The sequence below is a fragment of the Cibotium barometz genome, chromosome 1, assembly GCF_041138505.1.
Source record: "Cibotium barometz isolate CiBa-2024 chromosome 1, ASM4113850v1, whole genome shotgun sequence".
Classification (NCBI taxonomy): Eukaryota; Viridiplantae; Streptophyta; class Polypodiopsida; order Cyatheales; family Cibotiaceae; genus Cibotium; species Cibotium barometz.
This window is the reverse complement of record NC_141046.1, coordinates 56,290,607-56,362,695: the sequence shown is the minus strand read 5'-3', so window position 1 is coordinate 56,362,695 and position 72,089 is coordinate 56,290,607. Positions and strand designations below refer to the sequence as shown.

The following is a 72,089-nucleotide window of genomic DNA, read 5'->3' as shown; positions in this document are numbered from 1 at the left end:
ACATTAATTTTTTGGCAACCAATCACACAGTGCCATGTGGTATTCTTCATTAAGAGAGCCGCCCTGTCCGACGGCTGCCTTATAAAATCGATTTTCTTTTCCTTTTTTTGTCATTTCACATCGAGTGCTTGAGTGATCGTCATCTTCGTTCCCTATGCATCATTTGAGCTCACCATCCCCTCTGACGATTTTCGGCTAATCTTTCGAGGTGGGAGCTTGATACTCGTTTTACGTCTTTTCCTTTTTCTTTTTTCTTTGTTTTGGTAGTTATTTTGGTATCCGTTTTGTGTTCGTCTCAACACAGTGAGTGTTGGCATAAATACTCTGGATGTTTCACGTAATTCAATCACAAAATTTATAAAAGATTGGTGTCTCCACATATACCAAATCAAATGATTGAAGATAATGTTACACTCTCATGAAATTTGTTTACACTTTCACACCTGAGCGTTTCACGAAATTTGTTTGCACTTTCACACCTGAGCGTTTCACGAGACTAACACTTTCACGCCGCCACAGTGTTTCACGACCGACTAACACTTTCATGGCAGAGTGTTTAATGCCAGAGCATTTCCCGTCAGAGCGTTTCACGACTAACACTTTCACGCCTGAGCGTTTCACGCATGAGTGTTTTATGGAGGAACAATTGCAGCACCTCACGGCCTCACCTTTCACGGCCTACACATTAACTGACTATTAACCAACCAATGGATTGCTCATACACTAACATTCTCTTCAACTATACTAACTTATTCCCACAGAATTATTTACCCAAAAAAAAAGAAAAAGAAAGAGAGAATAATATCAACCCCACCAGTCATTCTCTTCAACTATACTAACTTATTCGCATTGAATTATTTACCCAAAAAAAAGAAAAAGAAAGAGAGAATAATATCAACCCCACCAGTCATTTGACTGATCTTATATGCCTGATACAGATGTTGGCTTCAGAGTCTGAAGCCCACAAGCACATATCTACCACTCAGACAAGCAGTGCCACGGGATCCCCAGGCAGTCAAAAACAACGGGGGACACAAAAACCAAAGCTGAATTTCTTGGGTCCTTACGCCCAACCACTCCATGGAACCCTCATCCAAACAGAAGCTATTACAGCCTATGGAAAGGTAGCTCTTGAGTACCATAGCCCGGCATGTCTACAGATACTAGAAGATGCTGAAGTGAAGGCCAAATTAGACAAAGTCGATCTAGGAAAAATGGCAGAAATACTCCCCCGGAGTATTGAGACAAAGAACTCTACGCAGAGTACTTGAAGACATATGACAAGCAGACCAAAAGAGGGAAGATCACCAAGGCATATGACACTATTGAAGAGCTCCTCATCACAGAGGACTTTATAAGAGAAGCTCTGTAGCTCCCAGCTACTGCAGTCAGAGCCCACTTACACAACATTAACAAGATGCCCTTGAAGGACATATTGTGAAGAAGAATCCCTATAATTCAAATGGTGCACAATATGAAAATATCCAAGATGAAGCTAGAGAGAAGGCATGTAAGGCAATGTCCTTAATGATGTACATAAAGCCTGTCAATAGATACAATAGAGTGGGTCTCAATAGAATAGCCAAAATACATGAAGAGAAGGAAGAAGATTGGGCATTTTATCTACATAAGGAGATGGAAAACTATTTGAAGGCCCACCAATCTAAGATCTCTAACCCTTACCTTCTCACTTAGGTGCTCAATCATGTTGCCAAAAGACCTCTCAAAGGAGCCTGAACTAGAGGAACACATGCAGCCGGCCCTGCTACTAGAGAATCAGCCCACATTAACAGCCAAAGATGTACAAGAAGGGCATGCCATCTTAATGGAAACCAAGGATGTAATCAACCAGATATAGAAAGATCGAAAGAAGAGAACAGATAGAAGGATGAGGGGAATAATAACCTATGTTACAGTAGAGTCACAGAGACTAGAGGAAGAAGTGGCCCACCGAAATCCAAACTTACCACCTGAAGGAAAATATCCTTAGTCAGGTTACACAAGAACCCCAGCAACAGCACACTCTCCTAGTTAGCCAGCCTTGCTCAACTCATATTTACCGACTTATCTCCTCTCTCAAGGATTCTAGTTTGACAGACACACCCATAGAAACAGCTCCAGAGGAGGCAGCAACACTCATACAAGATGAAGAAACAAGAGAAGAGGAGGTAGCCCCAACCCAAGTACTAGAACTTGAGGTAACCATGGAGGAAAGTAAGCGCCAAAGAACTCCAGAGCCGTCCAATCCGAGCAAGAGGAGGAGATTGGAAGATGAAGAAAGACCACCATAGCTTGCCTCCCTGTGCAAAATATCGATTACCATGCAGGAGACTTTAGAGGGCCTTGACGAGCTGCTCAACCAATCACCAACTGGGCTAGAGATAGAATCAAGGGCTAAAGCAATATGGGAGCAGGAGTAAAAAGTGTGGCGATGCCATCTACTAACAACACATATGCTCCATGACCCCTGCAACAATGCGCTGTGGTAGCAAGTCAAAGATTCATTAGCACAAGTGCAAAAATTACAGGACAACCTGGAAGTAGTAGAGTCAACCCACAAGGAAGTCATTTTGAAGAGTTTGAAGGCTACAGAAGAGCAAGAAAAAAGGTATAACTCGCTGGAGAATAATAACCTTGTGTTGAGCAGACAATAGTAGAGAAGATCGAAGAGAATGTGGAGCTCAACGCCAAGCTGGAACAAGAAAAAGAACAACTCCAGAAAGAAGTAAACTACACAAAAGAAATCATGACACTGCATGTGTAGCAAATACAGGTCTTTCAGGACAATGCGAGGACCGAAGAAGCCGCATTGCAAGATGATATTACACAACTAACAACATTGCTCAAAGCAGAGGAAGAGAAGACACTACGTCTGCAATAGGAAAGAGAATAGACCAACAAGGTACATGCTGAAAAGATCAAAGGTCTCAATGATACAATAGTTGCATGCCAGGCCGCCGAAGCACACAGAGGTGAGTTGGCACACAAGGAAACATTGACATAACTCATGGAACAACTTCAAGGCACCGAGAGGTTAGCAGCACAATGACTACAATAGATCAGCGAGGCTTAGGCAAAGGAAGCAACAGCTAGGCGAGCCCAAGACAAAGCCACCCGAAGATTTGAAGAACTGGATGCTGTGCGGATGGTCAGAGAAACTGCAATATCAAATCTCATGAGCAACACAAAATCCTACATGCAAGCATTGGAACGCTAGCTCGCCATACAAGAAAGAAGTCAGTGGCCAAAACCCAATGAAGACCTTCGTCTACTCCTTGAGCGAGCCTCCGAGTTGGGACAATTGCCAGTAACTCCTCGGGCCCCTCCTCACACTCTCTCTTTATTTTTGTCTACACTAACCCTCTATTTACTTCAATATGACATAAATCTAGCTGATGATATAGGCCTAGGGGAACTGACCCTAATCAAGCAAAATATAGAAAGAGACTCTGATCCCACCATAATCATGGAAATTATGTGGCGGGGTGATTTAGTATTGACTAACCCTCAGGATATCTTTTTCTATCCCCTATATCCTATCATCTTAAACCTTCGTAGTTGGTGTTGCGTGCTCCAAAACTCAAAAATTCTGGACAACAGTGTCAAAAAATTAGACCTGTTTGTCCCGGATGACATTCCAAAGACTCCTGCCAACTACGAAGTCGTAGCACATAGCTACCAGTGGATCATAAGTCACGGCTGGTTAGAGGTCTATAACACTCACCAGCATCTAAACCTCTGTGAGTCCACTCTCTATCACCCTTAGGCATTCTAAAACTCTACAGTAATATTTACAAACATGTAGAAGCCATGCTGACAACTGTACAATATAGTTTTAATGCTACCCATATAGAGTATCCAACTAACTATAAACGAAGAGGAAAATTCAGACTTATGGGAATTTATTAAGTCTCATAAGACTAGTCACCCACCACCTAGCATAGGACGACAGGGTCAAGAAGAAACTTCTTCTTCATTTTCAAAATCCACTTACCCTGTATATGCTAATGTCACTACTAGTAAGCTACTTAACCCATATCCTAGCTTGAAACCTACTAGCATCTCTCAGGCAGAATGCATTTTCTCAGCTTTTTATCCTCCTGGGATAGATTTTCCCACTAACACTCTCGCCCCCGAGGAGGTACTGGCACCTAGCCCATCTCCAACAAGGCACACTCAAGAGGTAAGACAAACTGTACCGCAAGATAATCTTCAACCGTTTACTGATGAAACAGTATTGGATTCTTTGTCAGCTATGTTGCAGAATATGAGGGACTTATAAGAGTAGGCAATCCTCTTTTAAAGCCTAAACTAATGTTCAAGGTACTAATGAAGATTCCTCCCTTTGAGCCCACATGATAGATCATGCCTGAAGCATACTTAGAGGTCACTCCAACAAAGCAATATAATGTACCATACCCTCTCTGTGCCCCACAACCTGATCTCGAAGAACTTCCATTGGCGGGAGAGGGCACCTTATGGGCAAATGTGGCCAAGCACACAAAGCTCACCAACCCACAGTTAGCTGACTTATTGGAGATCAGAATAGTAACATTTATGACCAGCTACTACTGTTTTCACATGTGGCAAAAAGCAAACCCCGTGCACACAAGAGGCGGCTACACCACAATCGTAACTACTGAGGACGAGCACCCCTGCCTGGAGGATTTCGAAATTCAACCCGAATGGAGGAAGGAGTACCTAGTGATTCTAGAATACAGCTAGGTGTACATGATCGCGCCACCCACATTACGGGTCGATCCATTGTCCATGCCAATTACGCCGCTGGAGTCTCACGAAGCCAAAAGACGTGATTCTCATGTGTGCTACAACTTCCCAATCTTTGTATGAGCAACTTTTGGCCACTTACAGGAACAAAGACAGTAAATATTGACATGGATCCGGGCATGGCGCAACATCCCCAATCTCGCCATTGTAGCCAGTGCCAGATTTTTGAAATTAGTGGTCCTCATAGACCAACCAAAGGAACATTATGATGGTCATTAGGCAGAAAACTTGAGGTTCGATATGAACCAAGGCCCATCAGATAGAGGGATCATGGTTTATTATACCACCGTCTTTGTTGTCTTCCAGGATACATGCACATCACTTTTGAAGATATGGTGGATACTAGATTTTGGAGATCCCATTCAGTTTTCAGACATACACTTAAAAAGCTCTAATCCAGAAGAAATTTTTATCGACATGAGTTCTTCTACCCTAGGTAACAAGTTCTGAGGACAGAACCTACATCAGGAAGGGGGGATGTTAATTCCATTTTGGATTAACAAACATGATCCTCACTGTGAGACATTAATAAGTGTCATGAAACGGCACTATAAAAGTTATACATTATGAGATATTGGCCACCCAAGGCCTCGTAAGTGAGTTTTGGGTGCCTAAGTGTGAATAAGGGCCAAATGTATATAAGGCATTTTCTTATAATGAAAAGACACAATCCCCTTTGTGCCATTAAGAGCTCTCCCTTGTGAAGATTGGAGGAGTGAGAACATTCTAGCATTATGCCTCTTTCATGCTTGTGTGTGTGTGTGTGTGTGTGTGTGTGTGTGTGTGTGTGTGTGTGTGTGAGAGAGAGAGAGAGAGAGAGAGAGAGAGAGAGAGAGAGAGAGAGACTCCATGGTGATAGTGTGGAGGTGGAGCTTGGAGTTTGGAGCTTAATGCCAAATTAGAGAATTATTAGACAAGAAACTTATTCGACCTAGTAGTTCTCCTTTTGGTGCACCTGTTCTTCTTGTTGAAAAGAAAAATAAGACTTACCGCATGTGTATTGATTATAGAGATCTCAATATAAGGTCACAGTTAAGAATAGATATCCCATCCCTCGTGTTGATGATTTGCTAGACAAGATTAAAGGTGCATCTATCTTTAGTAAATTTGATTTGAAATCTGGATATTGTCAAGTTCAAATGACTACTTCTGACATTTATAAAACTGCTTTTCGTACTCAAACTGGTCATTATGAATTTTTGGTTATACCTTTTGGTCTAACCAATGCACCTGCTACTTTTGCACGCATGATGAATCGTATATTTCTTGACCATCAAAATTACGTCATTGTTTTCTTTGATGATTCTCTTGTCTTTAGTAAGAATCATGCCGAACATGAAGAGCATCTTGCATTAGTGTTTAATCTTCTTAAATAAAATCAACTTTATTCTAATCCAGATAAACGTCTCTTTTTCTAAGATTAAATTGAGTACTTAGGCTACATTGTTTTAGGTGAAGGTATCAAAGTTGATCCAAAAAGGTCAAAGTCATTAAGACTTGGCCTACTCCAACATGTGTTAAAGAAGTTAGATCTTTTCTTGGTTTGGCTGGTTTTTATAGGAAGTTTGTTTGTAATTTCTCATTGATAGCACTTCCTTTAACAATGTTGCTTAAGAAAGGTCTAGTTTTTCGATGGGGTGAAAGCCAACAAAAATCATTTTATAGACTAAAATATTTGTTGACTCATGCCCCTATCCTCCAACTTCTAGACTTTACTCGACTGTTTTTCCTCGTAGTCACTAATGCAAGTGGCTTAAGAATCGGCACTATCCTCATGCAGGATGGACATCCTATGGCTTATGAGAGTAGAAAATTGACACCTTTTGAACTATCGTATAGTACATATGACAAGGAGTTATTAGCCATTGTCCATGCCTTACGCATGTGGAAACATTACCTCTTATGGGTTGTGAGTTTATGATTAAGATCGATTAACAAAGTATTATATCTTCTTAATCAACCTCTTATCTCAGACCGCCATATTAAATGGGCATCTTTTATTCAGAGCTTTCATCCTCTTATCCAATATCAACCTGGTAAGGAGAATGTAGTGACTCATGCACTTAGTCGATGACCTTATATTTCTAACGTTTTAGTGCTTGACATTCATTCTTTGCATGATATGCGTGACTCATATGTTACAAATCCTGATTTTTCTTATGTTTGGCATAAGTTAGAAACTAATAATTGGTTGCCTCTTCATGATTATGCATATAATGATGGTTTCTTTTTCTTTCAAAAGCGTTTATGCATTACACTTCCTTATAGATCTTTTATTCTTGAAGAGATGCATCGTCTCCCATATGTTGGTCATCGTGGCATTCTCACTACTCTTCGCACCATAAAAGAATATTTTTATCGGCCACAATTAAAACGTGATGTTGCTTCTTTTGTATTGAAATGTGTGACAAGTCAACGAGTTGAAAGACACCAAGGGGATAGTTCAGTAAATTTTACACTTGGTATTGAGATCAGTGTAGTTGTGTGAAGGTCACCGATTTGAGGTATCACACATGGTTATTTTTTCGTGCAAAGATCACCAAATTGAGGTATTGCTGCACGAGGTTTTGATATTGTGGAATTAGATTTTCTGTGATGGATATTTTGCATTTGATATTTTCTTTCATGCAAAGGTCACCGAATTGAGGTATTGCACGTAGTTGTTTAAATATGCAAAGGTATCTACTTTCAGGTATTGCATGTTTAGCAACTAAGGACAATTATTTTTCACCAGGGAGGAATGTTGAAATCATTCGAATTATTTGGCATTTATGGATCTATTTGATGGATATTTTATGTGTGCAAGCGAGACTGATCACCTCTAACTTGTCACATCTTGTGAGCTTATATTGTGAATGTCAGTGCAGATCAGTGGTAGGGTTAGTGTGCGGGATGTGCATGGATCCATTAGGCTTGCTTTGACGGAAATTTATTGGCGCATGATGCGTGGCGATTATTTATTCGGCAATGGCAGTGATATTTTATGTGCACATTAGTGTGCAACATTTCGATATTTATTAGTTCTATTTCATGAATGAACCTTAGAGTGTTCACACTTTTGTATTTAGGCTTATGCAAGCCCAAAGTGGAGATCCATATTTTTGGCTACATGTGTTTTTGGCTCTGGCTTTTTGTACAAGGAAATATATTTAAATACACCATGAAGAGAATGTGAGCCACTCTCATGGTGGGGGAGATTTAACCCATTCTTGTGTTGCATGCATAAGCTTTCTTCTATTTTGAGCTTGAGTATTTCTTTCAAGTTGATTTTTATAGAGGGCCAACCGTGAGCTTCCAATATGTTGGCCGTCTATAAAAATCAAATTGAAACTAATACTCAAGCTCAAAATAGAAGAAAGCTTATGCATGTGACACAAGAATGGGTTAAATCTCCCCCACCATAAGAGTGGTGCACATCCTCTTCATGGTGTATTTAAATATATTTCCTTGTACAAAAACTAAGAGCCTCGCACACTAACCCTGCCCCACTGATGTGCACTGACATTCACAATATAAGCTTAAAATATGTGACAAGTTAGAGGTGATCAGTCTCGCTTGCATATAAAATAAATATCCATTAAATAAATCCATAAATGCCAAATAATTTGAATAATTCCACCATTCCTCCCTAGTGAAAAGCAACTGTCCTCAGTTGCTAAACATGCAATACCTCAAAGTCGATACGTTTGCATATTTAAATAACTACATGCAATACCTCAATTCGGTGACCTTTTCACAAAGAAAATATCAAATGCAAAATATCCATCACAGAAAATCTAATTCCACAATATCAAATCCTCGTGTAATACCTCAATTCGGTGACCTTTGCATGGGAAAATAACCATGTGTGATACCTCAAATCGGTGACCTTCACACATACCAATGCTAAATACCAAAATAAACTGCCAATCATGTGATACCTCAAATCGGTGACCTTCACACACGACTACATCGGTCTCAATACCAAGTGTAAAATTCACTGCAACTGTTTGTGAAAAGAGTTGATCAGGGCAGAGTGTGTAGCAAGGGCATGATCTAGAATCCATTGTCTTGTAGTTTGCTCATGATCAAGAATTGCTTTAGGAACTAAAATTTCGGTATCAGCCTCTAGGAGAGGTGGGTCATCATAAACGGGGTAGAAAATAAGACTTGAGGTAAAAAAGGTGAAGGTATCAAAGTTGATCCAAAAAAGGTAAAAGTCATTGAAACTTGGCCTCATTGATAGCACTTCCTTTGACAATGTTGTTTAAGAAAGGTCTAGTTGGCCTTGGCCTTATTCGTAATTTCTCATTGATAGCACTTCCTTTGACAATGTTGTTTAAGAAAGGTCTAGTTTTTTGATGAGGTGAAAGCCAGCAAAAACTATTTGTTGATAGACTAAAATATTTGTTGACTTATGCCCCTATCCTCCAACTTCCAAACTTTACTCGAGCGTTCTTCCTCGTAGTCGCTGATGCTAATGGCTCAAGAATTGGTGATGTCCTCATGTAGGATGGGCATCCTTTGGCTTATGAGAGTAGAAAATTGACATCTTCTGAACTATCATATAGTACATATGATAAGGAGTTATTAGCCGTTGTCCATGCCTTACGCATGTGGAAACATTATCTTATGGGTTCTGAGTTTATGATTAAGACTGACCAACAAAGTATTAGATATCTTCTTAATCAACCTCTTATCTCAGACCACCATATTAAATGGGCATCTTTTATTCAGAGCTTTCATCCTCTTATCCAATATCAACCTGGTAAGGAGAATGTAGTGGGTGATGCACTTAGTAGACGACCTTCTATTTCTAACATTTCAGTGCTTGACATTCATTCTTTGCATGATATGCGTGACTCATATGTTACAGATCTTGATTTTTTTGATGTTTAGCACAAGTTAGAAACTAATAATTGGTTGCCTCTTCATGACTATGAATATAATGATGGTTTCCTTTTCTTTCAAAAGTTTTTATGCATTACACTTCCTTATAGATCTTTTATTCTTGAAGAGATGCATCGTCTCCCATATGTTGGTCATCATGGCATTCTCACTACTCTTCGCGCCATAGAAGAATATTTTTATGGGCCACAATTAAAACGTGATATTGCCTCTTTTATATCGGAATGTGTAACATGTCAACGAGTTAAAAGATGCCAAGGAAAACAGTATGGGGGCTACTCATGCCTTTATCTATTCCCACCGCGGCACCATGGGAAGAAATTTCTATGGACTTTATAACTAGTTTACCTACCACATCTTCTCGAAATGATATGATATGGATAATTGTAGATAGGTTTAGTAAGCAAGCTTATTTCATTGCATGTCATAAAACATTAAATGCTTCACATGCTGTATAATTGTTTATCAAAACTATCTTCACAAATCATGGATTACCTAAAGTCACTATTTCAAATCGTGATTCTCATTTTTGTAATCATTGTTGGATGGCATTGTTTTCAAACTTAGGCACTAAGATTGATTTTAGTTCTGCATATCATCCAGAAAGTAATGGACAAACTGAGGCCACAAATAACACTATTTTAGATCTTTTAAGGTGTTACAATATCTCATCTCCTGCAAATTGGATCAGTATTTGCATCTTTTGCAATTTGCATATAATAACACACCTCATACAACCACTGGCAAAGCTCCTTTTGAGATTGTCTATGGTAAGAAACTTCCAACTCTATTTTGGCCGAAGCTCATGAGTCTACTCTTAAGGCTCAACAAACTTACACTAGATAGACTAACATGCATAGAAGACCAAAGACTTTTGAAGAAAATGATTTAGTTTGGCTAGATTAAAGTCTGTTCTAGCCATTAAATTATCTCCACGATTTTATGGGCCTTTTAGAATTACTGCTAAGATGAATGATAATGCTTATCATTTGTCCCTTTCTGAACATTGGAATATTTATAATTCCTTTCACATTAGTCTACTTAGACCTTTTAAAGGTACACCGCCTTCTACCCCATTTATGATTACCCACCTCTTCTAGAGGCTGATACAAAAATTTTAGTTCCTGAAGCAATTCTTGATCGTGAGCAAACTACAACTCGCAATTGCAATGCTTACATCATATATTTGGTTAGGTGTCCAAGAATCATCCCCTATAGAAGAGTCTCAATGGATTCTAGACCATATCCTTGCTACACACTCTACCTTAATCGACTCCTTTCACAGACATTTGCAGTGAATTTTACACTTGGTATTGAGACTAGTGTAGTCGTGTGAAGGTCACCGATTTGAGGTATCACACGATTGGTAGTTTATTTTGGTATTTGGAATTGGTATATGTAAAGGTCACCATATTGAGGTATCACACAATGTTATTTTCTGTGCAAAGGTCACTGAATTGAGGTATTGCATGAGGTTTTGATATTTTCTTTCGTGCAAAGGTCACCGAATTAAGGTATTGCATGTAGTTGTTTAAATATACAAAGGTACCGACTTTGAGGTATTGCATGTTTAGCAACTGGAGGATTGCTTTTCACACCAGGGAGGAATGCTGGAATTATTGGAATTATTTGGCATTTATGGATTTATTTGATGGATATTTATTTTATGCCATAAGCAAGACTAATCACCTCTAACTTGTCACATATTTTGAGCTTATATTGTGAATGTTAGTGCAGATCAGTGGTAGGGTTAGTGTGCGGGATATGTATGGATCCATTGGGTTTGCCTTGATAGAAATTTATTGACGCATGGCGTGTGGCAATTCCATGAGTGAACCTTAGAGTGTTGACACTTTTGTATTTAGGCTTATGCAAGCCCAAAGTGGAGATCCATATTTTTGGCTACATGTATTTTTGGTTCTTACTTTTTGTACAAGGAAATATATTTAAATACACCATGAAAAGGATGTGAGCCACTCTTATGATGAGGGAGATTTATCCCATTCTTTTATCGCGTGCATAAGCTTCCATCTATTTTGAGCTTCAGTATTTCCTTCAAGTTGATTTTTATTGAGGGCCAACCGTGAGCTTCCAATACAAGGCCTACAAAGTGGCACACAATGTTACATTCTACTAAGGCCTTGCTTATACTTGCCCACCCCCTCATATAGATAACTAAGAAGATCCATTGTGTAATAAAATGAATATATTCAAATTTGCATCTTTCAAATTTCAAATAAATATATTCAAATCTGTAATCAAATGCGTATATTCAAATGTGCATCTTTCAAATGAACGCATAGAGCATGCCACATATAATGGAGGCATCCTTAACCAATTATGCATAGCAAGACATACATATTGATTAATGTGGGCCTCTTTGCATTCCTATAGTAAGGTAAAAATAAAAGCTTAGGCACTGGGAAAACTATAATACAATAATGTAAGGTCCTAGCTCATTGAGTAGACTTGTTTAGTAGCCTTTGTTCATCATCAAGTTTAGTGCATTCAAGTGCTCTTGTAAGCAAGAAATCCTCCATTTAGAGTCTGTCTAGTTTGCATCAGTTAATCAAGGTTTGCAAGTAATAATATTGTTTGCTCTCCACTTCTTTTTGTAATTCATTGCTTTATATTGTGAAGATTTAGCATCTGCTATTGTTGTTTTCTTTCATTTAGGAGCTAAGCAAATCTTGAGAAAATTCATAATTCAATGGTTGCTTTGTATTGTGAAGATTTGGCTTTCTCTATTTTCTTACATTTTGAAGTAGTATTATTGTTTACTCTCCATGTATTTCTACAATTCAGCAGTGAAAATTCTACATCCTTTATTGTTTTTTCTTACTTTCCCATGTAGTATTGGAAATGAGTCACTCTCAAACTCAATCATTGTTTTTTTTTTTAATCCCAAGAAGAGTCCCTCATAAGATGAATATCTAAAATGCAAGATTTGTGTCTCACATCATAAAAGTAGTGTTTACCAATCTTAAAGTATTAGGGGTACCCTATACATTATGCCAAGTGCATTTGGTAAATAAATTCACACATTTAGCCACTACTAGTTGATTATTGGGGTACCCTATACATTATGCCAAGTGCTAGGGTCTAGTGCATTTGGTAAGTAAAGTCCCACGTCTAGCACTACCACTTCCATTGTGCAAGTGGATAGCCAACATGGTTATATAGTCATCACGGCCACATCTCATATTGTCCCTTCTTTGATGGAGCTTCGACAACTCTTCCTAATACCTCAAATGCAAGGATCCCTTGGATGACAACTTTGATAATAAGGATTGGAGAGCAAGGTGCCCTATAAAATGACGAAAGCCTCCACTAGGACCCTCTTAATTAAGCTAGGGCCCAAGTATGCTTCCAAGGTTGGTGCCGCCAACAACTACCCCCCTAAACATGTTATGTTGGTTAAATAATCTTTTAAAATATCTCCATTATTTACCAATGGAAGAAAATATGAGCGACGAGACTCTTCTAATATGGGTGCCAAGTCCACTTTGTAAGGCACGATGACCTTCCCAAATGATATCATCACGGATAGACCCCCTCACTTTTTTTCCCTATGGTAAAAACTCACTAGTGCTTAACTCCTACTTTTATATGTAGTTGGAACACCCATGGTTTGAGGTTGCCTCAACTCCCTTACGAAAGAGAGTAGAGATTGAGAATGTTCAACATGCATTATTACTACAAAGTCTTTGATGTCTCCTTTTTCTTTATTATAGTTTATGTGGCTCCTATCATAGGAATCCTACTCACTAATCTTGATTTAATCAAGGGCATACTCATTACATAAGATTAATTTCAGCAACAAGGGACACATAATCTACACCACCTAGAGTACACTACCATAGTACAATGCTCTCATGAGATTAATTATGTAGCAACAAGGGACACACAATCTACACCTAGAGTACATTACTCTCATGTGGATATAGAATCCCCCAACATATTGTCAACAACATTCTACAAATTCATGGACAAAAATTCCCATCTTAATGTCCTCTAGTGTAGGTGATAATGAAAACGATATCATCATATGTGTGTGGGTTGCCCGTCATGCGCCTCGTGTGATGAAGAGGCTTGCCTTCTTGGGTGTGATTTCGCACCATTAAGAAGGGTGCCTTGTACTCTTACATGAATTAATCCTATTGTTGGTGGCAGTTGTTTTCCCTCTTACATGATGAAAGAAATTTCATGGCCCTACATTATGATTGGATTGTGATCTTCTTAATAGAATTATAGAAGGCCTTTTTCCAACATGGATGAATGTCTTCCTAATTTGGTTGAAGCTCCAATCAGATTGGGTTTGAAAATGGTTATTTATTTATTTATTACTTTTACATTTCTCTCTTAGGACTGCTTACATGCCATTGCCATTGCCTTATGGGTGTAAAAAGCTTACATGCCATTGCCTTATGGGTGTAAAAAGCTATGCTCTATTATCTTAGATTAGAAAAAGATTGTATCTTTTGTCACGTACTGGTTTGCTTTAGGCCTAATCATAAACACCTTTTATTGAGTATATTGCATGGAAAAAGAACGTGTTTAAAGATTTCTTTACATGTTTTACTTTAATCCTTATGGAAGAGGTGCCCTAGGGACCTTAGTTATCTACTAAAACTCAATTTCATTACTATCGTGTTGTTTGCATTTTGGAAGATCTTTATAGCACTTATGTTTATGCTTTTATGCCATGTTGACCATGAGATGTGTATATAGTCTTGTGTTCTCCCTTTTTTTCATTTAAGTTAGATCGTATTCCAGGTATCTCTACCACTACACTTGCATATTAAGACCCTTACTAGGTCTTGTAGGATCCTTTGTATGATGCCATTACATGCTTGTTAATTTTCATTTTGAAGAGGTTAGAACCCTAAATTTATTTAACTTTTTTGAATCTTCAAAAATCATAGGAATATTTGTATACACATGGAATAGATTCTTCTGTCATTACTTTAGATGATGTGAGAAATTCTACACACATTAATAACGTTGGTATTTTTTAACAGCATTAGTCTTGCTTTATAAACTACCTTGATTTAGTAAAACTTATCATAATATTGTGCTTTGTTGTTAGTTGCTTAAAAGTGTGTAAACTAATGGGAACTATAATTAAAATTGTGACCACAATAACACACAGGCCATGGTGTAGATGCTTGCCCTCCCAATTTTAAGCAAGTGGTACTAACAAAGGTTTGTTTTGGATGGTGGTATGTAACAATTATGCCCCCTTGCATATCGTGTGTTGATTCTATGATAGTAGCTACATTGGTTTACTCATATTAAGCTTGTCTCTTGTACTCTTTTCTATGAAAGTGGCTGCATTGGTTCTATGATTGTGGCTATGCTTATATTAAGCTTCACTTTTGTGCTAGTTTGGCTATATTTTCGTTTAATGCCTAGAATTGGTGGCCTAGATTGCTTACAATGTAGCTTCTATATGTGGTAAAAAAAATTTGCCCACTAACAACTGGTTATAAAAACTAAATCAATTGATGTAATTATTATTTTGAGTAAGAGTAAAATTCCCTTGTGGTATGTACCTAGTCTTTAATCTCACATTATGAGTTGGTAATCTTAAACACACACACACACACACACACACACACATATACATAAAAATTATTTAATATAATTGAGAATCATTAAAACATTATACCATAATTTGTATATAGCTTGTTATAGTTGTAATTATTTTGCAATGTCTTCTTTGATTTCCTCTAGTTTTTCTCTTTGTTTTTGTAGTTCAATATATTCTTGTTGATTCCTTTTCATGATCTCTTTCATATTCTTTGAAACTTCAATGGTTTTGGTGGATAAAATTACTACACCTAAACCATTTTACACATACACACATAAAGAAATGAATACAAAAAATATAATTCAGAATCATTAAAATAGTGTACCATAATTTGATCAACTTGTCATTGTTATTGCAGTTATTATGTCTTCTTTTTTAATTTCGTCTAGTTCATGATCTCTTTCATATTCTTTGAAACTTCAATGGTTTTGGTGGATAAAATTACTACACCTAAACCATTTTACACATACACACACATAAAGAAATGAATACAAAAAATATAATTGAGAATCATTAAAATAGTGTACCATAATTTGTGCAACTTGTCATGGTTATTGTAGTTATTATGTCTTCTTCTTTAATTTCATCTAGGTCATCCCTTTGTTTTTGTATTTCAACATACTCTTGTTCATTCCTCACAATATCTTCTATATTCCTTGGAACTTCAATGTTTTTGGTGGATAAAATTACTACACCTAAACCAGTTTATGGTGTATGACCTTAATTTCATTTGTATGCATGGCATACAATTTGAATAACTTTAAAATGAGTGAAACAAAGATATCTCATTTGAATATTTGAAAACACGATTGGTAAACATACCCTTTGTATTGTTACTTAGCTTATTGCTTGGCATAACTAAATAGTTTTCCCTCTGGAGTAACTTTATAGCCTTTAGATTATATGTGCTTATTTAAAAAACTCCTTTTTCATTGCACTTTAACTAAGTTCAATTAATTTATTTTATGCAGATAAAATATTATTGAGCCAAAATAATAAAAAAAACCCATTAAAGAATTGTAAATTATTAAATGAAGTTTGACAAGGAAAAAGTTAATTGTATTATTAAGCTACTCTTTAGGTACACATAACTAGTATACACCATGAATATTTCATTTTGTGGAAGGGCATGCTTATTTATATTTATATCTTTTAGTTTATGTAAAGAATGATTAAAAGGTTTCAATATCAATGTTCAACTTGTTTCAGCTAATCGGTTCAAGAAACAACTTAACAAACTTTAAGTCATATGTGTAGAGAACCTTCATTCTCTACAAAGGCTTAACTATGTACCTAGTATTTTGCATATTGTTGCGACCTTAACCATTGCTTGTCACAAATCCAATTTGGTTTCTTTGACTCATTCTTCTCCTTAGAGTTTGTAATGTCATCAACAAGGACCTACATATGGAATATATTAAAATACTGATGATTTATCCACATCAATTAGCATAGCCATGAAAGTAACTCACTTTTCTTTTCTTTTTCTTTTTCTTTTTGGCAAATCGCACCCACTAGTAGACTCCATTTCTTTGTGTCCATTAGCACCACCACCCTAAACCCTTTATCTCTCTTAAATTGGATGTCCATTGTGCATCCTTATATGCATTAGAGATTCTAGTTATGAAGTGGACCCTTTGCCTGGGTGGGACCTCTAGAGGCCCATAACCCAAAAGCTTATATGCATAGGTAAGGGCATACATAATTTAGATGTGTACCTTTTCCCATGGATAGCTATTTGTATTACTTTTATGCATAGCTCCTTGGACACATAGCGTAGACATATATTTAATCCATAGCTATTTAGAAATGCAAGATTTTGATTGAGTTTCATACACATACAACCAACTAGCTTTGGTGGCCATGATCTGACTCTGTAGATAATGATTGGGATTGGTAATAGTGTGGGAATTATTGTTCTTTGGAGTAGCTATGAGACCTTGTCATTCGAACAAATGGAAGCCAATATGCCTACAAGATGTGATTTGTTTATAGAAAATGGAGGCTAGAATCAATGTAAAGGTGGGATTTTGATGATTACAATGGTTATCAAAAGGTACCCCAAATATGACCTATTTGACATATATACATGACCACCCCTTTCACACTATCATAATTGTTGTCCATGGGCATGGTCAATTGACCTTGGGCCCATTATTTATATGAGACTATTTCACTTTGTTACAAACAATACCCACCCAAAAGTTTTCGTCCTTGAAATCATTGATATGTACAATCACAATCCACATGGATGGAGTAATACTAATGGACTCATGTCAAAATTAAAGCTTATGCTCACACCATGTATGTGAAGCAAAAATTATATGTATATGGTTGTAAACTACTCAACCCTCAAAACAAGCCATAACAGCTACTCAATGGCATGAAAACCTTGAGTAGTTTCCAAACATTATGCATCCAATTTCCAAGGGTGTAGGGCCATCCATAGTGAATTTACATGAACTTCTAGCAAGTTAATTCATTGTCCACACAGTGAATTTACATGAATTTTCAGCAAGTTAATTCATTATTCTTGACTCTCGTTGGACTTCCAAAATGCATCCAACAACCCTTCAAATCCTTCCAATGTAGAGGCGGGTTGCCAAGAAGTGTCTTTCTTAGGTAGCCCTTCCCATTTGACCAAGTACTCCACTAATGTACGACTGCGAAGAACACTTTCTCTTGTACCCAAAATTGCTTCTGACACATACTCAATCATCTCCTCCTAATTCATCTTGCACAAATACTTCCAGCCCAAAGTAAGCTTTGAGATGTGACACATGGAACACATCATGAATCTTTGAGGTTGATGGAAGTGCCAATTGATATAAGCAACTTCACCAACACACCTCACCACCTTGTATGGTCCATAGTAGCGATGAGCTAACTTGGTATTTGTGCTGCCCCTTGAGAGAACCATATCTTGTCTTGGAAATTTGCAACAAGAATACCCAATGGTGCACCCTCTATGAACTCCAATGGCCTGCGATGAGCATTAGCATAATGTTTCATCCTTTCTTAAGCTTGCTTCATTTTAGCTTTGCATTATTGTAAGAGTGCATCCAACTTTTCTATCTCTTCTTTTGCATTAGGATTCACCTCCTCTTTATTTTGAACCATCATTGGCATATTCACTTTGTACCCATAAAGTACCTCAAAAGGTGGCATGCCAGTGCTCTCATGATATGTACTATTATGAGAAAACTTGGCAAGCGGCAACCGCTCATCCCAAACACCTTGCGTATCATGGAAATAGTGCCTCAAGTAAGTTTTCACCCATTTGTTCACCCTCTCGATTTGTCCATCGGTTTTGGGGTGATAGGCGGTGCTAGGTGTCAAAACAATCCCCATGATCTCAAACAATGTCCTCCAAAATGAACTCATAAACTTCACATCTCGATCACTAACAATTTGTTGTGGCACGAACACATGATCCACAAACTGTTTTGCAACCATAGATGCTGAAAATTTGACCTTGGAAGGAATAAAATATGCCACTTTTGTGAAGTGGTCTACCAGCACATATATACTATCTCATCCCCTCCTTGTGTGAGGAAGCCCCGTGATGAAATCCATAGAGATGTGTGTCCATTTTCCATTGGGAATACGGCAAAGGTTGAAGCAAACCACTGGGTTTATGTGTGGGATCCTTGTTTGTTGACAAGGTAAGTAACTTATCACAAAAGTATATACATCTTTCCACATTCCTTTCTAATAAAAACTCTTCCGCACCTTCTCAAAGGTCTTAAACAGCCCCATGTGCCCCAATAATAGCGAAGAATGCAACCCTCTTCTTGTAGCTTGATGTAGTCACAAGGTATACTTTCCCGTTGTAGCAAATGAGTCCGCTATGAAGTTCAAAATGTAGCAAATCATCATGAGACCCTTGCTGTAATTTTTGCTACAATGGTGCCACTTCCTCATCCAATAGTAGGTACTCCTCTTGGATATCCAAAATCCAATCTTTATGTACCTCTAAAATTTTCATGCATCTACATGCCCATATACGTGACAATGAATCCGCCACACAAAATTATCTTTCCCTTTCATGTAAGAGATATTTTGCAATGTAGCCACCCACCTTCTTTTCTTGGGAGAGATTAGTGTAGGTTGAGACAAGAAGTATTGAAGCACTCTATGATCACTCTTCACAAAGAAATGTCTCTTATACAAGTAATGATGCCACTTCTTTATTGCATGAAGTATTGCCAACGTCTCTTGATCATAGACATGCATAACCATTTCTTTCTCATCAAGCTTTCGGCTCTCAAATGCAGTCACTCCATTTGCTTAGAACAAATAGCCCCAATTTCTCTTCCACATGCATCGGCTCGAACCACAAATGGCTTTGTGAAGTCCGGGCATACAAGTATAGGGGCTGATGTGAGCATTTCCTTGAGCTCTTGGAAGCTCTTATCAGCTATAGCATCCCAAAAGAAAGCTTCTTTCTTAAGCTTGTCTCGATCTTCATTCCATAGGCTCGTATGAAACCATAGCATGATTCATACATGTCATGTGACGTATCATAGCATGGAAATGGCTATGAATGGCATCTAAAACTTTCCAATGACATGTAGCAATGCATGTAAGGATCTCAATGCCATAGATTGAACCACAGAAACCCTCACTTGCAAAGCAATGATGAAAATGGATCCAAATCCCCAAATGCTTTTAAGAAAAATGACAAGAATGCTTAAAGATGCCTCAAATCTTGCAAAAATATAGCTTATAATCACTCACCAATGGTCCATAGGAAGCTTCAATGTTGGCATTTCGTTGATATAGAACCATTGTTTAACCACTTCATTCTTAGCTTCTCCATGAAATCTCATGTTCTTTATCCACGTTTTTTTGAATAAATAGCCAGCATTCTTGCTTGGCCTCAAAAGAGAGCTGAAACGACACATACTTTTGCTTGGTCTCAATTAAGAGAGCACAAGCGCGAAATGCGATTTAGATGATATATTATCAGGCAACAAAATGCAAATCTGCCATGGAGAGAGAACAAAGTGAAATCCACACCATTCGCATTGCCATTCACTCCCCTTTAGGTCCTTCTTACCATGGCATGGTTGCCAATACACTACAAGGCAAGAAAAGGGCTTCAAACCTTAGAAAAACACAGCTGCTGGCCAGAGCCATGTTGTAGATCCTCAACGTTGCAAAAAGAAATTTCCCAAAGAAAATATTTGGTCCACCTCTCCAAAATTTTGATCCATCGTCTCAAATTTGGTCCAATTTGTCAAAAGTAGTGTTCAAATTCTTCCAAAGATCAAGAAAAATGCAAAAAATTGGTATGTAATTTTTTGCAAAGCATTGCCAAAAAAATCAAGAAACCCGAGAGAAATCAAGAATCCCTAAATTTCTTTTGAAATGAAGATGAAGATGGATCAAAACTAAGCTCTGATACCAATGAAAGTAAGTAGCTTCTAGATTAGCCTTAAATTTACCTAATTAGCCTTGGCTTAGTTTAGATTAGGTGGATTAGCCTAGGTTTAGAGAGAAAAGAGAGTAATTGACTTGTATTATGATGGTTATCAAAAGGTACCCCAAATATGGCCTATTTGATATACATACATGACCACCCCTTTCACACTATCATAAGTGTTGTCCATGGACATGGTCCATTGGCCTTGGACCCATTATTCATATGAGGCCATTTCACTTTGTTACAAGTGAGAGACTTGATACTGTTACAGACATATCATCAAAATCTCAATTTGAATTTTGGAGGAAAATTTTTGTCTCCCTTGTCTTATATCAAACCTCGCTTATGTGGGACGGAAAGCTTGAAGAGTATATTATATAGCTACCATCTCCAATAGCTTTGGAGTTACTATGTTAAAGGTACTTGTGGCCGACTATTTCTTCAAGCAAAGATGACATGGCATTCCTTAGAGGGCTCTTTTGAGACCTTCAAAATCCCCTAATAAAAAAGTTAAGTTTTAAACTCATGAATACTTAAAGATTTAGACTTAGATTCAAAAACACCTACCAAACCCAAGAGGAATGAAATCATTGAAAGGGCATATCCATACTAACAAGCATTATATTGGACGCATGAATTTACTTTGATGGAGAGCAAAATTCTTTATAATAATGAGATACAAAAGAAAAACTTAAATAATAACCTCAAGAATAGTGCATCCAAAGAGTATTAAATTGATTATACTTCAAGAAGAGCTAGCAAAAGAGACCGAGTTGAAAGATATAAGAACTATAAGAGAACCCACTTGAATTTGTGTAGAAATCATTATCATGGTTGAGAGGGGATCCAAAGGGTTGTTGACACAACCACAAGATGGTGAACCATAAAGAGGAGAGTACAAGCCTTGAGCACAGAGGATGAGAAGGAGATTTAGAAAGAGGGGCCCAAAATTTCACTATATTTGGTGGCTCAAGGAACTTTAATACAAAAATTGAGAAAGAGATTTAGAAAGACAAGCCCAAATTTTCAATGTATTTGGGGGCTCAAGAAACTTTGGTAAGCATATTTAAAAAGGTTATTTGAACGGGTCATTGATAATACTACTTATATGTAGCCAAAGATTACAAGGATAATAATAATCAAGTAAGGAGTTTATTCAAAGTAGAGATGCTACCTAATTTCAATGTAAAATTAGCATTGCATCTACAATGGTTGTAAAGACCTATTCAAATGCCCAACCCCAAAGATTGACAATTAATCAAGTAAGAAGTTGATTTAAAGTAGTAAAAATGCCTAATTTTGATGTAAAATCAACATTGCAACAAATAGCTAGCCCTAAAGTGCAATGATTAGTAGGTCAATTAGTAGTTCTAATCATGAAACAAAGGTGAAAACTCAAGTAATGTTAGGAATTTCCAATGGACATTTGAAAAAATTTGCTTAAACACTTGAATGGTTGGATGGAAGAGTCAAATCTTTGGGAGTGTTGGGAGTGTTGGAGGCCATTTGATTAAATTGAACACACAAAGAACAAGTAGTAGAACAAGCCAACACACAAGAAATTGATAAACTAAATATGGAAAGAGAAAAAATGTTATGTTAAACTTTGAGGATCTATAAGCAATGTATGCAAGGATTGCAACCAATGGTTTAGTCACATTGAGCACTATCTAAAACAATAATAGTAATCCCTTGCTTAATATGATAGATTTCATGTCATAAAAACTCTCTAACACCTCATCATATTTGCTGCCTTGCAATGCTCATCGCCGATAACACTCTCTCTCTCTCTCTCTCTCACACACACACACACACATATGTATGTATTGATACACACGCATGTATATGTATGTGTAGATATAAATACATACATACATCCACATGTCTGCATGTCTATATGTATACATACACATATATATGTATAAACCCACACATATATAAGTATATATATACATATATTTGTATATTATATGTATACACACGCACACATATATAAGTATATATGTGTACATGTGTGTATTTATGGATATACGCACACACGTACGTACATACACACACACACACACACACACACATCCAGGGAAGATTGCCAACAAAGAGGGGACAAATGTGGAAAGGGTGGGTGAGCTGCACACTTGGTTTCCTGGTGCAACAGACTTGAAGGGCTTTTTGCAGCTACACACAGTAGCTACTCTCCTAACCAAGTCCTTACGAACCTATCTCTGACAAGTAGATGAAGGGCCAGGCAGACAGTGGATGGGTAAGAACTTTGAGGGCAATAAGATTTTGCTTCTCCCTCCCTCCATCTCCCCTCTTTTCCCTTTTAATCTTGCCCTCTCCTCTGACTTCTAAGCTTAGCGTTTCAGCTTTCCACACAATTCCTCTTCGTTAGGCCTGCGCATTTACGGAAGCAATTTGCATTTAGTAGGCCTCTGCAGCAATGGTGAAAATCAATGCCAGAGCATAGATTGAGAGAGAGAGATAGGGGTTTACCAATGTCTTCTCAGCAAAACAGCAACGATACCAATGATCATACAATATGTGTGAGTACTGTAGTAGGAGATGCATAGGGCATGTAACCTAAACAAAGTATACTGTAAATTAAAAATAGGTTAAAACTGTCGAAGAGAAGATAGTGATGGGCACTGGAGGCATGCTATGTCGAAGTCTGACAAGGCTACAGAACCAGATTGGGACATCACCTGATGGTGAACATGAAGGGATTGATATTATAGGTAGAACGTATTTAAAAAAATAACTTAAGAGCAGTCTTTCAAGTGGTTGATCACCCCATTGCAAACATGTAAGCACAAAAGCAAGAAGAGTAAACATAATCAATGCCTGTGGCATGTGTACATGCACTTTTTGGTCAAATCTTTTGTATTGCCTTCTGGTCCAAAGAGGATTGCAGCACTCTGAATAGACAGCTTAGAAACTTGCCTTGTCTCACTTTATTGAACCAGAATGATTACACATCAGTTCAGTGTAAAACAACCGAGTTGTCCATTGAACCCTCACAACCAAGCAGAGGAACTACATAGAGAGGTACTAGCACAAATATAAATACTGTTGTACATACCAAGGCCAACGGACAAAAGTCTATACTTGAGTGCACTATCTGCGGCCAGCAACTTGGTGGACAATCTTGCCAACAAAGAAGCTGAGCTTGCTTTTAATCCAAATATCAAGCTTTCCCATAGGCCAAAAGTATCCCAATGTAAAATAGGCAGGTGAAACAGCACTATCAAATCCTGTGCAACTCTCACTAATGGCCGGCAGTTCTGGCTTGGAAATCATTGAAGGCTTTTGTATGCCCGGTGTCCCCTAGGAGCACAACACATCCAGCATCTAGTTAAGTGTTGGATTCCTAACAGAATGTACATAAATGATCAATTACACATGTTGCGTGCTGTTTGAGCCCCACAAGCATCGTCTTAGGGACATGGAGATTTCTGCCACTTCATGCGGGTGCTGTAGCATAAAGCACATCCCCACACATACTGTCACAACACTTACTGCAGTGACAACTATTCGACACATTCTTCTGTTACTGCTACACAAAGTTGAACTTGCTAGATTCCCTGTTGGCTTTCTTGACCAGCCCAAAGGCTGAGCCCAACAACCCTTCTTCTGCCTCGTTCCATCCTCAAAAAAGGGAATCCTTTCCTCTAGCAACGGCACCTCCATGACAGTACAATCCTTGGCTGTTGCAGAGACCACATTTTCAGACTCTTCGGATTGTGAGCTTGTCAGCGCTAAGCACAACTGCTTCAGTTTTGTTGCTGCACTTTTAGGTACTTGTAACCCCTTCAAAGAAGAAAATGAAGCAAAGGTAAGATCATGTAAAGTATCAAGAACTGAGCCCATAACTTGCCAAAACTCACAAATGAAGTGAAGTCTATGAAGATGCATGTAACCCAACTAACAGATTTAAGAGCATTCATGTAAGTGCACATGCCTTTGTCTCTCCAGGCTCCATGCAAATCTATGTATGTGCAGATGTGCTCCCTTGCAACTGCATGCGTGCACTTTAGGGTGCCTGCACATGCATATGTAACTTTTTGAATTGTGCCAGCAGGTGCGTTGGATGTGTGCGCACATGCCTAAGCATGTGCCAGCGTCTGAGGAAGCCTGCATGCACGCATGCTTGTCCCTGTGTATTGCCTCTATGTATAGCACACATGTTGGAGGAACATGTGCATATGTAGAGAAAAGTAAGACTGATCAGGTACCCTGAGCCAACTCAGTGAGTCAATTGTGCATAGAGAAAAGTAAGACTGATCAGGTACCTTGAGCCAACTTAGTGAGTCAATTGTGCATATGTGATCACTTGCAATTGCATGCGTGCACTTTAGGGTGCCTGCACATGCATATTACCTTTTTGAATTGTGCCAGCGGGTGTGTTGGGTGTGTGCGCACATGCCCCTGTGCCTAGGCATGTGCCTGTGTCTGAGGAAGCCTGCATGCACGCATGCTTGTGCTTGTGTCTATGTATAGCACACATGTTGGAAGAACATGTGCATAAAGACTGATCAGTAGGTACCTTGAGTCGACTTAGTGAGTCAATTGCATAGCTGCTGTCAGCTTCCCATATTGTTGCAACCTTTGGAGATACTGAGTAACATTGTTCAGCCTTTGGGTTGACGGAAGGAAAACCTTTAGGGATAAGGATGTCCCTTACATCACTTAAGGTCTCCATCATGTTCCAAACATGTTGACCCTCAGAACCAGCAGAAAGAAAACCCATGTTTTGAATCGTACCAGTGCTTAAAGCTGTCTGAACAAGCCGCTTGGCAACTACATGCCAATGATGTTCTAGACAGAAGATCAACAACCTCTGAAGCCGGTTCAATAAGGCCTCCCTGACTTCTGCATTGTCAAAAAAACGGTGTTCATACATGTATCTCAAGGTCCATCCCAGGTCAGTAAGGATATCCACAACACACTGGTCTCTTAAAATTTCAGCTTTGCCATGTCTTGTATTAGCGTCGTACTTGACTGCTGCTGCCGATGAAACTGAGCTGAATCCAATGGCATTGATCTCTGCACAAACGTCTTTATCTGCAACTAACACAGGCATGAAATTACTGATGCCATGATCACTGTCCACCTGTAGAAATCATAGAACAAACCCTCAAAAAAAATGAAGCCTTGGTAGGTGCCCAAATGTGCTGTTTGCAAGGGAAAAAAACTAGGACTAACCTCCACATAAGCTGGCCCAAACTTTTGAGAATCTGGCAAAAACACAGTAACCTTCTGAATTTCAAGGTTCTCTATACTCTTCCAAACTGTTCGATGAGTAAAATGGTGACAGTCAACTGGCTCACAATCACTGCACTCTAGGTAATGTTCTCCAAAAGATACAAGAAACCTTGCTCCAGAGAAGTTGAAGCCAGACACGTATATATGTGTGTGACAGCCAGCCTCCAAACTGAGAGGGTATAGGTCCACCAAAAACGGGGCCAGCAGTTCTTTATGATCGGCACTCATAACCTTACCTAAGACAAAACAAAGACTACTTAGAACAAGGCAAAATCAGACCAATCAACACATCACAAGAACTGGAAGCTGCTAGCACCTATGGCTTCACATAGCTGGATTAGCAGTAGAAGTGCTCACGACCCTACCATTTCTTACATATACACTCTTCTCATTCATCCGTGCTATTATTTGGCCTGTACCCCAAAGGTCATTCCCTGGCCAGAGGACTAATTTCTGCACTTGCCCAATCCACTCATCCAATATCTGCAAAGCCACAAAATTTGCAAACAGATTCTGAAATGCTCGTCATCTCCTCAAATCTTCATGAAGCAAATAATCGATTCGCAAAAACTCTGTTTACCTTATCCCACATCACTTGCGGCATTGCAATAAAGAATGTCAAGATGATGCAGCCAGACCGAATATAGCTCTCAAGCTCCACTGGCATGTTTGACAGCCACTCAAAAATCTGTCACAGACAAGCTCTAACTACTTAATTGTTGATAATGAGATATATGAATAAGTTCATTATCAACAACCAATAGAGTCACATGCCTTCACTATGTAAAATCAAATACCACTTCTCACCTGCTGACGCAACCTTCTAGGAAAGTCTGCCGGGTTCCAATCGTAGAGCTTAAATGAAATGCGTCCGGTTGGACACTACACATTCAAAAACAGCTCAAGTGTGCCCCCCCAAAGGGAAAAAAAAAAAGAGAGATGGGAAGACGGAGGGGGTTGAGGAAAAAGGGAAGGTTTGCCATACCACAATTTAAATTGTAGATATAAAACATCTCAGAAACAATAAGCAAGAAAGCTAACAAAGTGTATAAGATACCATTAAAAATGGCATTCTTTTCCTTACAGGTGATACATATTCGGTATGTCTCCTTTGACCAGTTGATAGAGAGGATGCTCTTGGAAGCTCTGGCTTTGACACATACCGCTGCTTTCCATTCCTTGGAGCTATCTCCACTCCTTCAGTAGCATCATCCATCAGCATCGTCAACCATGACTGCTCATCTAACTCGTTTTTGTTCGAGCTGATAAACTCTTCTTCAAACCTCAGTACACTTGCAGATGAATCGTCACTTGCATGCCGATCATCTATACTTGGGTTCCCCAAGTCCAGTGTAGAGTCTCCAACTGAACCACATGACATTAAGATATGTCAACAAGAAAAACAGTTTGTTTCACCACTAAAGACGGCAGAGAACTTGAAAAGAGAGAAAAAAAAAGACTTTTGTTGTAATGACACAAAAGCCAAGGGCATATAAATTTCTTAAAAAGTCCTGTTCTGTACTAAACCTCACAAGCACAAAAACACGAGTTCATTAGAGTGTAAAAGTGGTTCAAATTTACTCGGGGTGTAACAGGGTAATTTTCCGTGAGGATTATGTTGTTAATCCCTCATATTGTGTACTAATTACTACTTAAGTACTTAGCTTAGAGAACAAGAGACTTCAGGAGAACACTTGAGAGAAGATTGAATTGAATTAAACTGAGTACAATAGGTCTCTTATATAGGAGATGAAGAGACACATTTGAAGAGGCATGTCCTTTAACGAAAGGACATGACCATAGATGAAAGGATACAACTTTAGGCTAAGGGATGTGTCTATTCGATGTAGAGGCACAACCATTCATCAAGGGATACAACCATTCGTCGAAGGGATGTGGCTATTCGATGAAGAGGTACATCCTTTGGCGAAGAGTTGCAACCAGTCGAGGGTAGGGGTTCCCTTGGTTGGTTACTCTTTGCATCTGCAACAACAGGAATCAGCAATGAAGAGAGGATCTGATACATACATACGTTACAATCGTGACATTTTCCCATTCTATTATTTGAAGGCTACCCACTGATGGCGTGACTGGTTAAAGGTCCCACTGTTAGAATTGTGCATCTCTTGTGTATATGGGCTCTACCCATTGTTGGGTGTTTTATGCTTTTTCTCCTATTTTTATTAATAGTGGAGCTGTCGGCCTGCTCTAGGAGCAATCGGCCAGCTTCAACACAACACTATAAAAGGAGGCCTCCCATCATCACTTTATTCATCCATTCCCTTGCACAATTCAACACCGTGTTACTGGCCATTGCTGTCATGTGCATGACATGCTCATGTACCTTCTCAGAGCTAATCCAGAAGGGGCAGCCAGAAAAAAATCATTAGAGATAGGACTTGGAGCACAAGGTGCAGAAATGGCTAGTGTGGACTTGAAGCAAGGGCAGGAAGGCCTGTTGGCTGTACCAGAGATAAGCAGGAGCTGTTGGCTGAGATATAAGGGGTTGTAGGCTGAATCCAGACCAAGGCGGCAACAGGCACTTCATTAATGGAGGACCAAGCCCAGTCGGCTGGCCGACTGCTCTTCTAAGTTCAAGAAGCCTATATAAAGGCGTTTGTGCTCATTGTAGGATTCATTCATTCCTTTAGGGAGTGGATCCTTAGGGTCCAGCTTTAGGACCAGATTTTGGTGAGCTTTCACCTTTTATATGAGACAGCCTAGGGCTGTAGAAGAGTACCCTTTTTGTACTATATGATATATACTGAATTTCCAGCACATCTCTCTCTCTCTACTCTCTCTTCATATCTGCGTTTTGTATCAGATTGTTTCCAGTGGTGTTTAGGGCTGAAAGAAGACCCCCAGAGCTTCCGCGTGTTACATTGTAAAGCTTTACTGCTGTTATAAAAGGTGATCTTGTCAACACTCTCTATCTCCTTTGCACTCTCTCATATGTTTACAATTTATGCTTCCGCACTGTGCTATCTCCTTCACGGTATCATACGCTTAGGTCCAAGCTGCTCCAAACCTTGCAAATCTGCCCACATCTGCTGTGTGTTTTGCCTCCATCACTTCTCCGGCTGCAAATCAGTCCATACAGTTGCTGCATTTTCAGTACCTTGCTGTGTTTCTGGTCCAGTCCTCTTCTAGTTGCTGTCGGCCAGCCCTACAGGCAGTGTTGTGCTCTTTAGAAGCAGTTCTTGAAGTGTTTTGGTTGCATTTTCTCCTACAGAGGCTTTCCGGCCAGTTTTGGTGGCTGCGTTTTCTTCTTCAGAGGCAAACAGTGGAGTTGTGGCTGTGTTTTCTGCCCCGGCATCAGATTTGGTGAGTTCTCTTGCATGTGGAGTTGCCAAACAAATGGCTGTACATTTTCTTCTTCCTCCACAAGTCCCGGCCCTTCCGGTACGAGGTTCCCGGTGGATCTTGGACTGTTTTGCTACTGTCCCACCTCTTTCTCTCTACGGTTTAAGAGGGGGCTGATTGTTCCTAGTCCCTTGCTTCGTTGGAAAGCACTTGAAAGAAGTGTTTGGGAGCTGAGATTTGTTCTTTGCTGCTATGGATATGGCTTCCCCTTGTACGAACAAAGATGACAAGTTGAAAGGACCCAACTACGCTCATTGGAAGCTTCAGATGCGGGCCTGGTTCATCCACAAAGGTTTGTGGGACATTGTTCGGGGCACTGAAAGGAAGCCCGAGCGTCCTCAAAACTCCAGGAGGTGGACTCAAGATCAGGAGAATGAATTTGCTGTGGAATTACAAGACTGGGAGAATCAGGACTCGAAGGCACATTATGTGCTTGTGCAGACCATCACAGAAGAGGTCTCACCGTCAGTGAAAACTCTCACCAGTGCTCATAAGGTATGGTCAAAGTTGGAGGATCTCTTTGCACAAGATTCATCGATGAGGGCAGTTACCTTGCAAGGACAACTCTACGGTTTGTTATTTCCTGAGGGCAATTCCATGCAGTCTTTTCTCATGAAGGCCAAGGTTATCCATGACCAGTTTACTGGCTATGGATGCTACTTTGTCCTCTTCTCAGCTGGCTACTCTTATCCTCACCAAGCTTCCTTCGGACTATGATGTTATTTCTCGATCTTTGCGGTGCCAGGTCAAACACTCAGTTGGATTTTGATGATCTTAGTTCCCTACTTTTGGAGAAGGAGTCCGTTCTCATCTCATAGGGTAAGCTGAAGATGTCAGCCAACAATTCTGACCATGCACTTTCATCAGTACAAAAGAAAGGTCGAAGTCGTTGCTTATCCAAGAAGAAGGACAAGACCAAGGGCAAGGCTTCATCTCAGAGAAAAGGCAAAGACACGACACAAGATAGTGATATAGATTCTAGTACCACTTCTAGGACTCCCAAGGTGCTTCCGCCTCAGGAGATCTCAGATGGTGTGCTTCTCTAGTACACATGCAGTTTCCCCCCATGTGCTTCCAACCAGAAGAGGCTTGTGGGCGGAAGAAGGGGCTAATTACAGCTCCACCTACTGGTGCATGGAGACTGTAATTTGGAGTTCCAAGCATTAGACATCTCGCAAGACGTGGTTATCTTTGGTACAAGAGAGATTATGAATTGGATCTGTTCCAAGTTCATTGTTCGAGGCTTTTGGGACGTGATGTGTTCCGTCCACTGTTGGGGATTATGGGCACAGTGTGTCCAGTAGCTCATCATCTATTTTTTGGAGTTCACTGCACACTTGCGTAGGAATTCATGGCCAAGCAAAGTTCCTTGCTGTTCATGGTGACATCTTGTTTCGAGGAAACAAGTTCGTGGGTGCTCTCTCCAAGGTGATTCCAATATTCGCGATGCTGTAGGGTCCATGGTTGCATCTTCGTCGACTTATCTTCTTCCAACTCTTGCACACTATGAGCTGCACAGGGGGTGTTAGAATTGTGCATCTCTTCTTTATATGGGCTCTACCCATTGTTGGGCATTTTATGCTTTTTCTCCTATTTTTAGGGATCGTGGAGCTGTCAGCCTGCTCTAGGAGCAATTGGCCAGCTTCCACACAACACTATAAAAGGAGACCTCCCATCATCACTTTATTCATCCATTCCCTTGCACAAGTTCAACACCGTGTTGCCGGCCATTGCCATTGTAAAGCTTTACTATTGTTATAAAAGGTGACCTTGTCCAACACTCTCTATCTCCTTTGCACTCTCTCATATGTTTACAGTTTATGCTTCTGCACTGTGCTATCTCCTTCACCCACCACATGGGGTAGGGGTGGTGGTTGGGAGATATACCAATTTTACAGCACCACTAAGAATGAGTGGAATTTTTCTTGAGAAGCCCATGCTTGAAGGATTCAAATTTTCAAGCCTTCCTTTCCAACCTTCAGCTGTCCTCTAATTGAGGGTTAATTTTACCAATTTTAGTCGTTATTCTGCCAATTTTGGCCACAACTGCCTTGTTTGCCCTCAGCTTGGATTTGTACTAAACCTCACAAGTTCATTAGAGCTTTGTTTGCCCTCGGCCTGGTTCTGTGCTAAACCTCACAAGAACAAATACACAAGTTCATTAGAGCCCACTAGTGATCCGAATGTAAAATTTCCTTTGAGTGTAACGGGGTCCTTTTCCTCATTCCATTATTTGAAGGCTACCCACTAGCATTTTCAACCGTGTGATGGCTTAAAGGTACCTTTATGTTTTTATATATATATATATTTGGGGGGGAGGGGGGGAAGGGGGGAATTCCATTCATACCCAACAATGCCCTAATAATGTGCCCCCCCACCAACCATATATGCACCTATGCAAGGACTGATGTATGTGGAAAAACGGTTATATGCATCCTCATGTTGCATAGCAATTGACCACCTCGGTCATCTATGCATGAGTTCTAACTTGCTCTACGAAAAGACGCCAGTTTAAGTAGGCTTCATTCAGCTCTCTGGCACAATAACTGACATCAATTTCACAAGTTGGTACTGTCAGCACATTCATAAAAGTGCTAGATACATCAAGTAGCATCTACATGGTCATCGACAAAAAATGGAGTGCAAGGCCAAGTTTCATATCTTGTGAATCATAGTGACTGATGTGGAGTCTTGGGAACGTGAAAGCCATGTCATGTGCATAAAAGATGCCATGGACATTCTCAAGTGCTGGTCCAGAAGAGGCAACCACATAAAGAGTATGAACCAGATAGAGCTAGGACTTGGGGCACAAGGTGCAGTATTGGACTGGAGAAGGACAAGGATGCGCTGTCGGCTGATCCAGATAGGACTCTAGGAGCTGTCGGCTGAGGCGACTGCAGGCACATAGGCTTTTATAGATTTTATGATTTATTTTGTCCAATGGGCTGGCCGACTGCTGGTCGGCCAGCACTCCAAGAAGTCCAAAAGAGCATAAAAGGCAAAGTGTGCTCATAGTTTTATTCATTCAACTCATTTAGGAGTTGGGTCCTTAGGGTCCAAGTAGGGACCAGATTTTGGTGTTTATCACCTTTTTTACAAGGCAACCAGATTTTGGTGTTTATCACCTTTTTTACAAGGCAGCCTAGGGCTGTGGATTGAGTACCTTTTTGTACCATATTAATATACTGAATTTCCAGCATATCTCTCTCTCTCTACTCTCTCTTCATGTCTGCGTTTTGCATCAAATTGTTTCCAGTGGTGTTTAGAGCTGAAAGAAGACCCCCAGAGCTTCCGTGTGTTACATTGGTATCAGAGCATCAAGCTCAGCAAAGCTAAACACTGAATCAGTCCCATATGATGGTGTACAAGTCCAAGGTACAGGAAAGTACACGGATACGAAGCCCAAGGCAAGGAACACAACATCGGGAAGAGCTCCCAAGAGGTTTGTTGGTGGTGTTTCACAAAGCCAAAGGGGATGGCAATCCTGTGAGCCAGATAGGTTCTCGGGCAACGGTCCCAAGGGAGGTTTATCCTCCAAGGAATGATGTGAGAGTGCCAGACTCATTTCTCAGGAATGAAGACCAAGACAGTGTTCAGAGTCAGGGCAGGAATGGATTGTGGACTAGATGGAACAGATGCATAGACCTTATTCTGAGACAGAGTGGTTTTGGAGACTGGACTGGGTTTTCAGAGAAAAGGATTGCCAGGGATGGATGGATGACAGAGGGATTTCCAGAAAAGATTGGGATGATGACAGTCATCCAAAAACATGTTGGAATCCCATCATCAAGTTTAGCACAAGGGGATGTGTTATATGCACATTATGTGTGTATATACTAGGAGGCTAACCCACATTAGGCTTGTGAGCATGGGAGCATGGGAACAAGCTCTAGTGGAGCATCGGTTAGGACTAACCTTAAGGGTTAAGGTTAGGGTCAGGCAGCCAAGGGTCACACATGAAAAATGGAGAGTCGAGAGTCACTTGAGGCCAAGGCTATGTTATCTTCAGGCTAAGGCTATGGTCTCTTGATGTTACCTTGAGGCTAGGTTATGTTATGTTCTCTTGTGTAGAGGATCATATCTACTCACCTACCATTTCACACTATAGCTACATGCTATTGGATTGGACTTATACCTCTTGATGGTATGGGACATCAAGGTAGAGGTATGATGTACTTCATTATATTTCATGTGTGCATTCCTTGGGCTCGGGGGTGGTCGGATGGATGAGTTTATACCTGATTTATGCATGTTTATGCATAACAATTATCTAGAGAGATCTTAGGGTTTTAATAGTGGTATCAGAGCAATCTCTAGTTAATTGTTGTTGATTTTTCTTTTTTATTGTAATTTTTTAAAAAAAAATTGAAGTAAATTTTAATATTTACTAATAAAAATGTTATTTTGTTGATTTGTGTTGATGATTTGCACGTGGATCGTCGATATAGCGATTGGAACGTGTGTTACTACTATTCAATGAACGAATCAATGTTACGAGAGAATTCTGTGAGTTTAATGCTAGTTTTTTTTATTTTTTGTGGTTTAAAATAAGCATTAATAAAAAAATTTACGAAAATACCACATATTTTATTGTGGATATTTTCGATAGAATGGATTTCCTAAATTTTTAGAAAATTTAGAAAAATTTTCTAATTTTTTAAAATTTTTTTGAGCATTTTTATGGTTAAAAATATATTTTTTATACATTTTTATGGGTTTTTCCGTGAGTATGTGATCAAATTTCTGCCGATTTTCTGCTAAAATGCAATAGGGGGCAACATGTTGATGCATGAAATGCTCTCCCGCATGCATGGAACCCTCTTCGCCTCTCAATTCTGATTTTTCCTTCTTTTTTCCTGCTGTGTGAACTTCTTTTAAAAGGGATTTTTAAAATTAAACATTAATCATAATTAATATTTAATTATGATTAAGTAAATTTTTAATTAAATATAAATCCTCCTCTCTGTTAACAGAGAAGGAGGGAGAGAAAAGTGAGTTGAACGGAAAAGAAGAGAGAACTCCCCCTCCCTCATTTTCAACATGCGCACGCGGGGGGGAGTACGCTGTAACCTGCCGGGCGAAAATCACCCCCCCTCCCCAAAAAAAAAATTCATAAGCTTTTATTAAAGCTTATTAAGGTTTCTTTTTTGTTTTTTTTTAAATGAGTTTTTTTTTTAATTTACAAAAAAAGCCTTTGAAATTTTTTCAAAAATTAAGCTTAGAGAAAAAGCCTAAAAAAAGAAAGAAAATTTGAAATATGAGAAAAGATATTATCTGAAAATTTTTTCTTGGTGCCTTTTGGCTTTTCATCTTCCGGGAAACCTTTTGACTTTCCGAATTCCATGAAATCTTTTGACCCTCCGTATTCGGGAAACTTTTGACCTTTCACATTCCGATTTTTTTTATCTTTTCATTTTCTTGAAACTGTTGGCTTTCCGTATTCCGGAAAAATCATTGGGATTCTGAAATTTTTTTACCGTTCGTATTCTAAATGCGTTCGGGATAAATTAAAATTTTCAAAAAAATCCTGAAAATTAGTGAAAAAATAGACAAAGGTTATTTTAAATTTCTGAAAAATGTAAGGTTAGTATTTGACATGTGGTGCGTCCATTCGAGCGCCCGTGACCATTCAAATTCCTTTAAAAATATGCTTTTTGATCCAAAAATTTAAAAAATCTATTAAAATTATAAATTTTCATTGGATTTGAGAATTGTCGGACGGAATTGAAAATTTCGTGAACGATGGGATTCTCAGAAAAAATTAAGAATATTCTAAAAATTATTTTTTAAAAATCCTAAAATTTGATATTTTTAAAATATCAATGGTATTTTGGTAAAATTATTTGTTAAATTTTTTTTGAAAAAATATAGCTTTGGAATGCCATAAGATAGGTTTGGTGGAATTCAAAATTATCGTATTTTGAGGCTCTTAAAATTAGAAAAAATTAGAAAAAAATCATGATAATTCTTTTTCTCGAGAATTTAATAATTTCGAAGGTTATTTAATGTTAAAGTACGTTTTCTCATGCTAACATTAGATAGATGCGGGTTATTTGCATATTATTAATACGATTGTACCTCGTATTAGTAGTTATTTTTGTTAGGATTAATTCTAAACGATGTTTTCATGATTTTTCACCATTGTTTAGCCATTCTTTCTGGACATGTTCCTTAATTTCTTTTTATGGCTATGATCTGCGTTCAAAGTGTGTTTTATCTTTGACACTTTTCCATGATAATTTATTTTGCACTTGTTTAAGTGTAGTTTGTGCTTAATTTCTTAAGCCTAAGACAAATTCTATCATGAATTAGTTGATCAGTTTGTTTTGGTGGATTTTATTGGATGTTTTCTAAGTTTTATATGGACTCATTAGATTTTGTCTAGATCACTTGTGTCTAGGGGTTTTTTATTGAGGATACACACATGTGTTTCACTTGCTTTGGAGTTTTGCTTGAACAACAACACATTCATATACTCCGGAATGATAAGTTGACCACCAATTTTAATACGTTGATTTTTATGATCAACTATGGTTTTCATGGATTCGAGGAGCTTCTATGCTTTTATCCATGGTTTTATAAGAATCTTTTGATCTTTTGAATAATATCATGTGCTTGGAAGGTAGCATTTGTCTTTATTTTTTGCACGTAATTTTGGAGTATATTTCTTGTACTGTTGTACATATTCCAACTCGGATACCTACTTGTTTATGTATCTAGGTGAGTTATTTTTCTACCTCAGCTTTATTGTGTTTATTGAATAGTTATCATTAGAAAGGCGCCAATAATTCAATTTCTTTTCTAATGATGTACTCGGAAAGAGTTATTCCTTGATGTAATCTCAAGTGTATAGAGACAAGTTTTAGTATGTGAAAGTCTGGAATAAGACCATTTTATTCCTTTTATACAGGATTTTATTCATATTTTCCTAGACCGCATACTAGGGAGTTTTCAAATTGTTAAGGTATGTATAGGTAGTATCATGGTGGTATGGAACGCTAATGATCCCTCACATATATTATCTTATGGGATAATTTGGGCTCAAGATTGTTGCTTTACTTCACTTAGCATGTTGATCTCAACATTCAAAGACAATCTCATTTTCTAAATTCATTAGAAGTTATAGTGTGGGCATTCTCTAGATAAACTTCTTTTATCTATAGCCTGCATGTATTGATGAGTGTAATCTCATCGGCATTTTCACTTGTTGAAATCTCTTTCTTTAGAGTTCAACGAGTTTATCTTGTTGTGTTCGGATTAAGGAATTTTGGATTCTTCCTTTATTGGCATTAGTTTCATCCTTTAGGTGATTTATACAGTCCACCTGATAGGTTTACGGATGAACATATGTGACTCATCGAGACGTTGATGAATCTCTATGTTGATATGGATAACTCGGGACGTCGATAATTCCATGTGCAGATGTGGGTACGTCGGGGCGCCGATGAATCCCTGGTTCCTGCTGTTATAATGCCATGTTTTCCTACTTTATTCCGAATGGTTTACAACGAGGAAATTACTTTGAGTATGAATTCCTATGATCATCCGCAATCTGATGGGCAAACAGAGCGTTTGAATCAGATTATAGAGGATATGCTTCGTGCATGTCTCTGGAAAAGCATCAAAATTGAAAAAAATATCTTCCAATGATAGAATTTACTTATAACAATTTTAAACATACGGCTATTGATTTTAGTCCGTTCATGCTTATGTATGGATATCAACCCAGGACACCTATTGATGTCGGTCTTAAGGACATCGAGCTTGATGCATCGAGGAATTTCTTGCATGATATGTAGGAAATACTGATCAAAGCTCGGAATTCTATCAGGAGTGCTCAAGATAGGGCACGATTCTATGCTGATAGAGGACGCTCAATTTGGTCTTTTGAACCAGGAGCGTTGGTTTATTTAAAAGTTCCTAAAGATTCTCAAACTTTGTCAATAGGAAAATGCTCGAATTTATCTCCTAGATATTGTGGTCCATTTCGATTTATACATCAGATTGGCACGGTTGCGTATAAACTTAAACTACCTCCACATGTTAGAGAGTTTATCCAATCTTTCATATCAATAGATTGAAAGGGAAGAACTCGTTGAAGTCGAAGATTTATCCTATATTCCACATAAACCTGATAAGATACTTGAATTCAAGAAAAGGAAACTTTGTAGTTGACTAATCCCTGAGGTTAAAATTAGGTGGAAAGATAGGGAAATAGAGGATTCGACTTGGGAGTCAGTTGAGATTGTTTAGCGCAGTTCTTCTTCTTTTCATTGCAAGAGTGCAATGTTTTGAGAGAGAGGAAGTATGTTATATGCACATTACGTGTGCATATACTAGGAGGCTAACCCACAGTAGGCTTGTGAGCATGGGAGCATGGGAACAAGCTCTAGTGGAGCATGGGTTAGGACTAATCTTAAGGGTTAAGGTTAGGGTCAGGCATCCAAGGGTCACACATAGAAAATGGAGAGTCAAGAGTCACTTGAGGGCCCTCCTATATAATAGGGGCATGGGACACACTCAAAGGAGACCAAGGCTATGTTATCTTGAGGCTTAGGCTATGGTCTCTTGATGTTATCTTGAGGCTAGGTTATGTTATGTTCTCTTGTGTAGAGGATCATATCTACTCACCTACCATTTCACACTACAGCTACATGCTATTGGATTGGAGTTATACCTCTTGAGATGGTATGGGTTGTCAAGGTAGAGGTATGATGTACTTCATTATATTTCATGTGCATCCCTTGGGCTCGGGGATGGTCGGGTGGATGAGTTTATGCCTGATTTATACATGTTTATGCATAACAATTATCTAGAGAGATCTTAGGGTTTTAACAGGATGTCATGTGCATGAAAGATGCCATGGACATTCTCAGGTGTGCTGGTCCAAAAGAGGCAGCCAGATAAAGAGCATGAACCAGATAGAGCTAGGACTTGGGGCACAAGGTGCAGTATTGGACTGGAGAAGGACAAGAATGCGCTGTCGGCTGATCCAGATAGGACTCCAGGAGCTGTCGGCTGAGGCGGCTACAGGCGCATAGGCTTTTATAGATTTTATGATTTATTTTGTCCAATGGACTGGCCGACTGCTGGTCGGCCAGCACTCCAAGAAGTCCAAGAGGGTATAAAAGGCAAAGTGTGCTCATAGTTTTATTCATTCAACTCACTTAGGAGTTGGGTCCTTAGGGTCCAAGTAGGGACCAGATTTTAGTGTTTCACTTTTTTACGCGGCAGCCTAGGACTGTGGACTGAGTACCTTTTTGTACCATATTAATATACTGAATTTCCAGCATCTCTCTCTCTCTCTACTCTCGCTTCATGTCGGCGTTTTACATCAGATTGTTTCCAGTGGTGTTTAGAGCTGAAGAAGACCTCAGAGCTTCCGCGTGTTACACAACAATAGCAGGCTGGTTTCACCTACGCAATCCCTTGAGGACTATAGAAGGCCTCATCTCACACATCCTCCCTGATAGAAGGTGCAGTGGAAGAAGGGAAAGTGGAAACACGAGAGAGAGAGAGAGAGAGAGAGAGAGAGAGAGGTGAGAACCTGCTCTCAATATCATCACCAAAAGGAATACATGTCCCGAGCAAGAGGGGAGAACCTCGTAAAGCACAGCTACATAGAAACGCGTTTCGTACAGGTTCGAAGCGTACGAAACGTTTTGTCCTGTACGAAACGCGTTTTTTTCATCATGCATATTTTAAAAACCTAAAAAACGAATCGTTTCGTACGGCGCACTTTCGTTCACGTTTCCCAGTGGCGGCCGCCTGTGACTTTTCGCCGATTTGTGTGCCAGCCTGCCATCGCTCGTGTCAGCCCGCCTGCTCCTTGGTGTCCTTGGGCCTTGTGGAGGTCGTCCAAAGGGGTAATGTCATGTTTTGTTTTATGTTGGTTTTCTCTGCACAACTCACAAAGCAGCACACTTTTTTCTCTTCCATCAATATTTATGGCATATCTTCCACGGTCCACCCTTGCTCTATTGAGGCTTTACTTCTAAGGCTATCTACCTTCTCTTCCCCTTGCTCTATTGTTGGCCAAGATGACAGTTAAAATCAATTAAAATCATAAATCATATAATGAGATTAGTTTATATTCTGTGTCGCACTTGCAGGGCCAACAATATGCATTTATCCCCGCCTTGTAGGATGCCTCGAACAGGTGATTCTCTTTGGAACAATGTCACCTTCGAGTCTAGATATGGTGGCTCGGGCTCCGGAAAGTGGAAATGCAACTTTTGTGCTGATAAGCACCATGGCAGTGTCACCAGGCTGAAGGCACATTTGTCACAAACAAAGGGTTTTGGCATTGGGCCATGTAAGCATGTGCCACAAGAAATCTATGATAGCCTCAAGGCTTGGAAGGCCTTGCAGCTAGGTATCCCCCTTGAGGATATCCCCAATCTGGGAGAGCCTGAAGCACATCAAAGTGTCTCCAAGAGGACTCGCAGTGATCACCCACGTGATTTGTGATATCATCATATCTTACATGTATTTTGTTTTTATTGAAATGAATTCAATGTGGTCTCTTATAAGTTATGTCAACAGTTTTTTCTTTTGTATATTTCAAGTTAAAAATATACATGCTTTTTCTATTTTGTATGAAACCTTTTTGTACCCGTTTCTTACCTTTTATGAAACGTTTCAAAACGTATGAAACCCGTTTCATACCTGCCGTTTCAGAAACGCCTGGCAACACTGCTCGTAAGTGAGGGACTGCAGCTAGACAAGCTAGGCAAGCAATGCTAAGCAGTGAAATATGAGGGAGGCATGCCGGCTATATATACCTCTACATGAAGGCAGCCGATTGGAGATAAATACCTACACGACTGGGAAAAATACCCAAGACTCCATAAAATGGGAAAAAATATGAAAAAATATATGTGAGGGGTGACCAGCCCCTCAGACTAACATGGTCAGCCCTAGAGGCTAAAATAGGACACAAAATAGGAAGCCCTGAAGAGAGGAAACTGCAGCCCACTGAATGGGTATCAATCAGCCCTTGAAGAAACACAAGCTTCAACGCATGAACAAAAAAAAACGCAGATCTGTCCACGGGCGGAAAAACACAAAACTGAAGTGGTAGAGGAGGGAGCATCCAACGCTGAAAATCATCGGTGCTCTGATACCATGATAGAATGTGCAGTGGAAGAAGGGAAAGTGGAAACACAGGAGAGAGAGAGAGAGAGAGAGAGAGAAATGAAATGAAAATGTACATCAGCCACAGATGATATGATATAAAACACCATTTCACGAAAAAAAAAATGAAATGAAATGTTATATTAACGTCTTCAAAAGGCCAAAGTGACCTATGAGACCAAAGTTACAACCATGTGACATCTGATACACTGTCTGGAAAAGAAAAGAAAGAACTGAAGGTAAGTATCTAGCCCTAGAATACATCAGTAGGGAGCATCCGGAAGCAGCAACTAGGGAGAGTGGGAAGCTAATGCTACTAGTCAAAATGGGGTACATGAGTACATGGATACATGAATACATGAATGAGAGAGAGAGAGAGAGAGAGAGAGGAAACACAGGTGAGAACCTGCTCTCAATATCATCACCAAAAGGAATACATGTCCTGAGCAAGAGGGGAGAACCTCGTAAGTGAGGGACTACAGCTAGACAAGCTAGGCAAGCAATGCTAAGCAGTGAAATATGAGGGAGGCATGCCGGCTATATATACCTCTACATGAAGGCAGCTGACTGGAGATAAATACCTACACGACTCAGAAAAATACCCAGGACTCCATAAAATGGAGAAAAATATGGGAAAATATATGTGAGGGGTGACCAGCCCCTCAGACTAACATGGTCAGCCCTAGAGGCTAAAATAGGACACAAAATAGAAAGCCAGCAAGTAGGGGATGATGTCTAACACTCCCTCTCCTCCACTTGTGCATTTGGAAGTGCATCCCACACTTCCCTTCTAAGCAAAATAGCATGTCCCCTCCAACGCAGAAATCCCGTTGTCATCCAAGCTCTCAACACAGTAGCATAACAATTCAGCCATCTGTTTAAAAAAAATCTGTAACAAAATTTTACTCTCAAAGTGGATGCATTAATCTTTACATGTGAGAGGATGCCACTTTTGCAAGTGTTGTCGTGTTAGCCACATCTACAGTTCCTCTTAATTACCCTTTTCTTTCTGCAATAATTAAAAAACCACTATAAAAAGCGAGGGTCATCAAAAGAGAGTTTTTAGAAGCCACAAAGCATTTAACTGATTGCAAAATGCATACCATCCTTACCAGATACTAGCTTCCTGTACCCAGTACAATCTAGGCGTCAACTAAAATTGACCATAATCTTTAAACAGAAAGACATCCACCCATCTAAACACAACATTTCAATTTGTTGCCCTTTCAAGTAACCTCATCCCTTAAATACATTTGCCTGGTCAATTACAGCATCAATCACGTCCTATATAAACTGTCCTAAGCTCTTTTGAACCTCACTTAAGAGCAAGATACTCCATAAAATCAGAAGGCCCTCTCCCGGTAGAGTGGGTTTCTTTCAAATCATGACAATGAGTGTGCCCTGCTTATCACTGTGTATTACTCTGATCATGCCAACACCCCCATGTTACCGTATGCCAAGATTGCTCCCATCAGCCAGAAAACCCATGCTATCATACTATAGAACACTCGTGCCAATGTGCTAGGGTTTTAGAGAAGGCAACAACAGAATCAAACATGCACACAGCACACACACGTGTCCTAAAACTACTGTTATGTATTATGTACAAGAAAGAAATATTACAATAGAATTTCGAGTACAAGAGATGACTAAGAATGAAGACGCCAGTTCTCAGCCCACGTCCGATATAGATCCCCTTGGCCAACCCACACTTGTAGAGAAACGCACTGTAGACACCTAGTGCCAAAAAGTATGCATATGATTTTGACGATTTTACTAAGCACGTGTGTGTGTACACACACACACCATTAATGCTAGTCGGCCAGTTTATTTGTTGGCAACCTGTTGTCCAATGGGTGACTACCACATGGCACTTGCGCTGTCAGAAGACTAAGCCATTGCCCGACTGCCCATACTGGCTGCACACGTGTACCATAGGTGAGGTGTGTCACATTCTCCCCCATTTGCATTGTAGATGTCCTTTGCTAAGTGGTATCCACAAAAAATGCCCTTTCATAAAAGAAAAAGATCCAAGCAAGCTCATCCAAGGTACTCAAAATCCCCAACACTGCAGGACCACTTTGCATACAATGAGAAAGCTTACATTCTGTCCTTGCCGCATAAGCACAAGGGAGAGCAAAGAGATGTGAGGACATGATCCAACTATGGAACCAAAAGGTGTGACTCCTACCCTGCAAGATGCTGCTCCTTAAATAAAAAGAGCATGTCAATGGGTCCACCAACTATTGCTTTGTGGAGCTCCTCTCTAAGGACACCACGTCTCTCGAAGCACTGAGGGCCCCCCAACCCCTGGATGTTCCATGAGACAATCCACATAGCTAAGAGCAGTGGGTTTCAATGGAGAGTAGTCGCTATCGATCTTGAGACACAATCGTGCCAAATGGGCACCTCCATGTGGACCCACTATATGTCACCGAAGCATCAAAATACAATTGTTGATATGCAAAAACGCAATGTGCGCAAACCCCCAAAAAAAAGGAGAGTTTTGGGGGGGGGGGAAGTGACATGGAGCTGATGTCATGGCAATGGTGTTGTGGCACTGACACGTGGAAGGATAGCAGCACAAGGTCACCTCATAGGCTTGAAATGTTGCGACTAGCTTTTGGAAAGCAAAAGATTGAAAGCTTTTTAAATACTAAAAAGAGAAGAGCTTTTATTATTAAAAAGATGCTTTTTGGACTATAAGTGAGTTTTAAAGCGCTTTTCTCAAGTGCTTTTGGGCAAGAACTATAAATTCAGCTATTCTCTCATTGTTGAGACATGTAAAAAAACAAGAGAGCTCTCTAGCTCTAAGAACTTGTAGTCAAGACTCCTCCAAGGAGTTTTATCTACTAATATAACTTGGAGGGGGGGGGTCAGCCCAAGGCTATTTCGACCCCTGGTGTCTTCTCTCTCTACTCTCTCTCTTTTGTTTATTTTCAAATTTTCTCAAGGTTTTACCCGTGAAATTATTGTTTTCTTGAAGATAAGCTAAGTACCGTGCCACAATCCTTACAAAGGCCTGTTTCAACGCTATCAGAGCGAAGTTTATATCTCTCTTCTATGAGGGATCACAATCTTTAACGTGGTGCTTTTTGCTTTTTCTTCAAGCAATGGGAAGCACTCACCACCAAGAAGAGGACTAAGCCACCAAAAGTGGAAAGCAAACACAAGAAGACCCAAGAACCCACATGGTCAAAGAAACTATGACCAATTTGGACACTATTCTCCAAGATCCCGACTTGATGAGAATTTTCGAGCAACTATCTAAGAAGATCGAGCAAATGAAGAAAGGGGATAAGCAACCAACAAAGGAGGATGTGACTGAAAATCAAAAGTCTTCATCAAAGAGATAATCCAGTCCTCCACCTTCTCGTGGAAGGAAGAGAAGCCATTCCAAATCAGCCCACTCTCATCATGGAAAAAGTCGACATGGTCGAAAAAGGTCCAGGAGCCCATCTTCTTCATCAAGCCTTTCATCTTCCTCTTCCTCTTCTTCTTCTTCTTCTTCTTCTTCTTCTTCTTCCCCTTCTAGGTCACCCTCTCCACGGTATGAAAAGAAAGGAAAGAAAGGTAAGTGCAAAGCTAAGGAATTCAGGTGCAGTTTACACCATATGATGGAGCTTATGGCTACACAAACAAAGCCATCACTTTTTATCCGCCAATTTGATATTGCTTTTGGTTCGGAAAACTATTCAAGTCTTCCAAGATTCACATGGCTAGTTTACATCTTACGGAGACAGCCAATGCATGGTGGGGTGCACTCATGGTTGAGAGAGCACCTCCCAAGAAATGGAAAGACTTCAAAAAGCAATTTCATGATCAATTTTTACCTAAGAAGTTTGAAGATGATGTGCACCTTGCATGGGAAAGATTGCGGATAGAAATAGGTGAGACAGTTGATCATTACAACAAGAAATTTCGGGATGCATATCTCAAGATTACTCCTTTTCAAGAGATTTCAGAGAAGTCTAAGATAAGAAAGTATCGAACTGGTTTGCATGACAATATTTGAGATTTTGTGAATGTATGCCCAAATGATACCATCCAAGATTTGATGCATTCAGCTTCAATTGCTGCCAAGGTCTACATGGTAGATGAACCACAATAAAAGACAAGTATTGGAGATCAAAAGTCTTCAGTACATGAGAAGCATCAAAACTCTAAGAATAGGTTTCAGCCTATGAAGCCGAGGGGTATTCCAAACTCCTACAAAGGAAAGCACAACTTGACCAATGAGCAAATAGAGATCTACCGCAAGAAAGGGAAATGCTTTAGATGTGGCAAAGAGGGGCACATGTTGGCCTAATGTTTGGATCATCTTAAGGGACCTAGAGAGCAAGTAAAGTCCAATGAAAAGTCTAAGCCAGTTGGTGGAGTCCCCGATATATTGGGAAACACTTTAGAACTTGAGGCTCGAGAGTTATGTCTCTCTTGGGACAAAGTGCGGGACTAGAATGCTTTAGTGTTGATTAACATGGGAGCCATGGACAATTCCATTTCCATAGAGCTTGCCAAACAATTGGGTATCGAACCCGAGGAGATGGGACCGGCCTTGCATGCGGAACAAGTGTTTCATGGTGATGCAATGACAGTAACGCCTATAAGTTGAGGATTCATGTCTAGGATTATGTGGACTATGAGGATTATGTGGACTATGAGGATTTCTATATTTCATCTTTGAAGCACTCGGATGTCATCTTGGGGATGCCATGGTTTTATAGGAAGAGTGCTATGATCTAGATTTCCGAGATGACTATTTCTTTTAAGCATAAGAATAAGGATATCACTATTGTAGCAAAGAATAAGGCAGATACCATCCCTATTGTACCCCATGTATCTATTTCCAAAGCAATAAAGTCTTCCATCGTCGCGTATATGATCTTTACAAAGGATAAGAGTGAAGACTCGGTGAAAGATTTGAACTCTCTTGAGAGGGAGAGACTGCAGTTTCCAGAGGGGTACAAGGATTGCTTCACAGATGTTATTCCAAGGAGAGTTGTCTCTTGAGCGACCAGAAGATCATGTAATAGAGTTGATTCCAAGGAGTTCACCCCTGAATCGACCTCCTTACCATGTGAGTGCATAATGACACAAGTACAAGACTTGCTAAGATGGGTTGTCCTCCATCTGTCCATTTTACTAACCAGCATTACCCCATTCTTTCCACATGAACAATGACCATTGAACATTCACCCAGTATCTTGAGCAACAACAACATAGCTTCTTAGTTCTTCCTGCAACAACATAGCTTCTTAATTCTTCTTGCAACAAAGACTTCATGAGATTGAAATCAAAAAGGGGGAATGTTAACTTATTTTAGGATTGACAGATACTACCATTAATATTCTATATCAAAGAGCAAAGACAAATACACCAAAATAATGTACCATCAACAAGCTATGAAGAAATGGTGTCTAAAGCTACAACTTGAACAGATGGTCTGACAGAATAATTATGGTGATTCCCACACCAAGAGTGTGGCAGTAAGCTATAATGAATTCTCGCTTCATTCAAAAGCCTAGCTATATTTATATACACATCACATGCCATGAGGATTGCCATTAGCGAGACCATAGTCTCATTAAATTGCCTGAGGGTGGTTGGTGGGGAGACCAAGCGAGCAGAAGGCACTACCAGAGAGAACAGGATATGCCGATTATAATCCCTAGAGGTTGAGACAGAGGAGCACTATCTTTTCATATGCCCATTATGTTCCCTAGAGGTTGAGACAGAGGAGCACTATCTTTTCACATGCCCAGTGTACTATGAAATAAAAGGGAGGTTTCACTGCCTCTTCAGGGACACATTTGGGCCACTCTCTTAGGTCATACTCGGATATATAAAACATTGCCCTAGCTACCCCCTTCTGATGTGTTTTGCTACTATAAATGGCCGCCTATTGGTGTTGTCCTGCAGCTTGAATAGGGATACATTTTCACTGAGTCTAGCCGCCCTTACGCTCTCCCAGATCTGGCCTTTGAGCACCCACCACCGCACCGCCTTCATGACCCTTCTTCCATCCCTGTCTCACTACGTTTGAAGCACCAACAAAGCGCCTTGCTTGCTTTCTCTCTACCCTCTGCTTGGTGTGTTTGGCCCTCTTTGTTTGGCTAAAGATCCCCTTGTGCACAGCTATCTAGTACAGAATTTCCAAATGCACCCCTAATGAAAAAAACAGAAACCTAAGTGAAAACGTTGATGACAATGGGGTTCTTTGCGATGGATCTCCACACCCTTGTGAGAGAAAAAAACATTGCAACCTTTCTTCTATCAAAACATGACGCTTTGATACCAACAGGCATTGCGGAAATGTGTCTGTGATTGATGCTAAGTAAAAGAGATTAACGCTGGTCACACTAATGACCACTAAAACAGTGGAAAGAATGATGCACCAATCTAGGCCACTAAATACAATGTGCGTTCTCACAAAATAGAAAGCATATATCAAAACACTTGGTGGACACAGATGTGTTCACCTCTCTGGATTTGAATTCATTCCACAAGTTCTAGGGATTCAAATTCAACGCATTTGTTGGATGCAAAAGTCTTCATTGCAACTGATTTCAGGCAGACGCTAGCATAACAGCAATCAACTGTTAACAGACTCCCCTGTGGGTGAGGCCATGCAATGCATACCTCCTTTTTTGTGGTGAGTACGGGCTGGATGTCTGTCAGAAATTTGCTTTGTTGAAGTAGTCATGTTCCATTCTTCTTGAGTTGCAGCCACTGTAAAAAGCACAAACTTCAAAAATTTAGAACCCATCCAACTCACTACCCATGCCCTATTTTGTAAATTGAAGGCAAGTGTGTGGTTGATGCCACAAACCAAGTTCCCCACAATGCACATATCATCTTCTCCTTGAACGCCATTGTTGCCAAGTTTGGTAGTTACGTTGCTAGGGTTAAAGAGGCTCACCAAGGTTACTGATGCCACGCGTAAGGTTGCATCAATTGTCATACTGTGAATTTCTATGCTATAAAAAATAAGGGCTTGCAATGAAGGAAAAAGGATGAATACTGCTAGATTTTGTTGTATGTTGAGAAGGCTTAAGTGAGGCAATGTCCCATCTGACTTCTCCATAGTGGTTTTAACAAACGTGTGATTGCCCATTAGCTTGAGAGAGAATCTAACAATAGGCATGGGAAAAAGATGATGGGCATTATTACACAGTCATTTTTTTGCTTCCACCCATCAAAGAGTAGCATAAAGGGGCTAAGTTACACTATGTACTGTACACGAGCCATACAAATCTTGAAAATCCTAGTTGGGGATAGGTACGTTAGGTACACCACTAGCTTTTAATCACATGTATATATATTAGCTTTCCATTCTTCTTTGGCATAATCACGATTGGTGAAAGCCAATTTGTGTGCTCAATCTCATAGATGAAATGAGTTTATCAATACACATGCTGCATGCCTTTTTTTAAATGCACGCGTGTGTGTGCGCGCGCTAGAGCACACACCTGTGTTTTCTTATCCTATGATTGATCAAATTGTCAAAAAAATAGACAGGTGTGCATAAAACATCCGGCAATGCCTCCTATGAAAATGACACATACCATCCATAGAAGAGTGCACATCATTATGATCTTTCTCAATCCCAAGCACAACAACCCCGTTATCTTGTGCTTCTCCTTCTTCCAGAGGTCGCCGTCTTCTTCTCCTATTGTGCCTTTCAAGCTTTCTTCGGCAACTCCTCTTGCCTTCATCAAAATCTGAGAGTCGATGAAATCTGGACCACATCGGCCTTACGATTAGTTTTCATGAAAATAAAGGGCCTAGATGCACTGCAAACAATTCAGATGTGAAAGTTCAACATACTTACTTGCCACATTGTTGGCAATAACGATGAGGCTGATCCTTAAGGATGACCTTTGCCGAGTTTGCACATCCAAGGCAAACTCTGTGTCGCTGATGGTAGCCCTTGAGATGGCTTATGTCTCCGCCACAACTAGGCACCTGGCAGCGAGCCGCTACTTTGGGCCTTTTCTTTACAACATCTTCAAGTTCGACATCCTCCTCAAGCTCATCCTCCTCCGGGCAAGAACACGGGACCCTTCCTGCTAGAAAATTCGGACACTCTAGCCGTGGATCCCGCTTCTTCTTCTTGGAAGAGACAGCAGTGGGAGGTTTGTCGGGATAGGTTTCTGAAGGCAAATGGTGGCTGGTGACTGGAGTATCATGATTGTAATCACTGCTTTCCAGACTGCCATCAGATGTGGTGGCCACATTCATGGTGGCTACTGGGGTGCTACTACTGGTCCCTCCGTTCCTTGACTTGAGTAAAGACTTTGGGCTTGTGATGGTGTCAGGAAAATGTGATGATGGGAGGCTTGAACCAGTTGATGGATGGCTTGAAATGTGTGCCACTGCGGCTGGTGCCGCTGCCACTGTTGGCTCAGGCTCGCACAAATAGTCCTGCCATGTGATAATGCTGGTACCCTGCTCAAGGAGAGAGGATGCAAAAATATTCTCCCATTCCCATCCTTCCATTGCATAATTGCAATCAGCCATACGAAAAGAAAAGCTTTTAAAACTCCATTTAAACAGAAAAATCCGCTCTCTCTGCAAGCTTAAACCTCTTCAAAGCCAACACAAGCTTAGACCTCTTCAAAATCAACCCTCCACTACAAAGCCAGCCCCAAAATTCTGAAAACCAGGAAAACTTCTCACAAATCACTCTGCTAGCTTCATAGCAATGTTGTCTTTCGGAAAAGCACACGTTTACGCTTTAATTCCAACTTAAACTCTCAAATAAAGTCTTCTATCCATATCTGCATCAAAGCAGTGCTTGACCTAGCAAGCAAACAATCTAGAACAAAAATGTCTCCTTTTTGCGGGCTGAAACCCTAATGCACAGTGATCGAAGCAAAACTACGATCAGGAAACCCTAAAACTGACCTTAATGTGTTAAATCCACTATATTTTTTCCTCTCTGGCCAGCTTTGATAATCCCTCTGCGATCTGGACCCTAATGCTCGAAAGACATCTGTATTGCTAAGTTTACTGTGTGTTTACTGCGTAGTTGCTATGCACGAAACACTACTCGCTTTTCTGCTAAAACAGAAACAGATCGTCAGATGCGTGTAGATAGAGACGTCTACGATTGTCGATGCTCATGCTCTTAACAATTTGAAGATTAGTTTATGGACTAATTTACTTTTTAAAAAAAATTTGGCCCATCATTCGTCCAAAGGTCTTTTTTGGTACCGAGTCAAGTGTGCCCCTACCTACACAACAGGTACCAGATGCATGTGGTCGTGTCCTTCAAAAAAACTTTTACTTGACGTCACATCATTTAAAAGTTACTTTGAATTCACATTTTCATCTGGCAAGCCATGCATCATTTTCTAAGGGACCATTCAGATGGCACTAGGGTGTTGGCTCCATGTTTCCTTATTTAATTGTTTCAAGTGGGTATTAAAATTATGTGTCGACACCTCCACGTTCGGTGAGCGGGTAGACTAGAACCCAACACCTCCACATTAGGAGGCATGGGCACTATAGTCCACAAGGCTACCCAAGCTGGTGTTGTTTGCATGTTTGCTTGTTGGCACTTGCGTGCTTAGAAGGTAAGCATCGACCTTTGAGAGAGGTTTCACACCAATGACTCACATCTGTTTGGTAGGTGGGCTTAAGGGTGCTTACGTGTATTGTCACCACTTGAAAAGGAAGTCGGGTCCACTCTCTTAAAGGCAATGTTGATTTTAATTACTTCGTACCCTCTGTTTAAATTGCTACCTCACAAGGGCACCCTTGATATTTTAATATCCTTATGCTCCGTGCTTTAACTAACGTGGGGCCATTGTTACATTTGTGTTGAACAACTAACATTGTTACCTCACAAAAAATACAATTCTCTAAGTCCTTCAAGGCAACCTTGATTTTCTAATATCCTTATTCCTCGTGCTCTAACATGGGATGTCGGTGGAATGGGGAGCTAATGTCTTCATATTTTATGCATCCCTTGGGAGGAGTTGCATGCACTACACTACAAATAATGGGCCTTTAGATAATTTGGAAGTAGCCTCTGATTTGGGAGCACGCCTTTGCATTTTGCGGCCCGAGGTGGGTCAACTGAATGTTAACAGATCTTCTAGCATGGGTTGTAAAGAAACTCTCAAGGGCACACAGCATGTGCAGCTCTTCTCAACCCTTTGACTGCCGAGCCCTTGGTAGTATGGCCATCTCGGTGGTTTATGAGCAGTCTTATAGTGAAGCAAAAGTTCTGTTCGTAGTTGCCTTGGCACATGCTAATGATGCTTGGGAGAAGCAAATCTTTTTTGTTAGTGAGAAGCGGATCCTTTATGTATTGGCCATGGCCAGGTTTCATTTTGTATCTTTGTATGCTTGGGCTTGTGCCAGAAGTTTTGCCAGGATGAAGTGGCCAGTGATTATCGTTTAGATTGGTTTTGTGCTTTTGTTGGCGCGTCAGCGTAACTTTCCTACTGGATGCTTTGCCCGAGGGATGACAGTGGTAATACAGGTAGTGATGGCTTGCTGGATGAAGTGCCTGGGAGCTCTCAAAAATGGCTTGTTGGATAAAGTGCCCAGGAGCTCTCAGAAATGGCTTGTTGGATGAAGTTGCCCAGGAGCTCTCAATTTGATCATTCTTTCCACAGCTCACTTGCTGGATGAAGTTGTCCAAGAGCCTAGTTGCATCATTTTTATTATTTGTGTATCTGTCCAAAAGATTTTCCTGGAAAGATCACTTTATTATTTTTATTATTTGTGTATCTCTCCATAAGATTTTCCTGGAAAGATCATTGTATAAGGTATGCCTGGGAGCCCACCTGCCAGATGTTTTACTCGGAGTTTAGCTTGCCAGAGAACCACCTGTGTTTTTTTTCTATGGCATTCACTGGGACGATGAATTGAGTGAGAATTGAGTAGTAGTGGGCGACCTGTGGATAGGAAGCCAAGTCCTCCACACTCCACCAAGAGCCTCCCACCATCACCTCCAACCACCTTCATTGCTGATGCCCTCCAACCACCTTCATTGTTGATGCCCTCCAACCGCCATCATCGGTAGTGCCCTCCGACGGCTCCAACTACCGTCACCGCCGGTGCCCCTTCGACATCTTCGACCGCTGTCACCTTTGGTGCCCTCTGACCATCGTCACTGCTGTCACCGTCGATGCCCTCCAACATCTCCAACCACCATCACCACCACAGGTGCCCTCCGCCAACTCCGACGTGCATGGCCAACTCCGATGGCACTCATGGAGGCAACACCCCTCTCCCTTTCTCGAGGGAAGGCGAGATCCTCTTGAGCACCATCTCCCTTTTCCCTCTACACTACATGATGAGGGTTGGGACTTCGAGGAGGAGGACACTCGAGGAGGAGATAAGGGGAGCACTCTCTTGGTAGCAGTAGAGAACACTCTCTCTTATGTCACATTCACTCTAGCACATTCGGCGGAGAGCACATTCTCTGGTGTATGACATTCTTTGTGTTGGAGCATAGTCTCTCTTGTATCATTCTTGTCTATAGTTTGCTATACAGTGTTGTGCACTTGTGGTGTTTTGTCTATCTCTCTGTGCGAGTGAGGTGAGTGAGTGGTCAATGGTGGGTGTGGTGTGAGTGAGAGGCGTGTAGGGATACGACAATGCTAGGTGATGGTCGGAGAGCACACTAGCCAGTGGGGTCGACTCATCCTTGGCGGTTATACTTCCTTGGGAGGATCCACGCTCCATTTTCCCCAACCCTAGGGTTTGTGTCAGTAGTCCTCGAGTTCCCTAGTGAGGACCGACGGAGTCATCCTACAAAAGCGGTCCACACCTTGTGAGATTGATAGGATGAGTAATAGGACCAAAATGATTTACATGGGTAGATGGTAGTTGAATCTTCATGATGCACGACATGATATTATACCCCAAGATGCCTGGAGGTGGGCTAGACCAAGGTTTTGTTGGCATTGAGAATAGATGGCAATCTAAATCTTTATGGTGCGACATGATATTATACCCCAAGCTTATCACGTGATGCCTAGAGATTAGGCTACTTCATGGCGATTAGTAAGCCAAGACAAGGTTTTGTTAATGTTAAATTGGAGTTAAAGTAGAGGTTGCATGCATTAAAGCTCCTTTTGGAGATACCTAGAAGGTTGAGGGTTCTCTAGGCGATGGGTCGTACCATGGGCCAAGCTTAGTCTCACCATCCAGAGATGTACCAAGAAGGTTAGTGTTGATGAGTTTAGTTGACAAGGGTTCTCCAGGGGATGGGTCCTCTCTCTCTCTCTCTCTCTCTCTCTCTCTCTCTCTCTCTCTCTCTCTCTCTCTCTCTCTCTTTCTTCAATAATTATTTGTATGCTTTTTTTGACATAGGATTTTGGCTATAATAATGTCTAAAAATGCTATTTAAATGATGCTTTGGTTGTCTAAGTTCACTATTATGTGGAAATTTTGGCCATAAAGAGTCATTAAACCTTGTTTTCTAGGCATTAAAAAAGATCTATTTTTTTTTGGAAGGTTCTATTTTTTTTGGAAGGTTCTATTGTATGATTTATCATCCATTTATAATAGAAGGTTATGACATATATATCATATTTAGGGCATGCTTGTGTGCATGCATTGGAGAAGTTGCTAAACTTTGGGTGGTTTGTTTTCTTAGGGTGCTCACACATCTCCTTGCCCATCATTATTTTATAAGGAATTTGACTTTGGGTAGTGCAAGCAAGGGCTTGTTGCTTCCCAATTCATATGCTACTGTAAGTGTAACACATCCTTATACAAAAAATGCATCAATCATAAAAACTTGCAATTCAGATCCCACAATTTATCTCGTTAACCTAGAGTTTCCTTGTTGACTTTAACCAACGACTTATTTATTTTTGCAAAGGGACCCATGAAGAAAAAATCTATGTAAATTAATTTGCAATTTGTTTGTAAAAAATGATGAGCGTTAACTATCCCCCATCTATTTCTAAAGTTTGACCATTGCAAGCTATATGTTTAGCCCAAGTTACATGTGAACTCATGGTTTCAAATGCTATATCATGGATTATACTGCTATCCTACTTGTCATGGCTTTCACCTCTCCACTATCACAACTTGAGTGTGAGTTACAAATGGACTAAAATTCTAATTTGTTAGGTGTGCAAGTCTTCACAACATGCATGTTGGTGGGGGGATCATGTAAGCAAGAGCTTTTTAATTTGGAGGATAGAATACTTTATGCCTTTTATAATAAATGAAGAGTAGAGGACTAGCCTAAAAGAATTTTATTGAAGACTAGGGGCCTTTCTTAATAGATGAAGAGTAGACTACACTATACATGAATTTATATGGGTGCTCTTATATTGCATCATTATAATATAATCAAGTATATGGCTTGAATACATTTTTGTCTTGGGTTTCCTTATGGCAATTCCATTGTTTAGGGTTTGTGAGGGTGTTGGGCTAGTGGATCATCCAACATAGTTTAACGTGTGTTTAAGAAAGGATTGCCTATGCCTACCCTTAATATTGGTAGATCCACATTTGTTCATCAACACAAATGTAGTGATGGTCGATGAGGAGTGGGAGGGGGAGAGAGCTGTGGGGGCTGGTGGGGTTGTAAGGGGAGGTTGGTCGGTGGGGAGTGAAGAGAGGGGGTGTGGGCCGAGGGAGTGAGGGGGTGGTCGGTGAGGAAGAGGGGGTGGTGGGGTTGCAAGAGAGAGTGGTTGGTGGGGAGTGATAGAGGGGGTGGTTGGTGGGGTGAGATAGAGGGAGAGTGGTCGGTGGGGCGACGGAGAGAGAGAGAGAGAGAGAGAGAGAGAGAGAGAGAGAGAGAGAGAGAGGGGGGGGTGGTAGGTGGGGTGAGGGAGAGAGGGGGTGGTCGGTGGGGGGGGCGAGAGAGAGAGAGAGAGAGAGAGAGAGAGAGAGAGAGACGAGGGGGTGGTGGGTGAGGGTCAAAGACGTTTTTTCTTTTTCTTTACTTTTTTTTTCTTTTTTTGGGAAAGAAGAAACAAGAAATATGACGAGGGGAGCCTTTTTTTCAAATAATGGAAAAAATACTAAGAGGGGGATTTTTATTTATTTTTTGACCGGTGAGAAGGGGGGTTGGTCAGTGAGAGGGGGCAGTAAGAGCAAGTTGTGCGAGAGAGAGAGAGAGAGAGAGAGAGAGAGAGAGAGGGAGATGAGGGGGGAAGTGTCGGTGAGGGGAAGAAATGTTTTTTGTTTTTTGTTTTTTTTTTATGTTTAATGGAAAAAATTACTCAGAGGGGGGATTTTTTTTGGAGAGGCGGAGACCTGATACCTGGGACTTTACGAACACCAGAGTGAGTTCAAGCAGGTGTTCCGCTCTTGAACCACCACCCTTGGCCGGCCACATCTTCCAAAACTCACTCTATGAAAGGCAAGGGAAACCCATCTTTGATTGTGCACTGATTGAGGGGTCTGAAGTCTACACAGATCATAATCTTGTTGGTCTTCTTTTTTGAAATCAGCACTATAGGTGACAACCACTCGGAGTGCTCAATGGGAATGATGATACCTGCCTCTTCCATGTTGTCCAGCTCTTTCTTCACCACTTTGGAATATTTTGGATTCATGCGGTAGATGCCCTTCCTGACTGGCCGATTGCCTTTTTGTAGTGGAATTCTATGAGTGCAAATGGTTGGGTCTATCCCTAGGAGATCCTTGTAGGTCCATGTAAACACATCTTATTGTTCTTTGAAAAAGTTGGTGATTCTCTGAAGAGTGGAAGGGTCCTCCTAGACCCAAGCTTCCACCAAGATGGGGTGTGGCTCCTCTGCAATGCCTAGGTTCAGCCCTCTCACCTCCTCATGGTAATTCCTCCATCCCAGCTAGCAGGGGTCTCTTCTACTAGCAAGGCTCCCTCCCTCGTCTTCTGCCCGCCGCTCCTTTTGCGAGTGCGTTTAGGAGGGGTTATAGGCACCTCAGAGACGACTCCTCTTGAGAGACCTTTCTAGGTTGTCGAGAAAACTCTGGTTCCCCTAGACTTATGACCTCTGTTGCTTCATGTTGGGATACTGGTGCAGAGGAAGAGGCTAGAGTGAGCAAGAATTCTGTTCAATCCCAGACTACTGTGTCTTCTGAGAGCTCTTCTTCTTGGGACACCTCTTGAATGGGGTCTGAAACCCCTCAGAGGAATTTAACCAATTCCATAGAGGTTCTGTTGCCTCTCCTTCTGAGCCAAATGGATTCCAAGCCTCATCCACTGGTAATCCTTGCCATTCCTCCTGCTCTTCCTTGTTATTGGGTCCTTCCTCTCGAATGGCAATCATGTCATGTACGGTAGTGTCCCTTGCACTCTCATTGGGGCCTTTTTCCAAGGGCAAGGTCACCATCCCCTCCGAGTTAGGGATATGCAAGTTGTCCCAGCCGCCCAATCATGGATCACCCCGAGCTGCCCTCAACCAAGGTCTTCCAATGAGCAAGTTGTAGGCCTCTCTAGCTGGTGGGAGGTCTAATACCACAAAATTAATTTCAAATACTAATCCCTCAAAAGTGATCGGAACTTGCATGACTAGTCCCAAGGGCATCACTTCTCGCTGGTCCACCACTCGGATGGAAAGGGAGCTAGCTCGGTAATTCGGAGACCCAAGACTCGTCTAGTAGCTTCAGGCATGATGTGAACACCAGAACCACCATCCACAATGGCCCCTGCAATTTGAGTTCCTCCCACGGAGACTATCACCCTCAGGCTTCGGTCATCGGCCACTCCTTGGGCAATGAGGCATACCCTTGCTTGCTGCTTGGGCCGTCACCCACTACTACTAGATGTGGCTTCACCCCTAGTTGCCTTCGAATCCATCCAATGCTAGACCAAGCCTAAGAGTTGCTATCCTATTTCTTGGCTCAAACCACATAATTGAGGAAGGGTGATTTCTACCTTTGCCCTTGCCAACACTTCCTCCCAATGTAAATTACTAACCTTGGGTTGATTGGACTCCTCATCTGCCGCTCGTTGAAGTTTTGGTGGTTGGGGGAATGACCATGGTAGGCGCCGCTTCATTCTCCATGGGTGGTGTTTGAATGAATTCCTCCACGGCCTCCTTATTATAAGCTTGGTCCATAATGGATGGGTAAACTGCTCCATCAAGAGGAGGAGTTGGTGTCTTTGGGGCTCCTTGGGACCGAGTGACAACCGCCACTATTGGAGTGCCAGCAATGGGAGGTGGCACCACTGCCACTATTTGGAGTGTCAACCTTGGGAGATGGCACCACTGCTTCCACCATGTTAACCAGTGGGGTTCTAGGACAATCCCAAGTGTAGTGGTCTCGCCTCTCTGGGCAATGGAGGCATGGGGGCGAGCCCTTTGGTATAGTGCATTGAGCTTGCATGTGGCCGCTCCCCCCACAACGGTAGCATATGAGGGGTCGTTGGGGTTGTTTTGGGAGGACGATGATTGACCAACCTTTGGTTAGGCTTGGCTCCATACATGTTGTTAGCGGTCGGAGGTAGTGGAGGAGCTACTAGATATTCCACCGGGAATGGGTTTTGATAGACTTGGGTGTTTGTGGGATTGGCATGGGTGGGAGGTACGACTGATAGGTTGGGAGAGTGCCTGCTTGATATGGGATTTGCATAGGTAGGGGGTTGTGTGTTAGGGTTGCTCCGGGATGAGGGGTATTGCTATATGCTACTATGGTTACTTGAGCTCCCTGCTGCTGAGATGATGTGGCCTGGGGTGGTGGAGGGGTTTGTACAAAAGTAGCGGGGCAGCTAAGTAGGAGGGGCCAGTGGTGACATGGTTAATATAAGCTTGGGATTGGGGTGTAGCTACTCCAATTAATTGAGGGTTCAAGAAGGGTGTTGGGTTTGGTTGGTGGTTAGGGGCCTGGGCGGCAAAAGTCAAAGCACTACTGGTTGGGGTCATCATGTAGTCTTTAACAAAGGGATTAAGCAAGGTGGCACCTTGATTAAGTTGTTGCATAAGGCGAAGTCCCTCGAGGAAGTAACAATCCTTTAACAAAGGGATTAAGCAAGGTGGCACCTTGATTAAGTTGTTGTTGCATAAGGCGAAGTCCCTCGAGGAAGTAACAATCCTTGTCCTCATGGCCCGCCTTTAAGCAAACGAGCAATATTTCTTGGTGGGACAATCACTTGGAAGATGGGCTTGCGAGCTACATACCGGGCACCATGGACTCGTCTTGGGATCTTTGACCTTGAGTTGCTCAATCTCCTTCTTCCTGAGCACTGCCACACGGCCGCCTCCTCTTGTTGTGACCTTTTGAAATCTTCAAGCTCCTTCTTGAGCTTGGCTAGCCGTCCATGGAAGTGGATGTAGAAGCTACTATCGGGGCTAGAGGAACAGTTGGAGGAGCTGAAGTCATGCCGGGGATAAGTGGGGACCAAGAGGTACTGCGCTCCGCCATGAGGCGAGCATTCTCTAGTTGTGTAGCTCTGTCTTGGAAGTCTTGTAGGGTGCCTTGGGGTGGAAAGGTCTCTCTCATATTCATCATCGTTTAAGTAGGGAGTGCTCGAAGCACTCACTGTTGCAGCATGTAGTTTCCAGGATCTTGGGGTAGCCGAGCGACCAAAACTAGAGAATGCTCCGCCACCATGAGGCGAGCATTCTCTAGTTGTGTAGCTCTATCTTGGAAGTCTTGTAGGGTGCCTTGGGGTGGAAAGGTCTCTCTCATATTCATCATCGTTTAAGTAGGGAGTGCTCGAAGCACCCACTGTTGCAGCATGTAGTTTCCAGGATCTTGGGGTAGCCGAGCGACCAAAACTTTAACTCTTGTGACAAGTTGGGCCACTGAATCCCCTGCCTTCATGGAGAGTTGGTTGAGCTCTTGAGTAATGATGTTGAAGTAGTTCCCATGCCAAAAGGTAGCTAATAATTGTAGCATGAGGGTGGTCCAATCCAAGAAGTAATTGACGGGAAATTGACAGTACCACCGGTCGGCACTTTCTTCCAGCATTGTCGGGAACAAGACCAAGTGAACATCATCTTGGTTCAGACCTCTTGAGTCACACATAGTGAGGAACCACAGCACATGGTCTTCCGCATCTTCAGTGATGGTACCTTTGAAGGTTGGTAGTTTAACTTACATCATGCAGTTAAGGACAGTAGCCAATGTCTCTAGCCCTGGAGCTGCCATAGGGTTAGAAGAGGAAGATGCTAAGGGAAGAGTAAGGAAACAAGGAAGAACCCTATGACGGAAGAGTAAGGAAACAAGGAAGAACCCTATGACGACTAGTTTGAAGAGGAAATGAAGGTGTGAATCACCTCCATAAGCTCTAGTCTTCGAGGACATACACAACACTCCTCTCACCACCACGAACAGAAATCATCAAAAAGAAAAAGATTTTTTTTAAAAGACTATCCTTGACCTCTAGGAGACTCCCACCGTGATCGCCGAATTTTGTCTAAACTGTAGATGACTCTGTTGGTCCTTGTTTGCTAGAGAACTCAAGGACTACTATAACAAACCCTAGGGTTGGGGAAAAGGGAGCATGGATCCTCTCAAGGAAGTATACCCACCAAGGATGAGTCGACCTCACTGGCTAGACATGCAAGACCTATACTTTATAATGTATACCAAACTGTAGAAAATAATGATACAAGAGAGACTGTGCTCCAACACAGAGAATGTCATACACTAGAGAATTTTCTGTCTGCCAAATGTGCTAGAGTGAATGTGACACAAGAGAGAGTGTTCTCTACTGCTGTGAGTGAGTGCTCCCCTTATCTCCTCCTTGGGTGTCCTCCTCGAAGTCCCAACCCTCATCTTGTAGTGTATAGGGAAGATCTTCAGTCAAAAAAAGGGAGATGGTGCTCAAGAGGATCTCGCCCTCCCTCGTGAAAGGGAGAGGGGTGTTGCCTCCATGAGTGCCATCGGAGTTGGCCATGCACGTCGAAGATGTCGAAGGGCACTGACAGTGACGATGGTCAAAGATGTTGAGGGGGCAGTGGGGGCGGTGCGATAGTCGGGCCCGTCGAAGGGCACTGGCAGTGACTACGATCGGAGGGCATCAGCTATCAGAGGTGATGGTGGGAGGCTCTTGGTGGAGTGTGGAGGACCTACCTTCCTATCCACAGCTTCTACCAACTACCTAATTTTGAAGGGTCCCAGCCATTTCCACAACAAAAGGAGGCCTCGCATGAAAAACTTCTACAATACTTATAACTTTCATGCCACCTCGACAAGGTGCCTACCATTAGGGCTACCCAAAACTTATACCAATATGCCCTGCATTTGGATATGGATCACCTCAAAGAGAGAATCAACTTCTTTTGGTCACCGCCATGCCCTTCCAAAAGTGGGTATTTGGGGTAATGGTTTGCAACTTATTGAAATTAGGTCAAATAAAAAACTATTGAAATGGAGTAGGTAAAGGGACATGGTGCGATGGATGAGGGTAAGGGTATACACTAGGGAAACTATTGGTTTATAAGATGTTAAGGTCGGTTGCCCCCTAAGAGGGTTTTCGAGGTAATGGTTTGCAGCTTATTTATTTATGTGTGTGCCTTAGTGATGAGGTTTTCTTTGTGCTTGGTAGACAATTTCTCTTGCTATCCAGTTGGCGATAGTTTGTTTATACTCTTCATGGAATTTAGTTTGGGCTTTAGTTGCCCCTCCAATTGTTCTCATGAGGGAATCTTTGCACACCTTTGCAAACTGGTTGATCAGCCACATGAACAGCTTGGGATTCTTTGGCTTTAGCTTTTTGGACCTGCTCTAGGAGTTAGTCCTTGTGGGCTTCATGTGCCAGGGTTGCCGCAATCTTGGCTGCTTCCAGTTCTTGGTATTGTAGTTGGAGGAGCATCCATGTCCTACTTGTGAGTGTTAATGAGCTCCTCTTGGGTGGCCACTGTTGAAATTTGAGCAAAATGATGAGCTATGGTGGATCAAACACTAGAATCAACATGATTAACAAAGTGATTAAGAAATGATTAAGACGTAATTAGTGAATAATTAGCAGATAGATTAATGTAGGCATGGATACTCAAAAACCAGCAAATTCTCATTAGGGCTATGCCTCAATTTATAGAGTTTACATCAAGCATCAAATCCCATTGATTTCTCCATGATTCACTCCCTGAATATCTCCACCTTTTGCCTGATTCTCTCCACCTCTTCTCTTTTCCCTGAATATCTCCCAGAATATCTCCACACTCCTAAATTCCCTCATGCTACCCATTATTCTCTCCCAGTAGATTCTCCTAACCTTTTCACAGGTTCTTTCACAATTACATCTCCTCTTTTACAGCCTCTATCCAAGAGCTTGTTCCCACACACACCCTATTCACTTGTATATTTCAACACCTCCCCTCAAGTGAATACTCCTAGTACACCTAGACCCTATACCGAGTTTGCCTTACTTGGCAGTCCGCGACCAGTGTCTACTCCTCCCCTCAAGTTATCTCAGCACACCTGGACCCTATATCAAGTTTCTCTCTTACTTGATAGTCCGCGACCAGTGCCTCAAGTCCCTAAACCCATAGTCCTTGACACTCTCTCTCTCTATGTGTCCAAGGCTTACTATAGTTGCCCGCGACCTTGACTAAAGTGCTCACACATTCATCTACCACGTGGCCTACATCATCGGTGGCTCAGAGGTGGTTTTACTTTATTGGGGCAGGTTACATTGGGTTGTGGGCTCTCTCTCTCTCTCTCTCTCTCTCTCTCTCTCTCTCAGAGATTTTCACATGGCTCCTCACTCTTTGGAGCCTCACATCTTCTCTTTTCTTCAGTCTTCTTCTCGTGGCAGCATCTCTCCACGCGTTCATCTCTTCTTCCAGTCTTCTCGGGGCAGCTTCTCTTCTTGTGGCAGCTTCTCTTCTTGTGTCCATGTCTTCCTTCAGGTCTTCTTCTCGGTGTGGATCCTCTTCTTGGGAAGAGATATTCTTCTTCTTTCATGGCTGGGGCCATGAGCTTGTTCGTCAGGTCTTTTTGCTCCATGTGAGCAACATGTTTCAATGTTTTGCTGATAGTTCCTTTGGGCTTTTTATGTTTATTTTGTATCATTATGCAATGCAAACCCAAATTTATGCGGGAGGTCTTACCTCTTGCCTTAATCTGGACAAGGGCAGTGTCTGTTCCCATTTTTACACTGATAAAATGTGCCCAATACATAATGCGTATAGCATTCATTCTCATGCTCATTCCAAATGCAATTCTGGCTGTGAATAATCTTGAATTTGAGTGAGATTTACAGGCATTAACCAAGGGTTAAATGCAAAATGATGATTTTCACAATTTTATCAGCACAATTTTACCAGAAATTACATTAAATCAAGGGTAACCAATTTGTACGGGATGGTTGGAGTATCAAACCAACTCCGATTTGCAATCTGAAGTTATAGGGATCTGTATCAGATACCTAATGGTTAATTTGAACCCTCAATTTCACCAAAATATAGTGATTAGCATTGATTAATCACTGATTAGCAAATTAATGCTCTGGTTTGTGTGCAGAAAACAGAGTATGCGGGGAGCTCAGATCTGGTGCCTTCCACTTCAAATGAGCTCAAATGCTTTCAAAGGCATCAATAGCAATGAGTCTAGTAGAGGATTAAGCCAAGAAACACAAGATTTGACCAAATAATGAAAGCTTAATCTCTGTTTTACCAAAGTCACCTGCAGATTTGATGAAGAGCTTGGATCTCTCTGTAGACTTGATGAAATTGATTTCTGTCTTCACCAGCTTGTAGAGCATGCTTGAAAACCCCCGGGGCTAAGAGGAATTAGAGCAATTTGATTTGATGAAGTGGGAATTAGTGATTTGCTGCAGAAAAACGTAGCCTGCTAAAACAGCGATTTCTCCTAGCTCCGTTGACGGTTTGCACTTCTTTTTTGATGAGCTTGAAGAGCACTGAGATGGCTATCATGTCCTAGAAGGGTTTGGCCTAATATTATGTGTGCAAGGAGAGGGAGCTCCTCCACTGGCTGGGGGTGAAGGGGAAGATAAAAAACTCACTAAAAATTGATTTTTTTGCTAATTACCTACTAATCCTAATTAATTCACTAATGGGCTCATAAATCTGGTTGATTCTAGGCATGGCTCTGATACCATGTTGAAATTTGAGCAAAATGATGAGCTATGGTGGATCAAACACTAGAATCAACATGATTAACAAAGTGATTAAGAAATGATTAAGACGTAATTAGTGAATAATTAGCAGATAGATTAATGTAGGCATGGATACTCAAAAACCAGCAAATTCTCATTAGGGCTATGCCTCAATTTATAGAGTTTACATCAAGCATCAAATCCCATTGATTTCTCCATGATTCACTCCCTGAATATCTCCACCTTTTGCCTGATTCTCTCCACCTCTTCTCTTTTCCCTGAATATCTCCCAGAATATCTCCACACTCCTAAATTCCCTCATGCTACCCATTATTCTCTCCCAGTAGATTCTCCTAACCTTTTCACAGGTTCTTTCACAATTACATCTCCTCTTTTACAGCCTCTATCCAAGAGCTTGTTCCCACACACACCCTATTCACTTGTATATTTCAACAGCCACGGCCACCAATACGAGCTCATTCACAAGCCTATGGACTTCTCTTTTTGCTTTCTTGAGATTGGCCTCTTGGCAAACTTCTCATTTACGACCTCAAGTTGGTGTTGGGAGTGATTGAGCTTCCAGCGCTACTCCTGGATAAACTTATTCTGACACTTGAGTTCATGACATTACTAGAGGATATGCCTCTTCAATGTCTCAGCCACATGGCCGATAAGCTCGACCAAGGCGGTAGTGGGTGTCAATTTTTGACGTGTATGGGGAGCTAGAATAGCATTTATGCCTGCATCCAATGGGATAAAATGGTCCATGAGAGACCAATACATGGCTTCCCTTGAGAGTTTTTTAAAAGTGGGCCTAGAATGGTCTTGATGGTGGGAGGCTGACCGTCCGCCCATGTGGACGTTGTAGATGTTGATATTGATGTGGATTAGGTGAGGGATTTGTGGAGGGACGGGGGAGCCTATTCATGTGTCAGTTATTGTTGATTTTCTTGGTGGGTCTCAAGCATGTCACTTCTGGAGCAGAGAGGATATTCTTCCCGAGTTGATTGAGGAACTGGGATTGTAGCTTAGTGTGGTTGCTCTCTTTTTTTTTCCCCTCTCTTCTTTTTTTAAAAAACTTTTTTAAAAATAAAGTAGGGGGGTTTATAATTAATGGGAATAGAGAAAGTAGGGGTTCTTTTTTATCATTTTATTAAATTAAAATGAGCAATATTGACCCACCTACGACTTATTTTTATTTCTATTTTATGCTTACATTTATTTTATGCGAAACAAAAAATTTTAAATTTACTGTCATATATTAAATGTCTGGTACATGTGGTATAAATATGTTTATGTAATATTATGTATTTGCATGTCTTGAGACATGATTTATTTTTCTTGGTTATTTATATCCCCAAAAAAGATAATTTTATCTGTAGAGGTCCGTTTTCAAATTTCTATTCTCTTTTCTATAGTTTTTATGAAATAATATCCGCATGGCAGATATATTTTGTTTCTCTGAGGCTTTGGGAAAAAATTACTTTTTCGTAAATTCTTTCCTTATTTGGTAGATATTTGCAAAATAAAAGAAATAAATATTTTAAGCAAAATTTTTATTAATATTTTTAAATGTATTTATGATATTTTTTTATACCCGTATTCGCTTGCATATTTTAGTAGCTTTCCAATTAAATTTGCTGATATTGGAGCACTCTAAGAATACAGATCTACGTTTAAGAAAAATTTTATATATATTTAAAAATTAAAATGCTTACCCTCTATTGAGCAACTTGAGTTTGTTGTAATGGAGAATTGTTTTCCCATAATTTGTAATCTAAAATTTAAAAGCAAGGTCAATATGAGGTTTAACAAATAATAAATTTATTGTTTATATATTTTTATTTTTTTATATTGTTACTTTACCTTTTTATTCATTATCTTGTCATATCCTAGATTTCCTTATATACTACATTTTTTGTTCTATTTTCTTTGAGATTGTTTGTTTCTATCTCTGTGCGTTCTTCTTTTAAGAAAATCTTTGAGTTATCTAATGATTTTGCTCGAGATAATGCAACATATAATTGTCCATGAGTGAAGATGGGAGTCAATAGATATAATCCTAGGTTTGACAATGTTTGACCTTGTGATTTGTTTATTGTCATATAGAATGCCAATTTTATTGGAAATTGTATTCTTCTCATTTCAAATGGAATCAGTTTTGGTATGAAACTTAATCTTGGTTTAAAAACTCTCTCTCTAATATTTGTTCATGAAAATATATTATTTGGTGTTATTTTTTGTTTTTTTATGAAAATGTTAAATCATAGATTCATAGTTATTCGTATTCAATGTTTTTACTTGTGATTATCTCTGCCTCTATTACTATGCTATAAAATTCTTTGCATATTAGTCTTGTTCCGTTATAGAGTCTTTTTCTTATATTTAAATTCCTAAGTAAAATGATTAGTGCATTTCTATTCAGGCATAATTGATGACTTGGGTATCCTCCACCAAGATTTAGACTATTGAGATAATTGTATATAAGAGAGAATTCTCTCCTTCTTTTGCTATTGAATTTGCACTAAGATATTCATGTTTTTCTCTGTGCATTGATTTAATTGCTATACTATTGATTTAGTCAACTTCTATATTTGTTGGTGCTAGGATAGCTCGATCTTTGAAAATTCTATATCATTAGTTATATCTTTATATAGCCAATTCTTGTAAGAGAATTTTGTCAAGAATTGTTATTGGTTGTTCAATACTTCCTCTATTTGCTTCATTTAATGTTACCAATTTCAAGGATCCATTTAATGAATTCTTGATTATCATTGTTGTGAGACTTATGAAAAATTCGCATATTTTGTGATAGTTTCAGTACTGGTATTGTTCTCCAAAGTTTGGAGTGACATAAAGATGCATTAACTATATCTTCACGCGTTCCTTTTGGAATTATTGGTAAGATTTGTCTAAAGTCTCCCCCTAAAAGCATAACCTTTCCTCCAAAAATGTGATTGCTTAACATTATATCCTTTAGTGTTCGATCCAGTGCCTCAAAAGCATATCTGTGTGTCATGGGAGCTTCACCCCATATTATTAATTTTGTTTCTCTTAGAAGTTTAGCCAAATGACTATTTGTTACTATATTGCATGTACTTGAAGCATTCAAATATAATAGTATTTTAAATCTTGAATGAGTTGTTTGACCATTGGATAGTAATAGAGAAGCAATACCTAAAGATGTAGATAACATAATACCATTTGTTATTTTAATGTATAATATATGAAATATATTTTTTGCATAGAATATATTTCTTATTTTTTATAAATAATAGGGTTTGATACCTGAAGATGCACATGCCAGTGCTATTTGATTATTGCTTCTTATTTGACTGAGTAAACAATTATATAAAAATGTTTTGCTTGAACCTCTAGGGCCATCAAGAAAAATGCAACTGGCTTCTTTGTATAAACTGCCTCTAATATTTGATTGTATGCAATAATTTGAGATTTGTTTAAGACTCATTCATTTCATTAGCAATTTCTGCTTGTTGGTATACATTGAATATTCTTTCTTCTTATAATAAAACATTGATATTTTGCATATTGTTTAAGTTTTGTTGCATGCTGTATACCTACAGAATATATTTATTTGTTAGCTTTTTAATATACTTTTGTTATTTTATTTTATTTTTACCAAAAGGATAACAGTAGTTGAAATACCTGTGTAATCTTGTAATCTTTTTCCATGTTGATGCAATATGCACTCAATATGTTCTAAAGCCTTGTTTTTTGCTAGTGATTCAATATTCAATAAATTATCATCTCTTTGATGCATTCTATGTATGAAATCTTTAGACATATCTTTTGAAAAGCTATCCCATAAATCTCCTAGAGTTGCTGGCTCACAAAAGATCAAGATTGTTGCAAATAAATATCTCAATTGTGATCCACTTTGATGAAAGGCTGCTTCTTGTATGCAGATATTCCATTCTTGATCACTTTCTAATAAACCTCTTGCTATACATTATGTGGCTTTAAAAGAAGGATATATATGATTATTATATGTTTGTAAGTGTTCAAAAGATTTACATGCTTGACAAACTGTTAATAGCATACTTAAGAAATATTGCTCTCCAGTTGAAGGACTAATATTGTACATACGTCCAATACAGTTTCCTCTTTTTCTTTTGGTCCATTTTTTAATACTTGAATTCCAAACCCATGATGTTGGAAAATCACTATAAAGCTTATCGTTTGCTTTAACATTTTGTACATTACATGTGAACCACTTAGTGAGAGTTGTTTTTCTGATGTTCTCTGTGTTCAAAATTCTTCTAACATCATCATAATCTTGAAATAAGATTGTATTTTGATTAGGTAAATGTACCTATAAGACAATTTGGATTTAGTATGTTTTTTAATTTAAGCTACTATTTTTTGTATTATAGAAATATTACCTGTAATCTTTGTACATATGGCTTTTCTTTATACATACCATATTCAAAGACTCTCTAACAGGCTTCTGAGGCGGCAGACACATATTGCGCATCTAAGAATTTGTTGATTTCATCCATGATATGTTCATCTGATTTTGAAGTTGTTGAAAATTTGTTTGATTTGTTGCTTGAAACCTTACTGTGGCTCTGTCATGTCCTTTGTACACATACTTATATAAGTATTTCATTGCTATGATGGTAGAACATACTTCTATATTGATATGTGCTTTATATTTTAATGACAAATATGGGTTGTAAGGTACAACCCAACGATATCTAGGAAACCTTCTTCTACTTGAATTTTTTGTCCATCATTACGTCTCATATACATCAGAAAACCATCTTTGTCAACCACTATTGATTCTAAGAATCTTCTTCCTATACTTCTTCCCAAAATATTCGTGATTCCATCATTACCTGATATCATATCTGAAAGGCCTTTTTTTTTTCCAGGAGAGAGATCCTACTAATAGTTAACATTACAACTCGCTCAACGTCCCAGCCACGCTGGTGTCGTGAGCTACAAGATCATCTACACGGCCCTCTGAAGAGGGCGACGAGCACACTCGACCACAGAGAGCGGAGGGGCTACACTGGAGTCCTCCTGGGAAAGGCGGCCAGAACACGATCGACGCCGAAAGGGAAGCTTATGGAGAGCGCGGATGAGAGGTGCCGCCGAGGGGTCCAAGCAGGGTTTGAACCCAAGACCTTTCGGTCCTAGGCAAACACTTTACCACTTGGACTATCACCTCTTTGGCCATATCTGAAAGGCCTTGATATACCTCTGTCCTCAAATTTGCTTGGTTGTTTCTTATCCAAGCTAAGCTAGATTCCTCAATACTATTATATGCATCCACTATATATTGTTGTAATAATCTTCCTCCTTGTAAAATAGACACACATTAGTATCTGCTCTTATTTGCAAACGATAAGCATAATACTACCTTTGTGTTACTCATTTATGGTTTTGAATTTCATTAGTGGACAAATTTGAGGAATCTTCATTTTGAGAGATATCTAGGTGCCAACCATCTTCTCCTTTTGGAAAAAATAAAACATATAATAGAGCATATAAGATCAATATACATTAAAAAATTTTATATTTTGTATTTTTTTGGTAGAAAGAGATGTACCTTTTGGAAATAACAAAACATATAATAACGGCATTTAAGAGCGGTGTAGATTAGATACTCTTCTTAAAGTTCTATTTTGTAGAGGAAGAGTTGTATATATCGGTGTCCTAACTCAAAATCATCTCCTTGACCTGGTAAAATAGCTGCTACTTCACTTGAAGTAGGTGCTATATATTACTTAGATGTTGATTGAGACTTATAAATCACCATTTTCAAATCAGCATATGGTTGATGAGATATTAGTTCACCCATTGATTTAAAAGTATGAGCATAAGGATTGTAAATATGTAGCACATATTGCAATATTTGTAGAGTTGAAGAATCTAAATCTGGCATGCTGTTAATCTGATTTTGCAACTCTTGATCAGTATCATACATGTATAATTGTGCATAACGTGGCAATTCTCCTTGTTCTCTATTTGGTAATAAATTACCAATGCGATGATATGTACTTCCATGGTGAATACAAAAAGTATAAATACCTTTGTTTGTATAGAAACTTTCATCGATTTGAGCACCCATGGATACAAAAGAAAGAAGACTGTTATATGCCCTTATGTTCTTTTTGAAATTCCTGTTTTTTACATCATTCTCTTGAAGTAGTTTTTTTAATACCTCATGTGGCTCTTCTAGAGGTAATAATGAAATACTTCCAAGTTTACTACAGTGATTTCCCATAGTGTAGTCTCTTTTCTTTTTTAATAAACTTTCCATAGCTTTGCTTTACAAACAAGCATTTAAATTCCATTAGTCCAAGAGAATGACATGATATATGTGTATTAAGTAATGAAGACATAGATGGATGTGGTAAATACTCTCTTTGTAAGAACTCATGAGATATAGATTGAATGCTTTCTTGATTATTTGTATGGGTACTATTTTCAACTCCTTTCTGACCAAAGACATTTATATCTTCCGTTCTTATTAAAGTTAATTGTCTTGCATTATTTCGTCAAACTCTTCGTGTTGAATGAAAAATTTATGCACGTGTAGATATTCGACTTGGTCTTCCCATTGTCTGCATGATTTTTTCATATTAGTTAGTTTTTTTTAAATATTATAAGTTACATATTTTTTACTTTAACTCATTTTTTAATTATTAAAGTTTAATATTTTAATTTAAAATATAGTCTAGTTTCTTAATATACATTTTTAGATTTTGATCATAATAAGATAAGGTTAATGATACATTTACTTGATTGTCAAATTATAATCATTGATAAATTTATTCAGGTCATATATTATTTTTTGAAGCCAATAGCTTCAATTGAGAACTAAACCTAATGTTTATAACATTAAATTGATTTAAATTACTTCTAAGAGATATAATCTCTTTGTGAAGATGAGATATTTCTTCTCTTAAGTCCATTGTTTGGAGAGCAAATCTCTCTTTAAATTCTTCAGAATGTTTCTCTATATTCTTAATGCTAAGATTTTCTGTAGATTCTTTCAACTCTTTGATATCTTGTTGCATATGATATCAAAGTTCTTAATGAAGCTTCCAAATTTGTTCTTAAGGGCACTATTCCATCTATGCTTGTTCCATTGATTTCACTCCATATATATCCTAAATATCTCATGTATTTTTCTCAATTAGATCTAGCAAATCTTTAATTACTTGTGATCTTATTGACATATGGCTATTTTCAATACTACTTCATAATCTATGCATGTCTGATTATTTTCATTTGTATCTTCATTAGATAAACTCATGATTCTAACTATCAATAAAAAGCACATTAATTAAAATTTATCTTTTAAAATTTGTTACATCTATTTTTTTATAAAGTTGTATCAAAATGGATGAAGCAAGGGTATTATGTCCACCTGGTTGCTTCTTCTCAACATTCACAAACCATGCACCAACCCCAATCATCTTCTCCATCTCTGACCTTTACCAGCCTACCAGGAAGCTAAGAAGATTAATATATAGAAAACATTGTAGCATATATATTATTAAATTGATTAGAGACTCAAAATTAGAGAGACAAAGAGAGGATAAGATAGACAGAAAAAGATAGATATTTATCTAAGTGTTTAAAAGAAAAGGCTAAATTACTTTATTTAAATTATAATCTCAATATAAAATTATAACTATAATTGAAAAGATAGATAGTTGAGTAATTTAACCTTGTAAAGTCTTTGTGCATTAAAGACTGATTGAAGGAGCATGCGTCTACCCAAAGTAGTAAACCTATAGTTTGAAAAAAACACTTAATACTGTTTAATGCAAGTCTCTCACTTTCTCTCTCTCTCTCTCTCTCTCTCTCTCACACACACACACACACACACACACACACACACACACACACACACGTACACACACACACACACACACACACACACACACAAACAAATAATCATACTTACATTAATATATAAAAATTTATTTTTATGTCTTTTCATTCTTGGATCAATTTGCACATTATTTAAAAGTTATCTTAATAAATATTTATTAATTTTTTTAATTTACTAAATTTAATAGGTTTATATTAAAAAAGTGATAATAAATTTTTTTACATCTACCTTTTTATAAAGTTGTATGTTATATTGCATGGTATGAATATCAAATCATTATAATTAATCCATTTAGAAAACATTGTAGCATACATATTATTAAATTGATTAGAGACTCTGAATTAGAGAGACAGAGAGAGGATAAGATAGATAGATAGAAAAAGATAGATATTTATCTAAGTGTTTAAAAGAAAAGGCTAAACTATTTTATTTAAATTATAGACAAAGTCTTTAAAGATACCTTTTTGATGTTCTCTATCATGACGCCCTTGACCGTCCACCTAGTTGTTTCTTCACAACATTCACAACCGTGCACCACCCCCAATCATCTTCTCCATCTCCGACCTTTAGTAACCTGCCAAGAGCTAAGAAGATTAATATTTAGAAAACACTGTAGCATATATATTATTAAATTGATTAGAGACTCGAAATTACAGAGGAGACAGAGAGATGATAAGATAGATAGACAGAAAAAGATAGAGATTTATTTGTGTTTAAAAGAAAAGGCTAGAGTACTTTATTTAAATTATAAGCTCAATATAAAATTATAACTATATTGATTGTAAAGATAGATAGTTCAGTAATCTAACCTTGTAAAGTCTTTTGGCATTAAAGATTGATTGAAGGAGCATGCGTCTATCCAAAGTAGTGAACCTATAGTTTGAAAAAACACTTAATACTATTTAATGCAAGCCTCTCTCTCTCTCTCTCTCTCTCTCTCTCTCTCTCTCTCTCTCTCTCACACACACACACACACACACACACACACACACACACACAAAGAAACAATCATACTTACATTAATAGAAATTATTTTTGTGTCTTTTCATTCTTGGATCTCTTTGCACATTATTTAAAAGTTATCTTAATTCCCACCTTTTGATATTTTTTGCTTCAAAATTACAGTATAAATACATATTTAAATAAGATCATCCTTGCTCTATAATGGCTTCGGGTCTGTAGGCTTGGCCCCCCCTTTGATATTGTATATCCTCTCTGTACTCATTTTAGGAGTTTTTTCTCATTAATTCTAATCTCTTTCCCTCTAAAAAAAGATTTTATTCTCTTAACACGTGTACACTAAGCTAACAGTCCTTTATAGGAAACATTGATTGATTAAAAATAATACCAAGCTCTAATTATGTCATAATGAAGTAGGATCCTTGTTATTAAGGTAATGCACATTAATTAAGGCCAGACTCAATAGTTAGCATAAGCTATAACCATAGGATAAGGCGAAATACCTCTTTAACTAAGGTGCACTCTGTTGATCCTCGCATCCATCATCAGTGGGCTAGATAAACGGTACCTACGTTCTCCTTGATTGCCTTGCTATGGATGGCTGCTACCATATTAGCCTTTGTCACTATTACTCCTCGATTTTCATGTGGGCACCTTTGCTTCTTTGTAACCTCCAACGCCCAACCACCGCGGCCTGCAACGTATGAAGACCCAAAATCGATCACTGTGCACACCACCCTCGCAACGTAGGAAGCAAAGCCCTAGTTGATGGCCTCTGCATATGGAGTCCTCAAATCTCCAATGATTTACAGTAATCCATTCA

At 39.7% G+C, this 72,089-nt stretch overlaps 1 protein-coding gene and 1 long non-coding RNA gene across 3 annotated transcripts; both read right to left on the bottom strand.

Moving 5' to 3' along the window:
- Window positions 1-23,618: 23,618 nt before the first annotated feature.
- SPL7 (squamosa promoter binding protein-like 7) lies at window positions 23,619-49,597 on the bottom strand. 2 transcript variants are annotated; one of them, XM_086803738.1, is made up of 11 exons: window positions 49,365-49,533; window positions 48,289-48,949; window positions 48,023-48,195; window positions 47,097-47,186; window positions 27,043-27,323; window positions 26,766-26,840; window positions 26,539-26,646; window positions 26,324-26,441; window positions 25,899-26,194; window positions 25,240-25,806; window positions 23,619-24,503 (listed from the first exon to the last, which is right to left on the bottom strand). In XM_086803738.1, the coding sequence occupies exons 2-11, from the start codon at window positions 48,696-48,698 to the stop codon at window positions 24,090-24,092; spliced, it is 2,532 nt and encodes an 843-aa protein (XP_086659864.1). In that variant the 5' UTR covers window positions 48,699-48,949; window positions 49,365-49,533; the 3' UTR covers window positions 23,619-24,089. The 2 variants fall into 2 exon arrangements, with proteins under 2 accessions (XP_086659864.1, XP_086659855.1); XM_086803729.1 differs by having other exon boundaries at window positions 48,289-49,597.
- Window positions 49,598-70,781: 21,184 nt separating this feature from the next.
- LOC147642205 (uncharacterized) lies at window positions 70,782-71,837 on the bottom strand. The gene is made up of 3 exons (XR_015262299.1): window positions 71,770-71,837; window positions 71,116-71,179; window positions 70,782-70,880 (listed from the first exon to the last, which is right to left on the bottom strand). It is a non-coding gene; the product is annotated as an uncharacterized LOC147642205 (long non-coding RNA).
- Window positions 71,838-72,089: the final 252 nt, after the last annotated feature.

Bases quoted from the DNA above. Each gene is read 5' to 3' on its own strand.
- SPL7 (XM_086803729.1), bottom strand. From the start codon at position 48,977: ATGGCTGATTGCAATTATGCAATGGAAGGATGGGAATGGGAGAATATT. The intron at 48,196-48,288 runs GTAAGTATGTTG...GATGTGGTCCAG, and splicing joins TATTGCCAACAATGTGGCAA to ATTTCATCGACTCTCAGATT. The intron at 24,504-25,239 runs GTACCTACTGAT...TCTTCTTTGAAG, and splicing joins ACTCACTAAGTCGACTCAAG to GGGTTACAAGTACCTAAAAG.